At 34.8% G+C, this 72,089-nt stretch overlaps 3 protein-coding genes across 3 annotated transcripts; 1 reads left to right on the top strand and 2 right to left on the bottom strand.

Moving 5' to 3' along the window:
* Window positions 1-13,418: 13,418 nt before the first annotated feature.
* Window positions 13,419-14,835, bottom strand: LOC145089704 (uncharacterized). Its single transcript, XM_079028104.1, has 3 exons — window positions 14,679-14,835; window positions 13,782-14,084; window positions 13,419-13,687 (listed from the first exon to the last, which is right to left on the bottom strand). The coding sequence occupies exons 1-3, from the start codon at window positions 14,833-14,835 to the stop codon at window positions 13,419-13,421; spliced, it is 729 nt and encodes a 242-aa protein (XP_078884230.1).
* A 27,796-nt stretch (window positions 14,836-42,631) lies between these two features.
* AIL7 (AINTEGUMENTA-like 7) lies at window positions 42,632-46,643 on the top strand. Its single transcript, XM_079025045.1, has 8 exons — window positions 42,632-43,073; window positions 43,479-44,130; window positions 44,238-44,320; window positions 45,175-45,183; window positions 45,301-45,389; window positions 45,511-45,584; window positions 45,695-45,822; window positions 45,916-46,643. Exons 1-8 carry the CDS (start codon window positions 42,962-42,964, stop codon window positions 46,344-46,346), a joined length of 1,578 nt encoding a protein of 525 aa, XP_078881171.1. The 5' UTR covers window positions 42,632-42,961; the 3' UTR covers window positions 46,347-46,643.
* A 13,342-nt stretch (window positions 46,644-59,985) lies between these two features.
* LOC145087139 (Protein kinase superfamily protein) lies at window positions 59,986-63,902 on the bottom strand. The gene is made up of 7 exons (XM_079025044.1): window positions 63,687-63,902; window positions 63,124-63,600; window positions 61,301-61,558; window positions 61,019-61,173; window positions 60,713-60,928; window positions 60,496-60,645; window positions 59,986-60,399 (listed from the first exon to the last, which is right to left on the bottom strand). Exons 1-7 carry the CDS (start codon window positions 63,691-63,693, stop codon window positions 60,238-60,240), a joined length of 1,425 nt encoding a protein of 474 aa, XP_078881170.1. The 5' UTR covers window positions 63,694-63,902; the 3' UTR covers window positions 59,986-60,237.
* Window positions 63,903-72,089: the final 8,187 nt, after the last annotated feature.

The following is a 72,089-nucleotide window of genomic DNA, read 5'->3' as shown; positions in this document are numbered from 1 at the left end:
TGATAATGCAGTTAATACCCATATTGATCTTTATCAAATCTTTAAATTCTATCAGCAAAAGTATTTCTTCATAATCATTTTCATGAGTTAGAGCGAAAACCTTTTGCTACCTAGATTTACAGGTGCATACGTTCCTATCCATGTGAATCAACCATTTCCAACCTATAATCACAAGACAAGTTTTAGGACAAACCAAATTCAAATTCAGTTTTCTTTCATGGACTGAATTTGTTATTTTTCCAATTGCTTACCTTCTAGCAGCTTAATAGGTCCACCAGTGCTTCCATGTTGTTAGCAGCTCACCCTTATTAATCAATGTACTTTCATTGACCAATGTGTTTAGCCTTTTGTAGTTAAATGAAGAACATAAAACTCATAGGCATTGCCAACTCAACTGGAAGTGCACAAAAATTAGAATGTGTCAATAAACACAACATATTATCAACCTTAGGTCTTATGCTGGTGATAACTAAAATGATCATTGTCGGTTGACTCTTGAAACTCTCAAGATCAATACGACTCCCACTGACTTCTTGACATATAAGTTTTCTCTCAAGAAACATTCCTTTACGAGCTAAAACCCATATTTAAAAGTTCATGCGGATATCCGACAAGAAAACACTTCATAGAATAGGACTCGTTTTATCTTTTGTTTCTCGATCAACGAAAAACATCAAAATTCCAATTCCAAATGTGTTAGAGTAAGAAAGCATTATTACTCCACATATTACAAGGTGTTATAATCCTTCTTAGTTTGAATTGAGTTTCAAGATACGATTCATAGTTATTAGAGCATGGCTCTAAAACTACATTTGGAATGAAGTGTGACTCATCTATAATCGAACCATTTCCAACAATGTTTAATCCCTCTTCTTAGTCATACAATTTCACTAAGACGTTCTTGGAAGATTAATTGTGATACAATTCCATAATTACTAAGATGGTCATAAAGCATGATACTAAAACACCATCCTTTCTTTTCAGATTGGAGAATCCTTTCTTTTCAGATCGGAGAATCCTTTATCTTTATGCTTAATTGACTTCTATTCGTTCTGGTACTCTTTGAATCTTCTCAAAGTATTAGAATTCTGTTTAATCTTATAAACACAATCATATTTACTGAAACATCAATAAATCATAACAAACAGAGTTATTGTCTCTTCATGGTGGATCGGAAGAGTCTATATCAATCTGTACCAGATCCATTAGTCCTTCACGTGCCTCACATAAGTATGTGAACAATGAATTAAGTCATAGTTTTCTAATGAACAAGATTCTCATATATTATATAAATCAACTTATACAACACCAAGTATCTGTCCCGTTGGTGATGAAATTTCTTTTCATTTGGTCAAATGTGACAATACTGCAAGCGATATTATAAGAATCAAATCCACAATTAATATTGCTATTATTAGAAACATAACTAACATTTTCATTAATTCCATTGTAAGAAAATAAGATAAGGCCCAAAACTTTGCTTTTATTAAAAAAAATTAAAAAAAAAAATTGGAACTTGTCCTTACAATGCATAAAATGAAAAAACTATGTTTCTAAACATCTCCGAAGAGTAATAACAATCTATTAAGTTATCCTAACTCCATAGTTGTAGCTCCAAATTCCAACCATCGAAACATGTGACCAAAGATTTAGCTCACTTTGTTTAAGCTTCCGTCTTTCTTTTAGATCCTCTAATACCATCAAAATGTTATCATCACATTATGTGTTAAGAGCCTATATAATAGGAACTTATTGAGTTAGATAATGGATGTACCTTAAGTAGAGTCGCATGACTTGACTTTAGCATCTCTAAGATCTTTCAGGTATTTTGGGCAGCTTCGCTTCCAATGTCTCTTTCAATTGGCAACACAAACAAATAGATTCATTGGAATTTTTGGAATTAGACCATATAAGAATTTCTACTTTAGTTGTGTTTTTAAGCATTTCTACTTCAACAACCATCAACATATAGGCCAAAACAATTAGGGTCTCATCAAGATTTCACATATGAAAGTTCTCAATAAACTGAACATATGACTTAGGAAGCGAAAGAAGAACCAAATCATTGGCTTGATTCTTTGGAAATTTGATACCCATCCTTTCCAACATGTCAATGTACGACTTTATTTTCAGAACGTGCGCACACACATAATTTCCATCTTCATGTTTACATGCCAATAGGTCTTGAGTAATTTCATCTCTTTCAACTCGAAAAAAACATGGCGTTGGGAGAGTCACAAGAGGAGGAAATGGAATAGTTGAATAGAGACGATGTCCAATTCCACCATTTCCTAAGGAAGAGAAGACATTTTCACCTTGACTTGAAAATGGAAGATCATCTCCATAAGATTGAGGAAACCCATTTCCATAAGAACGAGGAAGACCATTATTGTCTTGATTTGACATTCAAAAATTGGGAGAAGAGAGAATTCAAGTTAGCTGATTTTAATCCTTAATTATTAACCCAAATTTTAAATTAAGGCTAGGATCCATATTTTCGATTCGACCTTTGAAGAGGGATGTCATAATCAAATTCGAATCTATTTTAGATGGGTAGAGTCATCTCACCAATTTCAATCACATGAAACTCCTAGTTCTTTTGAGATTCATTGAATCTTATCAATGTCATGTTTAATCTCAATTATGATCTTACTAATTGGGATTGGGATATCGATGAACACAATTAGGATGTGAATAACCTTGTAAACCCGCTCAAACATCCTCAATTGATTTATAATCTCTCATTGATGTGCCGATTAACCACACAAGCTCCATCAATAGTTATAAACACGAGTTGTTTCATCGCTTCATCTTTATAGTCCCAAATTAGTGTGCCGTATAGCAAACATTTCATATTTTTCCTAAAGTAACTATGGTGGGATTTTTTCAAAGTGGGTTCTAGTACTTTATAGTACCATACTTTAAATGAGGTTATGTCCTATCAAATTTCCTTGGTTAACGACCCTCCACCAAACAAGGGAGCAGTGGGTGAGAGTGGACACCCATTCAATGATCATTTTATAGATTGTTTCCTTATACACCATTTATAGTATGACTTCGTGAATGAGGCGTACTAGCGATTTGAATGACTTGTCTGATACATATAATATATTAAAATTTTAATCATATATTGTATAAGGTGTATTTTAAAACTTTTCAAAATACTAGGTTTAAAATTAATTGTCTAAATTAATCGATTATTTAATTAATCATTTAGACATTTAAAATTAATTATGTTAATCAATCTGTTAATTAATCATTAAACCTATCATGGATTTGTAATTCTCTTTAAATTAATCTTATAGTTAAATTTTTTATTAAATTCGTAAGGATAATTCATTGAATTAATCTTATAATTAAATATTATCTTTCCAAGATTAGCTCCTAATATTTAGGGTTTTTATTTTCATTATCCAAGGCATACAAAAAATCGGATTTTGACAAATTTAAAACTAGATAATTACCAAAATTAACCAAACAAATTAGATTAGGCTGCAAAATCCCGAATTTCTGTTTCAGACTAATCTCACGTCGTGAGACCCTGCTGCTCACGTCGTGGGGTGTATTTTTTCGAAAAATCGACATTGTTCAGGTTTAACTCATGTACAACAAATGTTAGACATACCTAGGTTCTGACACCACCGATGGATTTTATAGGTTACAACTATGTGCTTGTGGAATTTTCTTAACACTTAAAGGCACACTCAACCTAAAGGATCTATGTCATACACTTTAAATGCAACAAACTATGAACAACCAAAACTAACATGAACCCTAATTGAAAACCTAGTATAATAAAAAAAACACAAGAATTATGGTTACATACCTTTGATTTGTTGTAATAAACAAATCACTTCAATCGTTCCTTTGAAGTGCCTGGAAAGCTAGCACCAAAAGTATGATGTCTCTAATGGCTCAAACCCAAACCCTAGAACTAGAATACACTTTAGGAGAGAGGCGGAGGGATATAATTTTCATTCCTAAGGCTTATGGGAAGTGCATGAATGAAAATAAGGCCATAAGGGGTCTTATTTATAGTTTAGGTAACTTAGGGACCAAACAAGATTTAAATGGATTTAATCTCAATCCAAATCCTTTCCTTATATGCATCCATGAGGCTTATTGAAACCCCAAGGAAGATCCCAAAACCGTACACCCCTTGGATGGTTCTAGAATTGCTACTTTTGTTCAACTATTGAACAATTATAATTCACCCCTTGCACCTTTAATTAATTCCAATTAGTCTCAAATTAATTCCAGATTAATTCTGACTAATAATTACTTAATTCTAATTGATTTCTTATTAATTTATTAATTGTATAAATTAACAAATCAATTGTTTAACTATTGATCTCATATTAATTTATTAATCACATAATAAATTAACAAATCAACTATTTGTTTCCATTTAATATATTAATCATATAATATATTAACAAATCATTTCCTTATAATTTCCAATTAGTTTATTAATCATATATCAATATAATGAATCATCTTCTCTTTATAAATGTCATTCTAATCAAGTTCTAGTTATGAGGGCAACCCAAAAAGGACTTTGCTTCTTATTAGTGGAATATAACAATTTACTTTCTGGCTTGGACACCTTAATTCAACACCCTGAACATATCATTATGCCAACTTCTAGCATGCAAAACATCCTATAACACATATAGCATATCAATATGTATGGGTACTTTGGGAACCACTTACTTGAGCTTGGCTAATTGCATGCATCGCATCCCTTTCTTTGTAAAAACCTTTTTAGAATTTTTTTTAAAAGATTATCAATTCCTCAGTTTAAGTCCAGACACACCCGCAAGTTTGCCCGAATCCCTCAAACTAGGGCCTTGATACCAACTTGTAACGTCCCAAAAATACCAATAAATTTTTCATTTTTAAAACATCAAATCCATACAATCATTTGTTCCAAAACCAATTAGAGTAAATTGTATTTTCCAAACACCTGAGTAAAAAAATAATAATCAGTGCTGAGAAAACCATCAGGAGATGTTGTGCAGTCAAGTTGGGCCATTCCCTTTGGAACTGGAAGTACCTGAAAAATGTTAAACCACAAAACCATAATCACAAAGCTTAGTGTGTTCCCCAAAATACCACATACCATACAACGGGCCCAGCCCAACATACAAACCGAGTCCAACCCAACATACAAACAAGCCCATCCCAACATACCAATGCAAGAGTTATAAAGACAACTAGCATCATACATAGTATAGTGAGAAGATTCATCTAATTGGCAAAATCAATAGCTAACAGCCTCTCGTAGTGAAATGCAGTTGCTACAAACCTCCTAATAACCACACAAGACCAACTCTTAGTTCACCCTCTAATACAAGCCAATTGACCAAAAGTCAACCCATGCCAAAAGTCAACGGTCAAGGTTAAACTCAATAACTATTATTAGTAAACCTCCACGTCATGACCTCCCTTTGGTCATGTTGTGGTCACAAAATGCCAAAACAATCGAGTTGATCCCCAGTCACCACGTCGTGGGAATTGGGTTTAAACAATTTAATTATTCGGCTATTTTCCTTCATCCTTAAGAGCTTCAAAGCTCACATCAGATACCCTCCAAGGTCTTGATGGATAAAATTTCTAACTTTAACCATTAAAACACTTAAATAAGAAAAAACCTCTAAACCTGAATTCTTAATGACCTCATGAAGCATGAACTTATCCAGTAATCTCTTAATCACCAAAGTCATTATCCATATTTTCCAGAAGGCTTTCCTACACCTAATGGATCATAAAAATTGGTTGTTTATGGACATGCATGTCAAATGCATGTCTCTTACTTTTTAGGTCCAAATATGGGAGAAAGGAACTCAAACTTATTCATGGGACCAAAAACTCCAAGAAACTCTAGATTTACAACATATAACCTCACAGAGACCTAAAGGGTCAATAAAGTTGCCAACTTTATGGAATCCATTCCTCCAAACTTCCACAGCCATGAAAGAAAAGGGACAAGAAACCTATATCTAGATACATGGAATTTAAAGCTTGGATCTTGAACACTTACAAAGGTCCAGGATATGCATAAGAGGAAGGAAACGAGGTTTCCTTGCTGGATCAACACACTAGAACTTATTCTTCTTCTTCTTCAAGCTACCAAAAGTACCAAAATGAGCCAAGAATCACCAAGAGATATTAGGTTTAGGTTTTATGAGATTTGAGAGTGATGGAGGCTGGAAATGAAACCTTAAATCCGAGATTAGGGGTTTAAATACAAAGGAAGCCCTAAAAGATCATGGGTTGGGCTGCAGCCCTTGTCACGTCGTGGCATTCTTCCGGATATGTGTACTCATTTTGGTTTGTCACGTCGTGACCTCCATTTGGTCACATCGTGACACATGATTTTTCTGAAAAATCATGCATTTGACTCCTTTATTCCCTATATTGATCCAATCTGGAAAACGGGTGTTACATGTTGAGTGATAACCAAGATCGATGTCTTATCCAACCATCATTACATTCATCGTCACTGGTAGCGTAGGCTTTTTTCGGATATGAGAAACCTATATGAGCTCGTTTCACTAGTGGGATGACGACGAGAAAGGGTTGTGATGAAGATGGAAGGGGTGGAGATGAGGATGGTCATCATCATCGCCGGAAAGAAGGTGGGTGCACCATCATTGCTAGAGACGAGGTAAATTATAGGTGATGAGGGTATGAAAGGGATGCATCGATTTTAACAGGAGAAGAAAAAAGGGAAGAAAACTTTGTTAGGGGTTAAACTGAAAGTTGGGGTGGGAGTGAGATATTTTTTTAATATTTAAGTTTAGTTTTAGAAAAAGATAAAAGAAACAGAGAAATGGCAAAGTAGTAATTATATGTAGCCAAGAGACTATTTGTACAAGTTTTAGAAACCACAAGGATCATTTATGCAAGTTTTAGAAACCACAAGGATCATTTATGTATTTAATACCTATGATATAAGTTTTAGTAATAATAAAATACTATATTAATTGTAATATATTTTTTTTGGAACTACAAACTAATCTTGTCTTAAATTATCATTTATGTCTCCGAAAGTTGAGCCTATGACCTCCCAATTGAAAAAGTCATTCCTTACTGTTAGACCAAAGACCTTTTAGTATTAATTGTAATAGTTGATTTATTATTATCACTACCATTATATTTTGAATTTCAAAACTAATTTACTACTATTACTATTAGCGATGTTTGTTATAATGTTTTTATTTGTTATTTTATCGTTTCTTTAAGGAGCAAAATGTTTTTATTTGGTATTTTATTGTTTCTTTAAGGCGCAAAGAAGAAAATTATTGCATTGTTTTATCTAAATGAAATATCAAATTATGCCACTCGACAAACACGTCTCTAACTTTTGAAAGAACTTGTGTCATATTTGGAAGAAGATAAAGAACATGTCTTTATAGATCTGTGGTCTATAAAACAAACAGTTTGCAGAGAAAATGTTTGTGCATCCGTAAAAGAAAATAGCTAGGAAAAGCTTTTAGAAAAAGAAAAAAAAAACACACACACCTTAATGCCCACCCTTTCGTTTCTAATCGATTCAGGAATAATGTTCATGTTTAGAAGGAATGATGTAGATGATTGTAAATAAGATCATCTAGGTGTTCCTTTATGGGTTTTCTCTAGATACATTTTACTATACTCAAGTTCGTCCTTGAATGGGAAGAGAATCAATTACCTAATCGTCAATGACTTCATGTTTCTTTTCTTCCAAATTTGTTTTTGTAGATGTTCGCAGTAACCGTAATGATTTTATTTTAATAATAATAAACAAAATATCTAATGTAACAATATGAAAAAAAAAGGGGTAAAAATAACTTTGTATATGTATTTAACAATTGATTATGATGAATTTAAATCAGTACAAGAAAACGAAACAACTAACATCGCTTGTATCAAAAATTTGAAATTCAGATTCAAAGTGCGACTTTGAATACAACACATACATAATTTCTGAAATTTACTCTTAGTTTAATGACAAGTAGTTATTTACATGAAAACGTAATTCTTACAAAACGTAGATGTGTGATAATAAACAAGTACAAGGATCACATGCTGAAAACATATAAAGTACAAGGGGCAAATATTAAATTCCATGAAATGCCTATCCGTGTCTAAGTAAGTCGAAGTTGAAGACCCTAGGATGATCACAATTGCACGTGTGAAATCACGTGCCGGTTTAGAAGGTCGCGAAAAAGGTAAAAATGGGCAAAACGAGTAAAATGCGATTTGGTCGGGTAGGATCGAATCGGCCCCGAATCCGAGAAAGGGGTTTTGGGGCATGTACTCCATCGTGGTTAACTTCCGGGTTCCGGACCTACTCCACTCCCCACTACGATTACTTCTCTTTAGGGAAACATATTATATTTATTTATTATATGATAGTTACACTAATTCTATTCTATTCTATTATATTTATTTATTTATTTATAGAAAACTACAGTATTAACAGTTCATTTGGGAGAAAAGTATGAGAGTTTAACAAATCTGTGAAAGAATGTACTATCTCAATAATTATTTATAATTTATGCTAGATGATACGATTAAAGTAAATGAAAATAATGTAATCCACATAATTATTAAAATATGAATGTGTGACTGATAAATTTATCTTGTAAAAACGCTTGCACCCAGCACCCTCTTATATTATTCATTAATATTAATATTTATTGTCGACATATATAGATTTTTCCTTTAAATTTTCCCTAAATTTTAAATCTAACTGTTTTAACAGATAGGTTTGTCACATACCAATGCCTATTGACCTTATTAATGTTTTTTTTTAACGACCAATAGACATTGGTTTAGTGTTGATGGAGTTGAGTCCGTTAATACTTAATATGTAACCCCTAAAAAATTTTGCATTCTTGATTTTTTTTTTCTGGATTGCATATATCTATGCACTACCACAATGTGTATATTTACAATATTTCTAGTGTTATATATTATTGCAAGAGGATTATTAATGATCGATGTCATATGCATTTTCAATATAAAATGGAAGAAAAAACTCTAAAATGCGCTTATATGGTGGTTCATTTCACAATGTCCATGTTTATTGGTGGAATTTGTTAAATGTAAGCTAATTCATATAGACTGCTTTATAAAAATGACTATTTTTATTATTTTCTCTTAAACTTTTTAATAAATTTAGTTTATCAAACCAAAAGGTAACGCTTCATTTAACCAAAAAAGGGAAAAGACAAAAAAGCATATGAAGAAGATGTGCTGCTGAATGCTGGCGAAGGACATGTGTGTGAATTAGGTGAAAGTGGCAAGGTTATATTAGTCAACAAAATACGCAAAAGCTCCTTTCTTCTCATCACAAACTTGTTCAGATTCGGTGTTATATAAATTATTAGTTTAATTAATTTAATTATTAATTCTAAAGCGTGTAAGTAAAAAAAAACTTAAAATTCGTTGAGATCATATAATAAAAATCAATAAATTAACTAAATTTCAAATATGTGATTTTTAAGTTATTAAAAAAATGTATAACTTAATTTGGGGGCCAGTCAAGCCGACATGAAGCCGAGCCCCAGACAAAATTTCTTCCCCTATATTTTTTTAGTAATTAATTAATTAATTAATTAACCATTAAAAGACAAATATAACTCAGATTTCTTCTTATTATTATTTTATTTACTCTAAATCACTTTTCCTCTCCGTCAAACTCTACTTTTGTCTCCTTTAAACTCTAGGTCTCTCTAAATTAATCTCATAGATTAAAAAAAAAACAAAAAAGATTAAAAATAATAATAAAATAAAAACTAGTTACACCTGAATGAGAATTATTAATCTCACATAACTTTTACTAATCGTCAAGAATGTAACTTGGAATTGAAAATTTACATAAACAAAAAATATCGTTTTTTAACTACTCAAATAGAATATTATATCTTTAAATGAAACAAATAATTGCTAACTGTTTACTAAAATAATCATTTGTAATATTTACATAATTTAATGTCGATCACTAATAAATGCCTAAAAATAATCCATTTATGCGAAAAATAGGATTTTTTTTCTAATCACTTTTCATCTCACTTTTTTTTTTCTAGAACTATCATGTTTTGGTTTAGGTAAAGTTTACTATTTTTTGCATGTTACACATCATCGCAAGATATTTATGATAGAAATTTGATTCAAACTTTATTGTGTTTTTTAATATATAATTATGATGTAAAATAGCGAATAAACTATGAATGCATAAGCCGAGGACCCCCGACCCCCATGGGGGAAGAGTCTTAAGAGAATCTTTGTTCATTCCAATATTTTGTAATCGTAATAAAATATACATACGGATATGTAATTTTCAAATGAAATTAGTTTTTTCAACGGCAAAGGAAAATAGTTAATGCAAAAATTATCTTTAAGTATTCTATACACTAGTTTATAACCCATAGAAACCATGGTTACAAAATTAATTGAATTTTTATAATAAAAACTCAAAATTATTAATCAATTATTTTAAATAAATTATTAATTACGAGATTTTTTTAATTATATATAATTATATTGATTTAAATAAATGTGTGAAATTATATCACTTTATAATTTGTATTAATTTTATTTTAATTTTTATTCTAATGTTACTATTTTAATGTAATTAAAGTGGGAAATTTAAATTTTGAAATTTGAAATGAAGAATCAATATGTTGACAAGTGGCATGCATTGATTAGAAAACATAATAGGGTGACACGTGGCAAAAAGAGATAACATATGCATTAATTATAAGGCCTAATAGAATGACACATGTCAAAAGGAGAATAAAACTATTATTTTATTAGAATAGGGATGTATATTATAAATTTTATGATGTTAAGTTCTTTTATAGGCCAAAATCTAATAATAATAATAATAATAGTAATAATAATAATAATAAATAAATAAATAAATAAATAAATAAATAGATTGTCACTAAATTGATTTATTTAATAAGGGTTTTATCATCTTGTTCAAATTAGTTGACAGATAAAAGGACCACACACTAATCACCCTCACCATCACCTTTTTTTTCCCTTTTCGTTTAAATACTCCGACGAATCTCACCTCCGGCCACCACCAACATACCCACTAATCACCACCACCCACATTAGTTTTCACCACCACAAAATTGAATGAGAGGTAGGCTTATAAATGAAAACTATAACCTATATAACAAAGAATATTTAGAGAAAATATTTACAGATAATAGGTTTATAACGAAGAATGTATGGTAAAATGACTAGTTTAAAGCCTAAAGTAGAAAAAAAATAGATGAACACCCATACTCATGAGCTAAGACTCACGAAAATGAGACTTCAAATGAGGAAGTTATCGTCAATTAAAGATAAGGTAAAAGTTCAGTGAAAATGTAAAGGACTTTGAAAAATTCATAAGTTTGGAAAGAATTCCAAATCATAATAGGTACTTACTTTGGAGCTTAAAAATGATGACTTCCGATGTCCAAATTACATGTGTGATAGGTCCTCAGAAAGCTATTGATAAATACTAAACAACAAAGGAAAAAATACGGTCAAACAAAATTCATATGAAAGAGTTATGAATGTCAAAAGTTGGAACCACATGATCAGTTCTCAGATGAGTCAACTAGCACTTGGTCGACCACCATGCGTACGTGCGGCGTGTGAGAATACCTCAATGCATGATTTGTTAGGAAAATATAACCCAAAAAATTGTACAAAAGAACAAAACCCTTAAATTATTTACTGGGGCTTGTGTTTAACACAGTTTCCTTGAAACAAATTTGCCCTATATGGGTGTTTGTTTCCCAGGATACAACAGTGGAAAGCAATTCTTCTAGATTGCTCGAACCCTCACTTGGCCCGGATTATACCTTGGTTACAGCAAGATAGAAAAGATGAAGCAAAAACGTAAGAGAGGAAGAGAGTGATTTCGTTTCATTCGATGTCTCGAATCAGTCACATAGACGTTGTATTTATACTGTCCAATGTAACTGATGTAATTAAAACAAAATCGTAACTATCACAATTTAAATAAGACAATTAATAAAGAAATCAAAATCGAAATTTATGATTTATAGCTCTTAATTCGTTTTTGTATCTGTTAACCAAAAGGAAAAAATTGCAAAAAGTACTTTGAACTTTTCTAGTCGAGCGGTGGTGCATTCGTGCCCGCAGGACGCACGCTTGCACACATGTTCAGTGGCCCGAAGCAAATTTGTGCATATTGGGTCAATAATCCACAACTGTCGGTAGCAAATCTGTCAATCTCACCCTTGAGTCTCTCATATTTCCAATTTTCCTTCTTGACTCCCTCGGTTTGAGCCACCCTAATCAAAACCAACAATGACGAATAAATCGAAATCCTCATACAAAGGCCCCCAATAGTTGAACTAGCTGTCTTGCAGCTCAAAGCATCGACTGCCACTTTGGCTTTCCCGAGAATGTATAGAAGTTCGCAGTCATAATCCTTAACTACATCCCGTCACTGGTGTCGCCTCATATTCAGATTCGGTTGATCCATGAGATATCTTAGACTCTTTTGATTTATGTAGATGGTACGAGGGACCCCATAAAGATAATGCTGCCAAATCTTAAGAGAGAGAACCACTACTCCTAACTCCAAATCATGAGTCAGATAGCGAACCCCGTGCGGCTTCAACTGTCGAGAAGCATAATCAATAACCCTCCCATCTCTGCATAAGAATGGATCCTAGGCCGTTGGGGGATGCATTACAAAATACCACAAAATTACCCTCTAGGAGGGTCAACACTGGGGCCTCACACAACTTCAGTCTCAGTTTCTCGAACGTATCCTGCTGATCAGACCCCCAACTAAAAATATGCCCTTCCTCGTCAAACAAGTGAGGGGTACCACAATCTTGGAGAAGTCCTGAATAAATCTCAAATAATACCCTGCCAATCCCAAAAAACTCTTGTTATCCGAGGGAGACTTTGGAATCTCCCACTGCATCACGGCCTCAATCTTGGTTGGATCGACTAAAATCTTGTTTTGGTTAACGAGATGTACTAGGAACTAGACATCTCGTAACCAAAACTCACACTTCGATAACTTGGCATACAACCGTTCTCGCCTCAAAACTTGCAGGAGCTCTCGAAGGTGCTCATCATGTTGCTCCATGGTCTTGGAATACACCAAGATATCATTAATGAATATATTAATTGATCGATCGAGCATCGACCTGCATACCCGATTCATCAAATCCATAAATGTCATAGGCACATTGGTGAGCCCAAATGGAATCACCACGGACTCGTAATGATCATAACGAGACTGAAATACAGTCTTCTCCACGTCCTCCTCTCTAACCCTTATATGATGATACCCTGACCTCAAATCACCTTTAACTTGTTTAACTCCCGGTAACCAATGCACATCCGGTGTGAACCATCCTTCTTCTTGACAAACAAAATCAGTGTTCCCCACGGCGAACTGTTCGTGTAATAAATTGTTTGCCCAGCAACTCCTGAAGTTGGAAGGATAACTCCTGCATCTCGAGTGGTGCTAATCGGTACGACACCTTAGCAATTGGAGTCGCACCTAGAACCAAATCAATCCTAAATTCAATCTGCAAACTCTCTGACAACATGCACATCTGAAACCGAAGCTTGATTCCCAACTCGAGTATCAACCATATAAGCAAGATAACCCATACAACCATGTTGAATATCCTATCGAGCCCTGACAACAGAACAAAAGGTTGATCTTAATCTGGTACCCTCTCCATAAATAACCAGTTCTCACCCACTTGGGGTTCAAACTACTACCCGCTGACCCTCGCGATCGATCGTAGCCTTGAATCTACTCAGCCAGTCCATCCCTACAATCACACATACATCTCCCATGGGAATAGGTATCAGATCAATCGGGTAAGGCACCCCAAAAATCTCCAAGACACAATCCTGAAAAACACTCGATGCAGAAATCCCATGTTCGTTGGCGATAGAAACCCGCAAAGGACACTCCAACTCCCCAAGAATCATATCAAAACCTCTACTAAAAGACTGAGATACAAAGGTACGACTAGCACCTGAGTCAAATAGCACAAGAGCGGGCAAGGAATTCACTAAGAAGGTACCTATCAAATCATAAACATAAGCATGTCGTAAACTAACTGACAGAATGATAAATAGAAACATAACAGTAACGACGTATGGCGTCGCCCTGGCCTCCTCTGGTGTGAGCTAGAAAGCACAACCTCGAGCCCTTGTGGGCTCTACCCTACCTTGGCTCCCATTTATGATCCTCAAGGTAACCGATGTTGGAGCCTGCACCGGCCTCGCAGTGAGAAAGGGACAATTGGCCTGAATATGGCCAACATGCTCACAATGGTAATAGATCATGGTGATCGATACGTGGGCCTGCTGAGGAAAATCCTTGGCATAATGCCCCTCCTTTCCATATTTGTGGCATCCAGATGAAGATCAACAAGCACCATCATGATCCTTGTTGTGCTTGACACAAGTGCAACCCCTCTGTCCCCAAGTCTCGAATCAGCGTGCTTGAACCGCTTTTCAGTAGGCTATGACTACACAAGATCATACCTCAGTTCCCTCTCCTGGAGCTCTATCTCAATCTTCGCTTCCTCGCGACATCCTGTAGCTCAGCGAGAGTACTATAATGTTGGGTGGACACAAAATGGCGGACATCCGTCTTGATCATGCTCAAGTACCAATCATCTGAGCTTGCTCAGAAGCAGCAAACTCAGGACAGAAAAGAGTGCTCTCAGTAAACATCTTGGTGATCTCCATCACCGTCTCAGTCCCCTGCCTCATATCCAAATACTCCTGAGCCAGCCTCTCCTTCTCCACCAAAGGAACATACCTCATGCAAAACATCTCAAAGAACCGCTCCCAAGTCACATCATCCCTCTGCTCATGTGTGTATGCGCCAGTCACCAATCTCCGCTAATCCTTCGCCCCTGACCGGAGAAGGTTCAGGGTGCACTTGACCATCTAGTTAGCAGGGCAAGAGCATGTGAAGAGACACCCCTCCACATCAGATAACCAACTTATCGCCACAATCGGTTCCTAAATTTCATCGAACACCTAGGGCTTTTTATTTTTGAAGCCTCGGTACTGGAAAACTCACTCTCCACGATTCCTCGCCGCAGCAACGACCGCGGTAGCTGCAACATCAACAACCTCAAAAAGTGCAACATAACGATCGTCGGAAAGATCAATCAAGGCGGTCTTGATAGACACAAAAAAACTTTAGAATCGATCCCCAGACAGCAGTAACCACCTCAGCAACAATCATCTCACCAATCTAATCCTCGGTCAATCTTGGCCTATCCTGGCCACCCGCTTTGGCTCCTAAACCTGATCCCCTTGTGAGCACCATACTGAAAACAAACATGAATATATCATACATGCCGCATTTCATACCATAAAATCTATTCTAAATAAACGAAACCCTTAAGGTTGTGGCTTCCTTGCTATGCATATGGGTCTTGTGCTTCCAGTAGTACGAGCCTATACTACCTTCCACACCTAACCGTATTTGTCTCTGAGGATTATCACAAACTGACCTAATAATACAACATCTAGATACAAATACATCCTATCCTCACCCGCCTGAGAATGGCTAAACATTCCTCAACCGGACGGCTGCTTATACATATACTCATCCATGAAACTTCCACTGACACTGCAACACTTATGTATGCTAATCATACATAACACTGGATCCTATAGACGGTCAAATGCTTGATTCTACCCTAAGCCCACAACCAGACAAGGAATAGGAAATAAGGATAAACGGTCAAATGCTTGATTCTACCCTAGTCACCAGGGTTTATACAATAGACACTACGTCTCATAGTCACCAGGGTTTACACAATAGGCACTACGTCTCATTGTCACCAGGGTTTACACAATAGGCACTACGTCTCATAGTCACCAGGGTTTACACAATAGGCACTACGTCTCATAGTCACCAAATATTTCATCTACCCATGTTCTACCCAACATATTTGTAGATATAAAATACATATACGGATTAAATCATTAAAAACCTGTATAAAACATCCATTCCACACCCATCTCAAATAAACAAACAATACATAACACATAGCACGTATTTCATAGAAAATACTTCACATTTATGTGTTAGAAGAAAGTAACTACACACTCACCTGATAATACGATTATCGAACAGCACTACGGCTTTCCAAGTAGTAACTCTTCGGTGAAACCGGGATATCTTCACACAGCGGGTTTCTCGCGGACAGAGCTTCGACTCGGAAACTCTTTTCTTCTCGGGATCTTCGGAGCGTCGGGACTCACTTCGGGTCTCGGGATGATATCAGGGCTTCGGGGGTACTTCTTTGCACGTAAATCGATGTAATACGGGTGAGAGAGAAGAGATTTGGCAACCACAAACGGTTGCCCCTTCAAATCTATTTATAGGGCTGTTTTCTCATTTTCCACGTTATGGGCACTGTTTCCACGTTGTGGGCTTGGTCGTCACTGCATGCGTCATCGCAAGTTGGGTCTGGCAGACTCCAGGAGGCGTCAGAAAACATGCCACGTCGTGGGCACTATTTCCACGTCGTGGCCACTGACACAACTTTGGGGTTCGCGCCCCGAACTTCAGAAATTTATAACTTTCGCATACGAACTCCGTTTTCAACGTTCTTTATATCGACGCATAGGTAAAAACAAGATCTACAACTTTCATTTAGACTCCATCAGCTAATTTTGACTTTATTTTTAATATATTATTATATTATAAATATATTAGTTTTATATTATTTTTTGTAGGCCGGGATAGGAAAACTCCATTAGAAATTCATAACTTCTTCATCCGACATCCTTTTTCGTCTGTCTATTTACCGTTGGACTACTATCAACGAGATCTTCGATTCTCGTTTAGATTATTTCGGCTAAAAATCACTCGATCTCATATTCGAGTATTCGGGCTGCATACCGCTAAGTCGAAACCTCGAAAAATCATAATGTAACATCCTGAATTCAGGTGTGTCTCTTAAACCCTTCTTCTTTTCCTAATTTGTCAAGTTCAGCCCTTAAATGGATTGTTAGGCTTGTAAGTACGTTGGGCGTACAGAAGAGTACGTTGCGCGTATTCGCACGCTTAATTTGGACGCGGACTCGCCTGGGTACGCTGGGCGTACCCAGGGTTACGCCGGGCGTAGCGAGTCCAGGTGTAAACCCTAATTTGGGGTTTGTGCACTATAAAAGGAATGCTATGGCTTGTACCTCAGCCCCCATTTCAGAGAGTGAAACCCTAATAGAGAGTCCTCCTTCGTTTCTATTATGCTTGTCAAAAAACTCGAAACCCGTTCTACCCACCCGACCCGTTCCGAATTCGGGTAGAATGGGTCGGGTAGAACAGTAACGGGTATGAACATTCGGGTAATAGGTTAACCCGATAATAATACAGGTCGGGTTTTATGTATGAATATTTATTTTCAGGTATACCCGAATACCCAAATTCGTTTTTTAAATAATACCAAATATACAATGCAGTCACGTACGCACACTTCAAATAAAACAAAACCTTTCGATTTCCTTCTTATGAACGACGACTCGACAGTCGACGTGTAGCACCTGATTCTTGGTATGTATTCTGTTATTAAATCTCCATTTATTTTTGCATTTTTGGCCTTGGACTCGGCGAGTCGAAGGACTGACTCGCCGAGTAGAAGCGGGATGAGGCGCGGGTTTTAAGCTGCGGACTCGGCGAGTAGCCGCTATTTGGGCAAAAACCCTAATCCAGGGGTTTGCACCCTATTTAAACGACCTTATGCAGCCTCATTTCCCTCCTTATGCTCCCAAACACTCCTCATAGCAAACCCTAGCCATTTTGTGAAGATCTAAGGCCTTTTGAGTTATTTTTGTGAGTTTTGATCTCAAGGAAGAAGGAAGAGCATAGAAGGATCAAGAGGGGACTGAAGGATTCGAGTTTGGTTCACCTTTTGCAGTCTTTGGAAGCCGGTGGATTTCTGGAGCAGCAGTGGTAGCAGTCAGAGGATTCCCGCACAGTTCAGCATATACGAGGTGAGTTACCTACCAGTAGGGGTGGGTCTAAGGCCACAATGTCGGCCCACCATTGAGGAGTACTTAGAAGATAATTGTCTTTGTGATAATTTATCTTGGTCTGGTTTGCGTTTGGTTATGAGTTATATATGTATGATATGTTACATGATAGGGATAGTTTCCATGATAGTGGTCCTTAGGACCAAGGGGTAGGTCAGTACCCGGATACGTCTGAATGTGTGATTATATCTTGCTATTGTATGCTAGTAGTAGGGGGTGGAACAGTCCCTAGTTACCGGTTAAAAGATACCGATGACGATTACCGGTTGAAAGATACCGATGATGTTTACCGGTTGAAAGATACCAATGATGATTGCCGATTGAAAGATACCGATGGTATTGTATGGTATGTGGTATGATGGGGGAACTCACTAAGCTTTGTGCTTACGGCTTCAGTTTTTGGTTTCAGGTACCTCTTCATCCAAGGGGAAGGAGCCGGCGGTGTAGCATGGCATCACACACACTCACATATGATTTCCGCACGGTGTTTCCTGGGATTGTACTCTAATATGACATTTGTTCATGGTTGTGGGTTTCAAACATAATACTTGGTTTTAAGATGACGTGTTTATATAATATTTCCTAATGAATGTTTTATGAATTAATTAATCAAAGATGAAATTTTTGGGCTTGAATTTTGGGATGTTACACGACGCAAACTTGCAAAGGGAATATGACGCTGAAGTCCTAAATCGTCATCACAATTCTCAGTTTTTTAACTATCGCACGAAATAGAATTAAAAAAGTACATAACATATTATAATGATTTGTATTGTTATTATATATGTACTTGTTAATTGTATGGAGTATTTTCCTACCCGATTCTTTATTAAACCAACCAACATGTAACAATAAAAAAATAAAAAAATAAAAAATTATCAATAAGTGTCATTTAAGAAATTTTCGGGTATACCCGATAATTCCCCGACCCGACCTCAAACCCGAATACCCGAAACCCGAATACCCGAAACCCAAAAACCCGAGTTACAATATAGGTTGGGTATCGGGTATTATTTTCTTAAGGAAATACCAGTTCTACCCGACCCATTCTACCCGAAACCCGAAAATTTTACCCGTTCGACACCCCTAGTTTCTAGCTAGTGTGTTGGTGTTCTAAGTTACTAAGTTTCATTTCAAGGTGGTGGAAGAGAAGTAGAGGCCATTTTAGAGGCTAGAAGTTGTGGGCAAGTGTAGATCCGAGCATTTCAAAGGTTGGAGCTTCTTCCTGAGGTAAAAAGCTCAAAGTTTGACTTGTCATTTGTGTTGTGTGCTTCTTGGACCAATATCTAGGGTTTTTGGTCCCAAGATGGAAACTTTATGAGCAAATAGTCTCCATTGGCCTAGATCTATCATATTTCAGGACTATAAGAGTTGTATGTTCATAAAAATGCAATCTTGGACGTGGATATTGAGCCATGCATGAGATCTAAACCTTTTGAGGAGGAAGGAAAAGTGTTAGAGGGTGTAAGGACCTTTACAGCCATGCAAAGGCTTAAAGGTTTCGACTTTATGGGATAAGAGGTCTAGAATGAGTCAGATCTGAAAGTTGAATGAGTGTCTTAACCGTTTAAGACCAAAAACCAAGGAGAGGCTGAAACTAAGACTTAAGTTGGGCGTAACTCTCAGTACGCGCAGCGTAAGGGGTTGAGACCCCGTTTGTGACTCGCCGGCGTATGCCCCGCGTACAGAGAAGGTACGCGCCGCGTACTGCCTTCTGTTGACTTCCGTTGACTTTTAGGGTTTTGGTCAACCTTCAGACTTTTAGGGTCAAGGAGGGGTAAAATGTTATTTTACCCTTCTGTGGAATTGAAAAGTGGATTTAAGCTAGCCTTTGAGCCATTATTTCTTTGAGAGTGTTGTTATGTGTTTAGGCGAGGGCTAGGCCAGTGTGTTCGAGTGCGAGATTATCCGAGATACCCGTGGTGAGTCTTCTCACTATACATTACCTAGAGTGGTATATCTGTGTAGACCGGGGGGTCTTGTGTGCTATGTGTATGTATGAGATTATGTGCAATGTGATATATGTATGCTATGTGATTGTATAGACCGAACCGGAGGGTCCAACAATATAGACCAGACTGAAGGGTCCAACGATACAGACCGGGCCGAAGGGCTCGACGATCTATGACCGGACCAGAGGGTCCAACGAGTTACGGGACTGGAGGGTTCCGCTGAGACACATTGACCGGAGGGTCGTACTGTAGCCTCGAGAGGCATATGTGTTGTATGTGGTATTTTGGGGAACTCACTAAGCCTTGTGCTTACAGTGTTTGTGTGATGTGTTTCAGGTACCAGTGAGGATCGCGGGAAGGCGCCGGCATGACCAGTACACACTATCGGAGTTTCATATGTTTGATCTTGGGATATGATTTTATGGATTTGTTATGCGGAACTTTGAGAAATGGAATCTTTTTATGAATGAAATTGTGTTATTAAAAAGTGAAAATTTGTTTTGAATTTTACGTTGTTACACATAACTTCCTCATACGAAGTCAAATTTAGACGTTCTTTTTATGCACGCTCTCGGTTTAACGTATTCTACGACTTTCATTTAGATCGCTATGGCCAAATATCGATCTAACGTAAATTCACTATTTACGTCGCGTTGTGTCGTGCCGGTTTTGTCGCGAAACTTCGACAGGTCATAACTTCTTCGTTATAACTCGGATTTCGACGTTCTTTATGATGGGTTTTGGTCCTAAGAACATCCTATGTGCTCATACAAACCCTAATGCTTGGATCTAGGTTTCTCTATTGTACATGCAAGTTATCCAAGACTATAAACCCTAATTCTAGCATACAAGTAATCATATTAACATGAGAATAGGTTTATAATATTACCTTGATTGTTATATAGCAATAACAATCCCAAATCTCCTTGTATTGACTTTGGAAGGCATAGAGTCACAATTGTCACTCCTCTAATGGCTCACAAACACCATAAGCAAGAGGATGAAGAGGAGAGAGGTTAGAGGCTGCCCAAAAACGTGTGAAACCCTAGAAGGTTGCTTGTCCACGTTTTTGGTCCTTAAGGGGTCTATATATAGTGAGGCAATTAGGGTTATCTAACAAGGAAACCTTAATTTGGTTGCTTAAGCCCTAAGCAACCCATGGAGCCCTTTCCTTAAGGCCTTGGACGATTTCATATGGGCTTCCCCCATAGAATTCGTCCACCTTATAATAAAAGGCAATCCATGGCCCAAATTGCAATTATCTTATAATTACAATTCCAGTCCCTTAAGTTTAATTAATCTCTTTTAGTCACAAAACTAATTACCAATTAATTATTGACTAATATTAATTAAACAATATGATTTCTCCTTTAATATATTATTCCCATAATATATTAATAAATCATATTTAATCATTTCTCTCCATAATTCATCCTATCAAGTTGCTTTGGTGAAGGCAACCCAAAAGGACCATGCACCATCGGGTCAAGTACATACCAAAATAGTTATGGAATTAGACACTAATCCAACAGTCTCCCACTTGGATAAGTCTAATAACTATTCTGCGTATGACTTCAGATCCTGATCTGCAATCGTAGCTTTCCAAAGCCGCTGTCAACTCTGATCATATCAGATACGCATGTCCTTAGATAAGGGATCATATATTCCTCCATTCTAGATATCATATGAGATACGATCTCAAATCATTCTCTTTGTACTATATCTTGATTCTCGATTTATTACGACTGACTAATTGAACAAATCAAATTAGCCCTAGCCCGGCCGAGCATTTACGTTTTGTCATCACTAAATCATCGAGGGGCCCAAAGATATCGCTTTTATCCTACTTTGGATAAAAGGAACGGATAAACTTTGATTCAATGCTTGCTTGCACTTACTCACCAAATCACACACAACAATATGTTTTATAACACCAAGTTACTAGTGCGTTTACATATTATCAATGTGCAACCGATTTGCAAGATACAACTCACACATCTCGGTTTCAAGAATATAAGATGTTATCGTCTCACCAATCACTCATGATACAATTCATGGAGTGATCCAAGTGAGCGTGGGTTTAATCCAATGCTCAAATCATATTCATAAGCACTCATGAACGTTGCAGCAAACATTTGCTTATGTCTAATGCTCTTTAGACAATCCACACACCAATTCACGACAGTATTCATTCATATCTACTTCCAAAATATGAACGACTGTGGCCCGTTCGAATAATTCGATTATTCTTAATAAATTCAATTATTCTGGAAGTCAAAACATGCAAATGTGAAACACAAGAATAATACTAATCCCATATGGCCTCAAACCTTTGAGTATAAATAAAACACCTTTTATTTATCACCATATCGATTACTCATTATTTGTCGTTTCGGGTAATCAACTTCTTACTTGAATTACTACACTTGTCCCATGCTCTTACCATGCACACAATGTTTACCTATGGTTCTTACTTTTGTGAAATAGATCAAATTGAACACATTTCCAATCATTCTCATTTCACAACTCCAAATCCTTTTTCATAAGTGTGAGAATATCAAATTCTTGTTACTTATAAAATATGCTAGATTCTAACATTCTATGCAATGATCCTTTCGTAATGTCACTGCACCAAAGTCACAAAGACTATTGCCAATGATATTACAAAGTCCTCTATCGGACATTGTTACAAGACAATTCCTTAGATATGATGTCTCTCACTCAAATTACATTCCTTTGAACATCCTTTTGCATAAAAGTTTCTAATCTAGACATAGATTTTCAATATTCAATTCCCAATATGGACACGTTTCCATATTTTCCATATGACAACTCATTCTTAATAGAATCTTATCTATTCGTAATGATGTCGATATGGTTCATCCAATATGGAAACATTTCCATAATTTCCATATGACAACTCATTCTTAATAGAATCTTTTCTATATCGATATGGTCCATCCAATACCATGCTTCCAACTACTCACAAACGACCAATCCTCGTCAAAATTTGGATTGTCCTTTGATAGTTGTTTAATTATTTTAGTCAAAACCAATTCTTGTCCTTTTTCCCTCTAAATGCGCTAGACATTTGGAAAATCTTAGAATGGTCAAATATTATAGCATTTGCAATCGATCCAATACCCGAAGCGTATGGGACACGATGCAAAATGTCTTACATAAAGATTTGATACTTCATCAATCTTCTGCCATAATGTTTTATTTGCTATGTTCTCAAAATTCGAATTGTGAAGAGGAATGCCGTAATCATAATCGAAATTTTAAGAACACACTATGTACTTTTGGCTAAATTTATTAACATTTCTCGACCTAATCCTTTAGATTTGAAATGAAGCATAATATTCTCTCCCTTAATTATAGCAAAACAACTTTACAAACCTTACGACTTCGCAAGGTATAACTCTTGTTTTCTATAATTAATATTGCCAACTTGCAATATGTGCCTTAATAATCATACAATCATAACTTTTATGCTCCCACTATCATGCTGATTATTATAAAAACATAACACTTATGCTCCTACTAGCTTTGACATGTATTCATAAACAACTTATTTTCAGAAAAACAATGCTTATGGAATTTCTTAAGTTCATGTTTCTAATACTTAGTGCTTTGATAATCTTTTATCAAGGCTTCTTGAACTTATACACCTTTGCCTTAGATAGTTCATATGTGCATGTTAACAATTGCCAAACCTCACAATTCAAATTATGGAAGGGATACCGTAACCATAATCGAATTCGAGAATGCAATTTTACAATCACTATCTTCTTAAAATCTTTCTTAGTGAAAGCATTTCCTCACAATTATTTCCATGAAGGAGGAAATCTTATGACACTTAGATTTAAACGATGTATTTGTTCCTATCCATGTGAATTTGCCAAAACCAAAGTTTACGACAAATTCAAACTCATATGGATCGAACTTTCTTAATATCGATTTCTTGCCTTATGGTAGCACAGCAGCCCACCATGTCTTCCAAGTAGTTAAACAGTTCACCCTTTCCTATCAATGTATCTTTCATTGATTAAGGTGCCTTGCCTTTTATGCGTTCAACATGAGAACTCATAGAACTCACATGCATAATTAACTTAAATGAAATAGCACAAAAACAAAATAACGTCAACACGATAGGTTGTTAACCTTAACTTGTGTGCTAGTGATGATCGATAAGGTTTATTTGATTTGTTCTTGGAACTTTTCAAGACCATTAAGACTCCCACTGACTCCTTGACATATAAGATTCTTTTGTCAATAAACATTTCTTGACAAACAAATATTCAAGAGTTAGTGTAGTTTTTATCATAACATTTCATAAAATGGTCCTAGTTGGTCTTTGTCTTATTCAAGACATCACAACTTTCCATATTTGATGAATGTTATAAACCTTTAATACTTTTCGCTCATTGTCACAATCTTAACTTTAAGACTTGTTATTGGAACGAAGTATGATTGACTTCTTGATTTAACCATTTTTCCAATCCTTGATTCCTCTTCTTAAACATACAATTGTACTAAGACTCACTTAGAGGATCAATTGAGATATAGTTCTTAATCATTAAGATCTATCATAAAGCATAAAAGGTACTCTCCTTTCTTCTTAGAATGGAGAAACTTTTATCTTTCTGCCTACTTGATTCTTCTTATTTGTTCTGCTATTGATTTAAACTTTTTCAATCAATTCAGAATTACACTTAATCTTGTAAGTATAATCATATTTACTACACCTTTAGTAAATCATGACAAATATCTTTGTTACTCTTATGGTGGACTTGATCAACACGCAACTTTGTGTATTCGATCTCCAAGTCCTTCACTTGACACTTTGTCAATGAATTTGTCTAATTTCCAAATATGAAATTTCTCATTCATCGTGCAACCAAGTTGCATGATTCCAAGTTTCTGTCCAATTGAAACTTGGGCGATGAGAAACTCTCCCTATTTGGTAAATTCTTGACTTTCCATAAATAACATAAATAAGAACCAAATCCATTATTGCTAATAATAGAAACATTCAAACACCAATTTTTCATATACGCCATTGCAAGGATAAATAAATAATATAAAATCAAATTTTATTTTATTGCGGGAAAAATTTGTCCTTACAATGCAATTCATTGAAAAACTATGCTAATACATCTTTCTTAGCAATCTAATTCTAACTCTAAGTAGTAGCTCAAGAATCTAATCTTCGAGAAATGCGATCGAAATCCATTCCTTCACGGTTAGATTCTGCTCACTTCTTCCCTTAATCTTCCTTTCTTTTCTTCGATCCTACAAAACATCAATTGTAATCTTATCACATTATGTATTAAGAATCTGGAATAGAGGCTTAAAAGAGTTAGTTAATGGATTTTACCTATATTAGAGCCATACGTTACAACTCTCCCATCTCTTAGATCTCTTAGGTAAATGGGGCAGCTTCGTCTCCAATGCCCTTTCTCTTGGCAATAAAAGCAAATTGACTCTTTTGGAACATGACATGGAACTACTTCAGACATTGACTTTTTCTTATGATCAAACTTTTCGATCATAGCATGTCTTTCGTTGCCATTGTCTATATCCATAGAGGTCTTGAAGGCAGATTCACCAATCAACTTTTCTTTTCTATTGCGCCAAAACATTTCTGATTCAGCAGCAATAAGCATATAGGTGAGATCTATAAGGGTCACGTCGCGGTTCATCATATAGTACTCTCTTACGAACTCACTATATGAGTTAGGAAGTGACTGAAGAACCCAATCAACAGCCATTTCCTCACAGACAACGGATCCCAACATTCTTAACCTATCAATGTGTGACTTCATCCCTAGGACGTGTACACACACCGACTTTCCTTCTTTATGTTTACTTGCCAAAAGGGCTTGAGTGATTTTGAACTTTTCAAGCCTTTGAACTTGTGGGTTAGGGAGAATAATTGGAGGAGGTGGAGGAAGTGAAGGATGATTTCTTGTTCCTCGATCGAATCATGGAATATCATCTTCATGTGGAATGCTTGTTCCACGGGATTTGGGAAGACCATAGTTGTCGAACTTTGACATCTACATAACGGGAGAAAACGAATTAAAGTTAGTTGATTGATTGAGTCCTTAGTAAATCACCCAAATGAGATACTAAGGCTAGGACCCAACACAATATTCTACAACTTGGTAGAGGGATGTCATAACCAAATTGCAGAACATTTGAAGGTAAGTGAATGACGATTCACTAATTTCCACCATGAAAAACGAAAAAGAAATTTTAAGTTTTAAATCTATGAAAACTCCTAGATCCTTTGAGATTCATTGAACTTTCAATGGCATGTTTAAATCTCGATATGCCCCTCTTGTTTGTGACTGGGATGCCGAGGATCACAAAGCGGGTGTGAATAACCATGCAAACTTACATGGTGCCCTCACATGTTACAGTCACCTATTCGATGTGCCGGTAAACCACACACGCTCCACCGAACTATGACAAACATTGAGTCACCCTTCGCTACCTTTGCTTAGAACCATTTAGTGTGCCGGTAAACCACACACGCTCCACTAACGTCTTTGCAAGGGCACAAAGTGTAATTTCATGGAATTGCATCAATTCAATTTTGCCTAAGTAACTAAGATTGGGAATTTTATGAAAACATTTAGTTACTTTAATAATTCATTATACTTATAATGGAAGGTTTCGTCCTATCCTACCCGTTCGGCTAACGACCCTCCACTAGTCAAGAGTGCGGTGGGTAAGAGTGGATACCCATTCAATCGCCATTTTATAGGCAATTTCCTTAAACACCCTTTATAGACTAGCTTCGTGAATGAGGCCTACTAACGGTAAGACTGACTTTTACTCATACATATATATAATGTTAGACTTTTAATGTTATATATATAGTATAGGGTGTATTTTACACTTTTAAAATATTAGGTGGTCAAATTTAACAATTATACTCTTAATTCAATTAAATTTTAAACCAAAAACATTATGGATTTATTAAACCTCTTTTAATTATACACCTTAATTAATCAATAAAACCATAAGGGTGTGATTTGAACTTTTTCAAAACAATACTAGGGTTTTAGAATTCAACATTCCTAATTAAACTTTTAATCAACTTTTAAATTCAAAAACTTGAGGGCAAGTTTTGAAACATTTCAAAACATTAGGGTTTAGAATTTAAATATACATCAAAATTAAACAATTAATCAAAATTTAAATTCCAAAACTTGAAGGCAAGTTTTGAAACCCTTTTTCAAAACATTAGGGTTTCAACTATTTAAATTTCAAAACAACAAAACCTTTGGGTTCAAATTTAAACTATAAAACCTAAAAGGGAAAATATGAAACTTTTCATAACAACAAGGATCAAATAACAAATAATCTAAATTAACAATTAATCACATAATTATCCATATTTGATTTATTTAATGATTTCTTGCAAAACAATTTATCAATTTAGTCAAAATAATTAATCAATTATCACATAAGGAAACAATTATCTTATTAATTGATAAATATCTTCAATTAGATCAAGAATATACTCATATATATATATATATATATATATATATATATATATATATATATATATCAAAAAAACGGATTTATATTGATCTAATGTGATAAAGCAACTTTCCATAAGCAAAAACAGCAAGAAATCGCGAAGATATCCCCATCTGACGAGTTGGCTCGTCGAGTCAAGCATGGACTCGTCGAGTCTGCATGGACTCGGCGAATTCAGCTATGGACTCGACGAGTCCAGCCTCCAGAAACCCAAAAATCGAATTTTTCAAACATATCAAGCATCAATACAATAGAAACCAGTCTAGGCTCTGATACCACTGATGGGTTTTGGTCCTAAGAACATCCTATGTGCTCATACAAACCCTAATGCTTGGATCTAGGTTTCTCTATTGTACATGCAAGTTATCCAAGACTATAAACCCTAATTCTAGCATACAAGTAATCATATTAAAATGAGAATAGGTTTATAATATTACCTTGATTGTTATATAGCAATAACAATCCCAAATCTCCTTGCATTGACTTTGGAAGGCATAGAGTCACAATTGTCACTCCTCTAATGGCTCACAAACACCGTAAGCAAGAGGATGAAGAGGAGAGAGGTTAGAGGCTGCCCAAAAACATGTGAAACCCTAAAAGGTTGCTTGTCCACGTTTTTGGTCCTTAAGGGGTCTATATATAGTGAGGCAATTAGAGTTATCTAACAAGGAAACCCTAATTTGGTTGCTTAAGCCCTAAGCAACCCATGGAGCCCTTTCCTTAAGGCCTTGGACGATTTCATATGGGCTTCCCCCATAGAATTCGTCCATCTTATAATAAAAGGCAATCCATGGCCCAAATTGCAATTATCTTATAATTACAATTCCAGTCCCTTAAGTTTAATTAATCTCTTTTAGTCACAAAACTAATTACCAATTAATTATTGACTAATATTAATTAAACAATATGATTTCTCCTTTAATATATTATTCCCATAATATATTAATAAATCATATTTAATCCTTTCTCTCCATAATTCATCCTATCAGGTTGCTTTGGTGAAGGCAACCCCAAAGGACCATGCACCATCGGGTCAAGTACATACCAAAATAGTTATGGACTTAGACACTAATCCAACACTTTATACGTACAAAATCCTTGTAACATATACTATAACTTAGTTAAGATTAATCCTTCTAAATAATTTTCCATCAAAAAGTCATTTTTGATGGTTATCGTCTCTAAATTGACTAGCCCGGATCTACGGGCGTTACAATACGCTTCAGGAAGAGGTTCATGTTGGGTCTCCGATTTATAGTGTTGTTTCGAGTAGTGTCCAGAGTATGCAAGTTGGTCTATCGATTGGATCTGGCTAAAGAGATTAGTCAGATTCACAACACCTTCCACGTTTCTCAGCTTCAGAAGTATGTGGTTGACGATTCGATGGTGGTTCCTTTAGATATCATTCATGTTGATTAGCGCCTGAATTATGTGGAGAGACAAGTGTTGATTCTAGACAGGAAGATGAAGGCCTTGTGCAACAAGGTGGTACCTTTGGTCAAGGTCCGGTGACAACATCAGAAGGGTTCCGAGTGGACATGGGAACTCGAGGCGAAGATGCGGGAGAACTACCCATATTTATTCACAACAACGAACTTCAAGGATGAATTCTGATGCAAGTGAGGGATAATTGTAACACCCGATCCTTGTAGGTAAATTCCTTTCCTTATCTTTTAAAATGAAATTTTGAATTTTGATCTACGCAGGGCGTAGATAGCATTCTACGCGTTGCGTAGAAGGAATCTTCGAGACATGGCTTTAATGATCTACGTAGGGTGTAGATCTTATTATGCAGGGCATACTTGGCCAGAGCCCAAAACCTAATTTCGAGGTTTTGAGCCCTATTTAAGAACTTAAGATTTCATGAATCCTTTCCATCCACAACCTCCATTCCCCCAAATGTCTCCCTTGAAACCATAACTCCATTTCGATGATTTGTGAGCTTAAAAAGTGTTTTTGGGTGCTTTTGCAGAAAGAAGAAGGTGGTGGAGTTGCTTGGAAGCTTGAACCAACCTCAGATCTAGAAGTCCTTTCTCCTCGTTCATCTCCATAAGGTATAAAGTTTGTACCTTTATGCTTCCGTTGTTAGATCTAGGTTAGATGTTAAAGTTATGTACTTTTTATCCCACAAATTGGTCCATTTGAGTGTGAGCTTTTCTAGATCTTGTAAAGTGCATTTTCAGATGTATTTAAGGGTATTAAGTCATAAAAATGGGATCTTGACCATTTCTAACCATCCGTGCATGAGGTTTTGGCCCATAGAAGGTTTCATGAAATTAAGGTTTGCTCTTGAGCCTTGATAAGCCATGGAAGTGCATAAAGTTTGGAACTTTATCACCTAGGACATTTATTTAGAGCATATATGAGAGTTGGACGTGGTGTCTTTCTATATTAATCACTTAATGGAAAGTTTGGCTTCAGCGTACGCAGGGCGTACTTATGGCTACGCAACGCGTAACCTTGTTTTGTCCCGTAAAAACCAACTGATGCTCTATGCAGGGCGTAGAGCTATTACACATGGTGTAATGTAACGCCCGTAGATCAGGGCTAGTCAATTTAGAGACGATAGGCGTCAAATATGAAATTTTGATGAAAGATTATTTAGAATGAATAATCTTAACTAAGTTATAGTATATGTTACAAGGTTTCCGTACATATAAAGAACGCCGAAATTCGAGTTATAACGAAGAAGTTATGACCTGTCGAAGTTTCGCGACAGAACCGGCACGACACCGCGCGAAGTAAAAAGTGAATTTACGTTAGAGCGATATTTAGCCTTATCAATCTAAATGAAAGTCGTAGAATACATTAAACCATGAGCGTGCATAAAAAGAACGTCCAAATCTGACTTCGTATGAGGAAGTTATGATTTTTCGAAGTTTCGACTTAGCAGTATGCAGCCCGAAATACTCGATTTGAGATCGAGCGGTTTTTAGCCGAAACAATCTAAACGAGAATCGAAGATCTCGTTGTTGGTATCGAAGCGATGAAAAGTTAGGCGAGAACGGACGTCAAACGAAGAAGTTATGATTTTATAACGAAGTTTTCCTGTCCGGGCCTACTAAAAATAAATAATAAAAATAAAGTTAAAATTAGCCGACGAAGTCTAAACGAAAGTTGTAGAGCGTAGTCGCACCTACGCGTGGATATAAAGAATGTCGAAAACGGAGTTCGTATGAAGAATATATGAATTTCCGAAGTTTATTAAATAATTAATATTAAAATTTAATTATAAAACCTGGTATTATCCGAAGGGGGAGTCGCCGGGCATATCCGAAGTACGCCCAGCGTACTGCTGTACGCCCCGCGTACAGCGAAGCATGACGACCTTCGCACTCGAGTTCTTCGGATGACGAACGCAATGACGATTTCGGACCAGTACGCCCCGCGTACTCCGAGGCTCCAGCCTCCTGTAAATAGGATGCGAGGGTTCCGGGCTTATTTGCTCATTTCTCCTCGTTTTTGTGCCGAAGCTCTGCGTGTAAACCCCCGAAGCCATCCCGCCACCCCGAATCTCATATCCAAGTTAAGAAGGAAGTTTTACGCTCCCGAGATCCCGAGAAGTGCGATTCCCGAGCCGAAGCTCTGCCCGCGAGAAGTTCGATTTTTGTGGAGATCTTCCAGATCTGCCGAAGAATACTACATCTACAAGTCGTAGTGCTGTCCGGGCATCGTCTAATCAAGTGAGTGTACTACCTTTCATAAACACGATAATAATACAAGTATGGTTTGAGTGTATTAAGTATATTGTTGTTTATATGTGTGAGTGTGTGGTCACTTTCTTCTAACACATAAATATTAAGTATTTGCTATGAAATACGTGCTATGTGTGTAATATAAAGATGTTTATATGTGCGAGTGTGTAATTACTTTCTTCTAACACATAAATATGAAGTATTTGCTATGAAATACGTGCTATGTGTTTATATATTATTTGTCTATTTGAGATGGACGTGGAATTGATGTTTGATACAAGTGTTAAATGATTTAAATTGTGTAAGTATTTATATCTACGAAAATGTTGGGTAGAACTTGGGTAGATGGGATAGTTGGTGACTATGGACTTAGCGCCTATTGTATAAACCTTGGCGACGATGTGACTTCGTGCCTATTTGATGAACCTTGGCGACTATGGAGTTAGCGCTTGTTGAGTAAGCCTTGGCGACTATGGAGTTAGCGCATGTTAAGTGAACCTTGGTGACTATGGAGTTAGCGCCGCTTGAGTAAACCTCGGCGACTATGGAGTTAGCGTCTGATAACTATGGATTTAGTACCTGATAGATAAACTTTGGCAGCAATGGACTTCGTGCCAATTCCTTAGGTAAATCCTTAGGAATGAATGAATGAAGGATAGTAGATTCTTAGGGTAAACCCTTGAGAAAATAAAGTAAATATGGGGATGGGTATTTGGGTTGATTGTTTGATAATTGAATATAATAAATGTATTATTGTGGGTTGAAAACCCTATATGCTCACCAGGCTCCCAAGCCTGACCCACTTAGTTTTCTTTGCATTACAGGTAATGACACAAGAGTATAAGTTGGTGGACTTGACGAGAGATTTTGGATTATAGATCAGTAGTTATAAATAACTATTGTAAGGTCTATTTTATATTGTTTATGCTTTTGGTCTGTATCGGAACATGACATCCCGAGGTTTTATTATTTAATGAAAATACATTCTCTTTGAGAAATGTTTTGATAAATGGTTATCATATTTTATTTTGGGAACAAATTCTGCAACCGTTTTCTTTAAACGATCACTCTGATTTATAAAACAAAGCATAAACAAATTGGTCTTTTCTGGCCGTGAAATTGGGGATGTCACAGTTGGTATCAGAGCTTTAGTTTAAGCGAACTAGGAATTTCTAGGAAATTTCTAGACTTCAACTTAGAATGCTAAGTAATGATTGTGAGGAGTGTGTCTAAAATATGTTAGGTGGTACACCTAAATTGACACGAGCACTAGTTTATTTTAGGAATGATGCCTAAAAAGCTTTTATGTGCTAAATGTTTTGTGTGATAGCTATATTGATGCTATTATTTGTTTGGATCTATGGTCTGTTGCCGACCGGATCTGGAAACCTTATGTGTGTAGGATTCTAAGCGTATGACTACGATATTAGAACTAGCATGTAAACATTTCGGAGCGATAAGGAGATTTATACGTTTACCGTAATTAAAGCTTTCTTATCTTAAATTCTCGCTTGGTACACCGAATGTCTGCTTGGATGTACAAGAGGTCATGGTGAATACTCGTAGAGAAATTGAGTAAATTGAGGAAATGAAGAAGGCTTATGATAGTGGATGACACCTATTAGAAGATATCGTAAGAGTGGTATCTTGCCTTTAGAGTATGTCTTATGAAATAAAAGTACGTTTATAGGAGTACGGTGCGTCTAAAGTAAACCTTCGATTGGCAGGATGATGGAACGATTAGTGAAATTCTTGACGTTGTCTCATCGTCTGGTATTTCCATCACTAATTGAGTTGAAGTAGAGTTGATGAGTGAAGATTGAGCAATGAAGAAGTCCTAGCAGAGTCTAGGGAAATTGTTTATGATTACTTGGACACATTCATATGTGTTAAATTGTTTTGTGATTTTCTTGTATGGTGACTTGGTCGACTGCGGGACAATACTTGGGACGAGTATGAGTAGGTGTAAAAGGTAGTAGATGCATATACTACCGGAAGCACATGACTCGCACTTGGATCAGGAAAAGTCACAAGGTTACCAAGAAGCTAGTGATTGATTCCATTTTATTCTGGTATGTCATTACCATTGTTTCGGTAATGACTAGTAAGATGGTTCTTGTTCCGACCCTAGTGGTCATGTTTAAATTTGAGTTCGACTACGAGGAGTATGTTACGTGGTCTAGAGGACCAAGTTAGATGTAACATCTGACTTAAGTCAGAAGGTTGAAGTTAATGCGATTGATAGTGTCGCGCTCGTTATTAAAAGAAGTTTGTAGGTAGAAATGCTACATTCTGAAATGTGATTATATCACATTAGAATATTAAGGAAGGTATATTCCATTTTGGAATTTAACTCTAAGAGACCTGAGTCTAAGCATTGCATCATTCACTGAGAGGTCAGTAGAGCACGACCCATCGATTTGTTACAATAAATAAAGGAAAGTATTTATCCTGAGAAGAAGAAGGAGTCCATAATAACGACTTATTTGGTAACTCGAGGGTTACGATTGAAAGTACAACATAGTACGATAAGCAGATGCAAGATTGGGCATCGTCTGCGGTCAAGAAAGCCATAGAGTTAAATACTCTTTTGAGGAAACATAGAATTTACGGTTATTACCTAGGATGAAGAGATAGCGTATGGAATCATTGTACAAGTTCTATTTTCGTTGATAACTCTGGGACGTAATCATCCTAAGGGGGAGATAATTGTAACGCCCGTAGATCAGGGCTAGTCAATTTAGAAACGATAGGCGTCAAATATGAAATTTTGATGAAAGATTATTTAGAATGAATAATCTTAACTAAGTTATAGTATATGTTACAAGGTTTCCGTACATATAAAGAACGCCGAAATCCGAGTTATAACGAAGAAGTTATGACCTGTCGAAGTTTCGCGACAGAACCGGCACGGCACAGCGCGACGTAAAAAGTGAATTTACGTTAGAGCGATATTTAGCCTTAGCAATCTAAATGAAAGTCGTAGAATACATTAAACCATGAGCGTGCATAAAAAGAACGCCCAAATCTGACTTCGTATGAGGAAGTTATGATTTTTCGAAGTTTCGACTTAGCAGTATGCAGCCCGAAATACTCGATTTGAGATCGAACGGTTTTTAGCCGAAACAATCTAAACGAGAATCGAAGATCTCGTTGTTGGTATCGAAGCGATGAAAAGTTAGGCGAGAACGGACGTCATACGAAGAAGTTATGATTTTATAAGTAAGTTTTCCTGTCCGGGCCTACTAAAAATAAATAATAAAAATAAAGTCAAAATTAGCCGACGAAGTCTAAATGAAAGTTGTAGAGCGTAGTCGCACCTACGCGTGGATATAAAGAACGTCGAAAACGGAGTTCGTATGAAGAATATATGAATTTCCGAAGTTTATTAAATAATTAATATTTAAATTTAATTATAAAACCCGGTATTATCCGAAGGGGGAGTCACCGGGTGTAACATCCCCCTCTGGAACGTATCACAATATTGTCCACTTTGGGCCACTCGGCACGAGGACTTCCCAGGGGGTCACCCATCCTGGTACTACTCCCGCCCGAGCACGCTTAACTGCAGAGTTCTTATGGGATCTGCTGCCCTCACGGCTTTAAAACGCGTTGTTATAGGGAAGGTATCCACACCCCTTATAAGGAATGCTTAGTTCTCCTTCCCAACCGATGTGGGATCAGATCTAACCCACTTTACTGTGACATCCCCAATTTCACGGCCAGAAAAGACCGATTTGTTTATGCTTTGTTTTTAAAATAAGAGTAATCGTTTAAAGAAAACTGTTGCGGAATCTGTTCCCAAGACAAAAATATGATAACCATTTATCCAAACATTTCTCAAAGAGATTGTATTTTCATTTAATAATAAAACCTTGGGATGTCATGTTCGATACAGACCAAAAGCATAAACAATATAAAATAGACCTTACAATAGTTATTTAACTACTGATCCATAATCCAAAATCTATCGTCAAGTCCACCAACTTATACCCTGGTGCCATTACCTGTAATGAAAAGAAAACTGAGTGGGTCAGACTTGGGAGCCTGGTGAGCATATAGGGTTTTCAACCCACAATAATATAATTATTATATTTAATCAACAAACAATCAACCCAATTACCCATCCCCATTATCTTCTTAAGGTTTTACCCTAAGAACCAACTATCCTTCATTCATTCATTCCTAAGGATTTACCTAAGGAATTGGCACGAAGTCCATTGCTGCCAAAGTTTATTTATCAGGTACTAAATCCATAGTTATCAGACGCTAACTCCATAGTCGTCGGGGTTTACTCAAGCGGCGCTAACTCCATAGTCACCAAGGTTCACTTAACATGCGCTAACTCCATAGTCGCCAAGGCTTACTTAACAAGCGCTAACTCCATAGTCGTCAAGGTTTACTCAACGTGCGCTAACTCCATAGTCACCAAGGTTCATCAAATAGGCACGAAGTCACATTGTCGCCAAGGTTTATACAATAGGCGCTAACTCCATAGTCACCAACTATCCCATCTACCCAAGTTCTACCCAACATTTTCGTAGATATAAATACTTACACAGTTTAAATCATTTAACACTTGTATAAAACATCAATCCCACGCCCATCTCAAATAGACAAATAATATATAAACACATAGAACGTATTTCATAGCAAATACTTAATATTTATGTGTTAGAAGAAAGTGACCACACACTCACACATATAAACAACAATATACTTAATACACTCAAACCATACTTGTATTATTATCGTGTTTATGAAAGGTAGTATACACTCACTTGATCAGAAGATGATCGGACAGCACTACGACTTGCAGAAGTAGTAATCCTCAGCAGATCTGGAAGATCTCCACAAAAATCGAGCTTCTCGCGGGCAGAGCTTCGGCTCGGGAATCGCACTTCTCGGGATCTTCGGGATCTCGGGACTTGCTTCGGGGCTCGAGGATATTACCGGGGCTTCGGGGTACTTCTGGCATGCAAAACGATGCAAAACGGGAGAGAGAAGAGAGAAAAAGGGCAAATGAGTCGGCTGCCCTCGCATCCTATTTATAGGAGGCTGGAGCCTCGGAGTACGTTGGGCGTACGACGTTACGCGGGGCATACTGGTCCGAAATCGTCATTGCTTACGTATCCGAAGTCACTTGAGTGCGAGGTGCGTCCTGCTTCGCGGTACGCGGGGCGTACAACAGTACGCTAGGCGTACTTCGGATGAGTCCGATGACTCCTCTTCGGATAATACCAAGATTTAGAATTAAATTTAAATTTTAAATATTTAATAAACTTCGGAAATTCATATCTTCTTCATACGAACTCCGTTTTCGACGTTCTTTATATCCACGCGTAGGTGAGACTACGCTCTACAACTTTCGTTTAGACTTCGTCGGCTAATTTTGACTTTATTTTTATTATTTATTTTTAGTAGGCCCGGACAGGAAAACTTCGTTATAAAATCATAACTTCTTCGTTTGACGTCCGTTCTCGCCTAACTTTTCATCGCTTCGATACCAACAACGAGATCTTCGATTCTCATTTAGATTGTTTTGGCTAAAAACCGCTCGATCTCAAATCGAGTATTTCATGCTGCATACCGCTAAGCCGAAAATTCGATAAATCATAACTTCTTCATACGAAGTCAGATTTGGGCGTTCTATATATGTACGGAATCCTTGTAGCATATACTAAAACTTAGTTAAGATTATTCATTCTAAATAATCTTTTATCAAAAAGCCATTTTTGACGCTTATCGTCTCTAAATTGACTAGCCCTGATCTACGGGCGTTACAATTATCTCCCCCTTAGGATGATTACGTCCCGGAATCATCAACGAAATAGGATTCGTATACTGACTCCACAAGTTATCTCTCCATCCTAAGTAATAACCTTGATGCTCAATCCTGCATCTGCTCTTCTTACTATGTTGGACTTTAAACTGTAACCTTCAAGTTACAAAATAAATCCTTATTGTGGACTCCTTCTTCTTCTTAGGATAAATACGTTCATTTATCTATTGTAACTAACCGATGGGTCGTGTCCCAAGGACCTCTCATCGTAGTCGGACTCAATTTAATATGACCACTAGGGTCGGAATAACCATCATCCTACTAGTCATTACCGAAACAATGGTAATGACATGCTTGAATAAAACGGAAACAATTTCTAGCTTCTTGGTAACCTTGTGACTTTCCCTGATCCAAGTGCGAGTCCTGTGCTTCCGGTAGTATAGATCTCTACTACCATTCACACCTACTCATACTCGTCCCAAGCATTGTCTCGCAGTTAACCAAGTCACCATACATAAATCATATAATCATTCAACACATCAGATAACAAAACCAGGGTTTATATTAATTCTTGAAACTATTACACAAAAGTTCAAGTTCACCCTATACTATGCCTCTAACAGGCTATGCTTCTTGATACAGACTTTATATGTTAATATGAAGTCTTCATCTTTTAATCCTCCCATCCTTTTCTGCTTCGTTGAGGAACATGTGGAATGCCCTTGGCTGTGGAGGTGTGTTTTTCTTTGGGCAGTCTTTAGAAATATGCCCTTCTTCGTTACATCTATAGCACACCTTCTTGATGGGTGCGCACTTGTTGGCGTAGTGCCCTGTCTTCCCACATTTGTAGCAAGTCATCTCCTCGCTACATTTCCCGAAGTGTTTCTTCTTACACTTCTCACACCACTTAGCTTCATCTCTTCCCCCAGATTTCGAGAATTTGCTTTCTTTGTCGATTATTGAAGATCCTTCATGCTTCCTTTTCTCTCCAACTTCAGCTCTTTCCAGACCCTTTTCTTTTATTTGGGTCTCAACATTCTTGGCTGCCCAGATGGCGGCTTTCAGAGTGGTTGCTTGCTTGACTATCGGACCAAAGTCCGCTGGTAATCCATTGGCAAACTTGTTGACCTTGGAAAGTTCAGTTGGAATTAGGTATGGAATAAGCGAGGGTTCCGGGCTTATTTGCTCATTTCTCCTTGTTTTTGTGCCGAAGCTCTGCGTGTAAACCCCCGAAGCCATCCCGACACCCCGAATCTCATATCCAAGTTAAGAAGGAAGTTTTACGCTCCCGAGATCCCGAGAAGTGTGATTCCCGAGCCAAAGCTCTGCTCGCGAGAAGTTCGATTTTTGTGGAGATCTTCCAGATCTGCCGAAGAATACTACATCTAGAAGTCGTAGTGCTGTCCGGGCATTGTCTAATCAAGTAAGTGTATACTACCTTTCATAAACACGATAATAATACAAGTATGGTTTGAGTGTATTAAGTATATTGTTGTTTATATGTGTGAGTGTGTGGTCACTTTCTTCTAACACATAAATATTAAGTATTTGCTATGAAATACGTTCTATGTGTGTAATATAAAGATGTTTATATGTGCGAGTGTGTAATTACTTTCTTCTAACACATAAATATGAAGTATTTGCTATGAAATACGTGCTATGTGTTTATATATTATTTGTCTATTTGAGATGGACGTGGAATTGATGTTTTATACAAGTGTTAAATGATTTAAATTGTGTAAGTATTTATATCTACGAAAATGTTGGGTAGAACTTGGGTAGATGGGATAGTTGGTGACTATGGAGTTAGCGCCTATTGTATAAACCTTGGCGACGATGTGACTTCGTGCCTATTTGATGAACCTTGGCGACTATGGAGTTAGCGCTTGTTGAGTAAGCCTTGGCGACTATGGAGTTAGCGCATGTTAAGTGAACCTTGGCGACTATGGAGTTAGCGCATGTTAAGTGAACCTTGGTGACTATGGAGTTAGCGCCGCTTGAGTAAACCTCGGCGACTATGGAGTTAGCGTCTGATAACTATGGATTTAGTACCTGATAGATAAACTTTGGCAGCAATGGACTTCATGCCAATTCCTTAGGTAAATCCTTAGGAATGAATGAATGAAGGATAGTAGATTCTTAGGTTAAACCCTTGAGAAAATAAAGTAGATATGGGGATGGGTATTTGGGTTGATTGTTTGATAATTGAATATAATAAATGTATTATTGTGGGTTGAAAACCCTATATGCTCACCAGGCTCCCAAGCCTGACCCACTTAGTTTTCTTTGCATTACAGGTAATGACACAAGAGTATAAGTTGGTGGACTTGACGAGAGATTTTGGATTATAGATCAGTAGTTATAAATAACTGTTGTAAGGTCTATTTTATATTGTTTATGCTTTTGGTCTGTATCGGAACATGACATCCCGAGGTTTTATTATTTAATGAATATACATTCTCTTTGAGAAATGTTTTGATAAATGGTTATCATATTTTATTTTGGGAACAAATTCTGCAACCATTTTCTTTAAACGATCACTCTGATTTATAAAACAAAGCATAAACAAATTGGTCTTTTCTGGCCGTGAAATTGGGGATGTCACACGTAACATGATTGATGTTGACTTTTAACTTTTTGACTGTTGACCGTCGACTTTGATAAAGTTTGAATTTAGGTCAAATGGGGAATTTGAGCAGTAGATTGAGTTTTGATCCCTGTTTGATGCTTAGGTGACCTGTAAAGCCGATATTTGGAGCAGTGATCAATTATGCTGTTTTCTAGACTTTAAGGCGAGTTTTCATCGCTATACTCGTGTGTCGAAGGCACCAATGCTAGCCCATTTGGTTGTGTTATGTATCTTGATATATAGGATGTTACTACGTTGTACAACTGTAGTAATTTGTTATATTGGTAGATATGTATGATTACTTATACTTGCTAATTAATTTTTATCTGTGCATATGTTTACATATTGGTGGTTGGGTTGAGGCGGGAGGCCAACAAACCCTGGATGGTTGGGTTGAGGTGATATTGCTTTATGCGGTAGACCAACAAACCTAGGATGGTTGAGTTGAGGCTATAAGCCAACAAAATATGGATGGTTGGGTTGAGGCAATATACCAACAAAACCCTGGATGGTTAGGTTGAGGCCATGGGACAACAAACCCTGTATGCATGTATTGTACTTGTTATTATTATGTGGAGTATTTTGGGGGAGCTCACTAAGCATTGGCTTATAGTTGTGGATTTTAATATTTTAGGTACTTTAGATGATCGGGAGAAGGCAAAGGCTTGATGGTACACATCATCCTATGGAGTTTTTATGATTTGAGAGATGTTTGATACTTTGATTTTATAACTATAGTTTGAAAACAGTGTTTTGTATAACATATGGTTTATGAAAATTGTTTCTGAAAAAGAAATTTTGTATTATGATTTCGGGGATGTTACATGAAGGGGGTTTATTGCGACCGATTTGCTTGGATTGCTGCCACGACATGATGGGTAGTCTGGTAACGACTGTTTTGGCATAGAGTTGCTACAACGTAGCCAATAGGTGACTACCTGGGTTGACTTTTGACCATTGATTTTTTACTAGGTTGACTTTTAGTCAACTTGAGAGTTTTGGGCTATCAATTGAGAATGTACATCTGATTGTTGTGTTGGTGATTCATAGCACCAATCTTGGTTTCGTGTGAGTTGTGTTGATAGTCTGCTAACCTGCAAGATGAGCTTTCTCACTATACTTTGCAATGCAGTATGTATCCTTGTGTGTAGGATGTTGTTATGTTATAGTGATATGTTAGTTGGTAGATTTATGTTACCTGTGTTGCTGGTTATTGTGTGATTATTATATGTTGACATGGTGTGGTTGGGTTGTGGCGGTCTTGCTTTGTGTTGTAGGCCAAGATACCTGAGCGATCCAGGTATACTGTAAGCCTTGTGAGGTGGTCCAGTAAGACTGAAGGCCTAACGAGATCGCTCCAGGTGTATTGTACGCCTTGCGAGACCGTCTAGTCAGATTGTAGGCTCATGTGTGCATGCATTGTGTGTGTGGGGTATTGTGGGGAACTCACTAAACTTTGGTTTACAATTGTGAATTTAAATGTTTCAGGTACTGCACAGGATCGGGGGAAGGCGAAGACATGATTGTACACATCATCCAGTTGTTGTCATATTTTGGAGAGATACTCAGATTTCGATACGATTATAAAAACTATGCTTTTGAGTGATTGAGTTTGATGGAAATACATTTTTTACCCCTTTTAAAAATAAAAGAATATACTATGATTTTTGGGACGTTACACTGACACGAAAATAAACGAGTTTGAGTTGAGATTTCTGACCCGCCAACAGGCCAATCCACAAAACCGTTTATTTCATGGGTTGGGTTGGGTTCGGGGGTCAACCCGCCATCCCGACTACATATATTATATTTTAAAAAAATTAGTTATTAATTAATGGAATATACGACACAATTGCACTTTGCATGAATGTTTTCAATTTGATTGGATGTTTATGAGTTTATGTTTGAAACCTCTTTGTTTTCAAATGTGTTGCTTATTAAGTTATTATGTTAGATAGGTATTTGGTTATTGATGTCATCATAGTAAAAAATGATAAATATTAATTAATTTAGAGACATAATTAATATAAATTTAACATGTAAAAAGTTATCCGAAAACGATCCACTGACCCACAGACCCATATACTTAAATGAGTTATGTGGGTTGGGTTGGGTTGATGTTTCCAACCTGTCAACTTGTGATCCGCCAACCTGCCAACCTATATATTATATGGGTTTGATTGGGTCAATATATTCTGACCTGCCAACCCATCTACCCAAACCGAATCCAATTGTTATACCTATGGCTGTAAACAAACTGAACGTTCATCAAACTGTTCGTGAACCGTTCGGCGGAAAGTTCGTTTATGTTCGTTTATTTAATAAATGAACGAACATGAACACAAATTCTCGTTCATTTACTTAAACGAGCGAACATGAACAATGGTCTCGTTCATTTGATTATGTTCGTGAACGTTCGTTTATGTTGTTCATTTACGTTCGTTTATATAAGTTTATTTTATGTTCATATATATTATATGTTTATTTATGTTCATATATTTTCAATTATGTTTGTTTATCTTTGTTAATTTAGCACGTTCACAAACATAAACACAAGAACATGAACAATTTAATTTGTTAAACGAACGAAAATGAACAAGAAAACTCGTTCTTATTCGTTTATTTATTCAGCTAACTTAAACGAACAAACATAAACAAGCCTTGTTCATATTCGTCCGATTGGTTTACCACGTTATTTCCTTAACTCCAACCCAAAAACAAAAGGAGGTTAACCTACACCATTTCCAAAAAAAAAATATTTAAAAAAATATACTTTCATAAGGACTTAAGTACCACGGAAACGGGTCGGATAAGTTTTTCTTTGATAAGATGCTATAAGGTAAAAGTTTTAAATTTTTTATTTAAGTAAAAGATAAAAATGGAGTAAATATAATATTAAATGAAACCGAAGAGACAATGTTTTGTTTTTTCCCTCTGGTTTTCCGCCGGTGTGGCAGATGAAACCGACTCTTTCATCCCATTATATACCTCCACCTCTCATCTCCTCTCTCCTTCTCTTTCTCTTTCTCTTTCTTTAACAATTAACATTCAAGAACAGTCAATACAACTACCCCTGCCTTTGCCGGTGCCGGAAAGCTAGCTTCTGCATGTGCTCTCTTCAACACTAATCTTCTCTCTTTTCCATTCTTCGCCTCCACCTTCATCATATTCTTAACACTTTAAACGTTCATTGGTAATGTTGGGTTTGGATTCTTCTTCTTCTTCTTCTTCTAATCGTATAGTTGCAACTTAGGTCACTAAACACCACCACAAATCAATGGCTCCCGATAATAACTGGCTCTCGTTTTCACTCTCTCCAATGGAGATGTTCACTTCTTCTACCTCTCAGCCTCAGCAGTATTACTTCAACGATAATTTCTATGCAAATGGTATATTTTCTTGTTTACTTTTCTTGAGAATTTAGTACAGAATAATTGAGGTGCAGTTATGCTTGGCTTTTGTGCTAGATTTTGGATCAATGAGATTTCAAGCTGTTTTTTTTTTCTAAAACAAATTTGGATTTTTATTTAAAGATAAACAGTACCCAAGATTTCGGTTTTAATGTCGGAAAAAGAACGTAAGTGGTTGAGAAAAATACGATTTGTTTGTGCAAGTTTGTCGAAATAAATAGCTGATGATGTAACTTTCAAGACAAAATACAAATTATTACTTGATTTTCTGGGGATATATGTACTTATTTATATGTATATATATCTTTGGATTCTCTTGGTTGATTTGCATGTCTTGAACTGAGTTTGGTTGTGGTAGTGAGTTACTAATTTCCGGTGGTGCAGGTTGGACTAACGGCGGTGGAAAGACTTCACCGATGTACACCGGCGACAACGGCAATAGTCACGGGGATGTCAAAGACGGTGGCGGCGATTCACCGCTTTTCCGAAGCTTCATGGAGTCCCATATCAACCAGCAACAAGCTCCAAAGCTCGAAGACTTCCTAGGCGGCGACACCACCCTTACACCCACCACCACCACCACCACCACCGCCGCCAACACCCACTCTATGCAGTCTTTTCGTTACACCGACGTATCTCAGACGGAAACACAAGACTCGTCATCGTTAACCCATATGTACGACGGAAGCAGCTCCGTCTACTTCTCCGACCAACAAGATCTAAACGGTCTCGCGTGCACCACCACCGGGTTCCAGACATTCTCGACGAACTCGGGGTCGGAAGTGGACGACTCAGGCACCCATCTGACCGAGTTTGCCGGGCAGTCGATGGAATCCGCCGGCGGCAACGAGTTAGCTTATGTACAGTGTCCGATGAATGCTTTGTCGCTAGGTATCACCACCCAACATGTCGCCCAGGGTTCCTCCGATCAGAAGCAGGCAATCGTAGCGGTTGATTCAGGTGATCAGAATAATGTTAGTAAGAAGATCGGTGATACTTTTGGACAAAGAACTTCGATCTACAGAGGTGTTACTAGGTATGCAAAGGTGTTTGATTTTTGGTAAAAGAAGAAGGATTATGTGTACGTTATGCATTAAAGATTGTACAGTAAACTGAACACTAGAGACATATTGATGTGTGCAGACATAGGTGGACTGGTAGATACGAAGCGCATCTTTGGGATAATAGCTGTAGAAGAGAGGGTCAAGCAAGGAAAGGACGACAAGGTAATTTTCTTTTGAATCAAAACAAGAACAAAGTGTTATGAGTTTATTATGATCATGGATTAAAACTTGTACACTGTGTTTGAATTTTTGAAAAAAGATTTGAGTTTGAAGATAGATTATGAATTTATGATCATGGGTTGGATTTCAAATCTATCAAAAGTTTGTTGATGTTGTTGTTGTTGTTTATGATGATGATTGATTGATGTTTGTAAATTGTACCATTTTGTGTACTTTCTTCTAGTTTCTTTTATTTCTGTATTTATGCTAACACCAGTTGGATTTTCTTTTCCCTTAAAATGGCACAAGTTTGTCCATTGGATATTACAGATTACCCCCCTCATCTTTCTTTCTCTCTCCATATCTATCTATCCATCAATTTCACATACCTACACTAACTAGTCTGAATCCTACTTAGTGTGTCTGCTGTTCTCTGTGCTTTTGTACATACATGCCTTTGCTTTTCACTTTTGCTTTTCCTTTCCTCTTTTACCCCTGCTTTGACCAAGTCAAACACTCTCATACTCATTCATTCTCATGGAAACCTTTGATTTTCAATATGTAGTCACAAATGTCCATTTTCAGTGAGCTTTGGAACCCACCCCATTTGTTCCCGTGACCTTTTGGACATTTTTAGGGACTTGAAACGACTATTCTTATCTAGTAAAATATATTCCTACCCGTGCAAAAATGTATATACCAAAAGTGCTTGCAATCTTTACCTTTTACTTTTATCTCAAACTACTTTTATCCTCGTTTCATTTCATGGACCATTATTATTATTATTATTGTAAGCTAATGTTTTTTGGATTCTTTTGCATGTGTGGTCACTCTACTTTCGGTTTTCTCATCTGCAGTGTACTTAGGTGAGTAAATTTTCTTCTTTTTTTCATTTCGTGTATTCATTCATATCAATTTTCTTTTAACTTCGCATTATTATTATAATTAAGTAACTAACTAACCATGTTTTAATGCATATTCAGGTGGTTATGACAAAGAAGACAAAGCAGCAAGAGCTTACGATTTGGCTGCTCTCAAGTACTGGGGTCCCACCGCTACTACAAACTTTCCCGTAATTATCCTACACACCTATTCATTAAATCTTTACTTTTAAGTTCTAATATATATATAAAAAAAAGTAAACAATCAAAAGTGATACGTTTTTAATTTGGTTTTAATCTTTTGCTTTTTAGGTTGCAAAATACGCACAAGAATTGGAAGACATGAAACATGCGACTAAACAAGAGTTCATCGCTTCCCTAAGAAGGTTCAACATCTATATTTATTCTTCTCACTAATTTTCTACCTCATAACTTTTCATCAAACAAGTTTAAAAAGTTTATATCTTTATGACACGTTTCTTTTTAATTCTAACAGGAAAAGTAGTGGATTCTCAAGGGGAGCATCGATCTATAGAGGGGTTACAAGGCATCACCAACAAGGTCGTTGGCAAGCAAGAATAGGGCGTGTTGCTGGAAACAAAGATCTTTATCTAGGAACTTTTGGTAATCTATAAAAAACAAAATGATCCTCAAATTAATATTATCATTTGTATCTTATATTATCTTTATGATGACAATATAATCATGATCTTGTAGCTACTGAGGAAGAAGCAGCTGAGGCATATGACATAGCAGCGATCAAATTCAGAGGAATGAATGCAGTGACGAACTTTGAGATGAATAGGTATGACGTGGAAGCAATTTCCAGTAGCTCTCTTCCAGTTGGTGGAGCTGCAAAGCGTCTGAAAGTGACTTCCGAGGCGGAGCAGAAACCTTCTCTGATCAACAACCACCACCAACTGCCGCCTTACGGTGGCGGCAACAATGGAAACAGTATCAACTTTTCCGGTGCACCACCTGTTTATGCTTTGCCATATGATCCAAACTCGATTACACCAATGTACCATCATCAAAGTTTGTTCCACCATCTTCACTCTGGGAATGGTGGTGCTCCTGAAACTTCAGGTCCGATGGCATTGCTGCCACCTTCAGCTGAGTTCTTCATATGGCCTAACCAGTCGTATTAACATGGATTAAAGGAGACGAAATAGATTATATAGCACTATAAGGTTGCTCTTATGTTGTGGGGTAGTTTCTTTTTCGGTGTTTCAAATGCTGACCTTAATCTGCTGACTGATATTAGTTTTTAGTGGTTTTAGTATTAGTAATTTAGTATGATGATAGGGAGATAACAGTTCAGTTCTTTTTTTCGTTTTGTGTTTGGGGGATAAGTTATATACAGGTCTCAAGAAAAGAACCGGAGATTAATGGTTTGGGTGAACCCATCTTTTTGGTGCAGAAATGTTATGCATGTCTTCTTGAAACATGTTAGCGTTAATTAAATTAACTGTTGAACGATCATTGCTTCTCGAGTAAGAAGTATGCAAATGAATGGTTTGTACTTTGTATCGATAGAACTTAAATTAGGAATACTACTTGAAAACGGAGATGAAAATCTTCCTGTGCAATTGGAAAATTCGTTCTTGAATATTTTGGACATTTTTGGACTCGGACTTATAATTGAATAGAGGTTGTGCAATACAGCAATTCAGTATTTTGGGATGGTAATGGAATCAAATCGTTACAAGTGAATAACAAAAATTGGGACGTGCAACTAAGTCTTAACATGGAAATCTTTTTGGAACATTATTTAATAAAATTATAGAATAGTTTTACTATTTTTTTTTGTACAATTGTACTACTTTTATTTCTGTAATGTATTAAAAAGTTCAGTCTTTTGGGATAGTTATTATAATAAGATGGTGTTTGTCAAAAGAAAAAAAATTATAAACTTATAAATGTTTATAAGTGTGAGATAACTTATCCAAGGTTTTCCATCGAAATAAATTATTTTTTATTCAAATATATTCTTAGCTTATAGTGGTATGAAACCGTTAATAAGTTAATAAGGTCCTTAAATAAGCTTAGCCAAACATCTTAAAAAAGAGGTTGATCGATTCAATCTTTTGAGATAGTTATGGAATCGAAATGAAATCATGGTCTTAACATGGAACTCTTTTTGGATCATATCGAATGAAACTCCAAATTAGTTATAAGTTAGTTATAAGTACATACACAATATAAATGAAGATTGCAAATGATCTGCAACCTAGCTAGTAGTGATGCATCCGGGTTTGATAACCCACATGGGGTGAAGGTTGTGTGTTCAAATCGGTCCAACTACATAATTCCTTCACCCAACTCCTTGTGTGATGATGTTCTCCCTAGGACCCCTATGTGTTTGAGTCTGCCCCTCTGTGATCTCAAACTTGGGACGTCTTCTGGAATATGGAGGCCTGGCTTCCGTTAATACAACCGCCAGTTCCAAAAAATGTAAATGAAGATTATTTTAAGTTTTACAATTTTATAATTTTTTTTCCCTTACGAAATGTTTTATTTTTATCACTAAAGAGTTCAATAATCATTAAACTCCTACATTAAATGTTAACTAACATTCCAATGTCATGTGTTTAATCATTAGTTTATTATAAAAAAGAGGAATACAAGACAATACTCACGACAGACACATTATTATCCAAAGTATATTAGAGAATAAGCGTAAATTCTCGCGAGTAGGAAGAAGAATGCATCGTAGATAGTCAAGCTCAAGACTCTGAAAAATTTAAGTCAAAGTTCAAGAATACAACTCATTGGGCTGGTCGGAGTGGCTCGAGAAGACAAAAAATGAGTTGGTGGTACCCGCGGTACCGTCAGGGGGAGTGCACCAAGCAAAAAATGGGGCGCAGGATGGCTCTTTGGTTGGGTATGCAACCCGTGAAGAATCTCGATGAATTCGTATTTTCATAAAAAAAAAAAAAAAATAATCACAATGAACATAAGGTGTAAGATGTGCATTTAACCATAATATTTGGTTTTTTATTACAATTAACTTTTTAATTTTAATTTTGAAACTAACCATGAATTATTATGAAGGAAATCTATAATATGTATGTGATGAAAATCAGATCAAATAGACATGTAAGAAAATCGAGAAATAATATTGAGAATTATATGTCAATTAGTTGCGAATAATAAATCCAGTTATTATTAATATTTACCAAGTTTTGTCCAAAAAACAGATTTATCCTTCGGGATCAGATCTGATTATAAAAAATGTAGAAGAAAGAATGTCCCCTTATCTGACAAAGTTAAAGATGAAACAACAAAAGTAAAACCAACCTCGTAGTTGTTGTAAGTTTCAACGTAAACACCCAAGATTTGATGCAGTGTATCATACTTTCTAACAGTTATGGAAGAAGAGATAAATGCAAAATGAATACTCAGAAATAGAAGAAACTCGGTTATGCAGTTTACAAGGCATATCAAGAGAATAAAGTTATAAACCCATACAAATTTATTATTCCCAACCAATGTGGGATGTTGCAAAGACAAGCATGAACCTTAAATGTTTGGCATCGCCATAGAGAGATGTAGTAAGAAAATAGGATTAGGGTCAATTTTGAGAATGGACATAGAGAGTACCATCAGCCTTCTTCATATTTGTTCCTTGCCTAATATCAAATCCAACTTGAAATACATAAGTTTTGTTCATTTGGACAAATGCATTGTATGAATCAAATTAGTCATTCATTTTTTGGTTTTATATCTTTATTAGTTTTGGGTGTCCTGTAGACCTTGCGATGGCCCGGGTTTGAATTGAATCGTCCTAGATATAAATCATTTTAACAAATTTTAAAATCCAATCCAAACTCACTCTGTAACCTGCAAGGTTTTGAATAATCAAACTCATACCCTTATTCACCGAATCAACAAATATTCAAACTCGTCCCTTAACCCGTAGGTTTTTTGAATAATCAAACACATTTTACTTAATTCTTAAAATAACATTTATTAAATAAAACAAATGTTGATTTAGAAAATGCATTACGAGGACATTCCATTGGAATTGAAATCATTATTGTAGTAACTTACGATTGGTTTTTGACTGTCGATTGCACTAATGGAGAATAACAATTGCAAACTTTTATCTGGTTGATAAATGACATTATTGATTTAGAAATGAAATTGATGATTGCTTGATGAAATATAAATGAAATGACATCATGATTCTTGATAAAAGACTAGAAGTCTAGAAGTCGAATCCTCGAGTCCCATGTAAAAACGGTTTGGTCATTGGCCTTTCCCCTTTGGACTTTCGATTGGAATTAAAAGTAAACTTTAGGCAGTATACAATATAAATGTATAATTCTAAAATTTATATGGGGTAGGTTATAAAAGAGCGGATTAGGGATGATCCATACCCGACCCTTTTAATAAAAGGGTTAGCGGGTACGGGTTGTTAACGGGTAAACAGATAAAAAACTATGCTTTAAACTCATATAATTCTTAAAGGTTTGGACCGGATCAGTGTTAAAACCCGCTCAATTGCTAGGCCTAGTGTCCAGTAAAGTGTGCCACCATGAGACACTTAATCATAATGAAAAATAGATTCATGTGTATCTACTAAACCTGTAACATATGAATGCATAACCACATTACCCACACCCTAAGAGGGCCTCATCTGTGGTCTACTGAAATGCCTCTGCTCTTCACCGCAGGAGTCTCCGTCTTGCCCTGTCGGCCATGTGTAATCCTCAAAGTGGCGGTTGTAGTGAAAACAAATCAAACTTTTTATGGCCAGTCTGGTTGTAGTGAAAACAAATCAAGGCCCTCTTAGGGAAGTCCTTCCTCATGTGGCCTGTCTGACCATAACCGAAACATCCTGATCCCACAGATCGATATGGTCCACCGTGCGGCTTTCCGTACTTGGCGCATCGGCCCTGACCCGACTGGCCTTTGTTGTGAACATCGGATGTCTTAGGCTTTTTAGCCTGACCCACTGCCGTCTGAACCTGCTCCAGCTTCTGCTTCGTCTGGAGCTCTAACTCGATTTCCCGCTCACGGGCCTTCTTAATCATGTCATTCAGGGTCTTGCACCCTGAGAAGCTCACAAACTCCTGGGTATCATCCCTCAACATAGCATGATATCTCATCTTCCTCATCTCCGCATCCGCAACGTACTGTGAAACCAACAGTGCCATCTCCCTAAACTTGGCGGTAATCTCCGCTACAGTCTCTGTGGTCTAGTGAAGGTCCTGGAAGTCCTTGACCAGCTGCTGCACCTCAATGGCCGGTGCAAACTCCTGATCAAACCTCCGCACAAAATCCTCCCATGTCATCACAGTCACACTCGCCGTCCCTACCTCGCGGGTAACCTCATCCCACCAGTCATGCGCTCGGTCCCTCAACATGCAGGACGCAAATCCCACCTTTGCCGCATCGGGGCAAAAGTTCGTGCACCGAGCATCCTCTATGTCAACGATTCAACAGCGACTAGCGATGAGGTCCTTAACCCTAAAGAACTCGGGGGCACCGCACACCTTGAACTCCCGGAATGAGGGAGTTCGGGTCCCAATCTGTTCCGCAACGATATTGGTTCGGAAAAGAATTGAGTTTCTCCTCCATAATCTCCATGATCCCCTGTTTGACGGTAACGAAAATCATAAGGGTATCATCAAGAATGCTGCAAGTAACCTCGGCTGCGATAAGCTCGCGCAGCCTCTCATCAATAAGTTCCGCACCAGAACCTGAACTCTATCCCGAGCCTGATCATGAAACTGATCCTCCTCATGTAGCTATCACCATCCTCAAATTGAAAATACAACATAGAAAGCAATCGATAAGGAAGTTCGAAGGGATTCCTCCCCATCGGACTCCTTAGAGATTCCAGGTCTGTCCTTATCTCGGGTACAGGTCCTGTGCTTTCAGCAGTACGAGCTCAATACTACCTTCCACACCTACCTGTACCTTCCCCAAGGCCATCCATGATACCTCTAATTCACCCAACCACAGATAAAATATGACCCACAAACACAACACATACACATATCCTAGACTCTTCTAGGATTTCTCAATCCTCACAGAACTAGAAACCTCAATCAACACCGTCGGTTTCCTTATGCATGCAAGTTATACATAAATAGAATCACATAGACTGTCAAATAAAGTTTCTACCCTAAGACCACAACCAAACAAGGAACATGAAATAAGGCAGAATCCATCATTCTAGGGCTATGCAATCCTAAACATATACAACTTTGAAAGCATACACTTAGCAAATAACTGAGTCAACATCAATTCCAAGAAATATATTCATAGCATTGCATTCTCCTAGGCTACAAGGCATCACGCAAATCTAGCAATTTTATCACATAACTTTTAAAGGTATCCTTTGCCCTACTCTAGCATGTAATTCACATATTAACATACTAGTTACAATTTAAAAGCATGGTTTAACTTTAGGAAACACTTACTTGAGCTCGACCGATCGCACGCATTGCAGTCTCCCTTGTTATTTAAGAAAACCTTTTTCAGAATTCATAACTGGAAATAACTCAAAAGTGGTTTCTTAGATTCATGATATTTTTATCCAATTAACATATAAATTACTCAGGAATAAAAAGAATTCTATCCTCGAAACATGGTAATGTCCTACAGATTCCTGAAATTGAACGACTTTGGCTCTATGGTTTATCTTTTTTCAAGAAAATGAATGAAATCAACCACTTGTTGATGAAATGCAACACACGTAGAGAAAGAAAAAATAGTTGATGATACCCGAATCAAGAAACCTTAAATTTTAGAGCCGAATTGATCAATAAAACCTACAGGTCAAGCAAAAAATTAGAAAAAGAAATAGAATAAATAGAAATATTGATGAACCTTGAGAGTTTTATGATGCAACAATAACCCAATAGCATTTCTATGTAGATGAGGGGTATCACTGGAAGCATGGGGTAGAGAGAGCACAACCCAATTTTTAGAGATGGTGTAGTAATCCACTTGTGTACCGTCGTGGAACCCAAAAATGAGACAAATAGATTAAATGGAAATTAGGGATGGAAGGAATGTAAATCGACTTACTGTGAAAGACATCGACGTCTTTCCCTCTTGGGTTGTAATGCCACAATCGTTGTCGAAGGGGACCAACTCTAGCACTGATTCTCCCTCACACAACTTCTACTTTGCTTCTCTCGTTCCTTTTAGACTTCCCAGTTCTTGACTTCAATTTCACGAGCACATGCAATGGTTTGTGACCGACTATTCAATTGATAGATAAAGGGGAGAAATTTAGGGTTAGAAAAGGTCAATTATATTTTCATAAATAGCTACCTAATATAAAGGGATTTAATTTGGGAGAAATATCAAATTAACTAAATTACAAATATTAACTAAATAAATGATTACATAATTACCTTTTTAAAATGATTGGTCTACATTGATTCCTACATCCACATAATAGATACTTAGAACACATGAACCTCTCTCTCTCTCTCTCTCTCTCTTTATATATATATATATATATATATATATATATATATATATATATATATATATATATATATATAAGAAAAAAATTGAAATTTTGAGGGTGAGGCTGGGCCTGCACTGGCTCATAGGTGGCTCCACCCATGCTCACAACCAGGGGATAAAATATAACAACATAAAGGTCTATAATTAAAACAAAATAATTTGTAATTTGTTTCCCCCTCACTATGGATGTTCCTTGAGCTGAAACCGACCCGAAACCCGAATTGGATGAAAAGTTGGAACCGAAACCCAGACCATGTCATGCTCTCATTGCATTTTACACATGTCATTTTTTAAGATTTTTTTTCCACTTGTCATTTTATGGGTTTTTCCATTTTATATACTAGGTGTGAGACCCATATATTACATGAGTTTATTTAAAAGAAAAATTAAATATAAAACTCCAAACATTTGAAAATTTTGAATTTATAAGAAAAGTAGAAAAAATATTGAATTATTTAAATTAAAATGTTTTTTTTTCTCTTTTAAATTTAAACAATAATTTTGATAAATTAAAAAAAAAACTAATAAGGCTTTAATTTAATACTTTTGAAATTAGAAGGAAAATCCATTAATAAATATGATATGAATTTATTATTACATTAAATAATATGTAAAATTTAATAAAATGAAAAAACCATAAAATGATATGCGAAAAAAATAAAATGAAAATAATAAGAAAAAGTTGTTAGGAGCAAGATTCTAAATCATATTCATGATCATTAATACTTTTGAAGCTTCAGGATTCTTAAGCATATCTCGGGATCCGGGATCCTAATTATTAAGATTAATACTTCCTATTATTTTTAACAACTATATTTTTTTTTCACATGTGCAAAATTAGTCAACATAAGACCCATTCTCCATTAAGAATCGTTTCAACTAGGGCTAAAGACCCAGGAGTACCAAATCAAACAACGTGCATATATTCATTCCAGAGGATACTGAAAATATAAGACTTCTTGTTGTTTAGTTTAGACTATAAATGACACTTGTAAAACACACACTAGACACACATGAAGCTCTACTATCACTCTTGTATTCGTATTATCACCATCTTCTATGTAATCAAAGATTTATATCAATAAAAACAACATGACAGATGATCATAATCACCGCCCAATATATTATGCCAGATATCATATAAAGGATCAAGAGCTTTCTTTGTAACTCATTTGTCTCACGTTGATCATTATTCGACACATACATTATCTTAACACCACAACCTCTCATACAATTTGATTGAATATTACTTGATCAAGTTTTTGACCAAAACAAAAGCCATGTGACATAAGACATTAGAAGATGACAAGTGACAAAATTATTTTTATTTATTAGGGAGGATAATTCCACATAATATTAAAATGTAATAATTGTAATAAATGTAAAAATAAGTGCATATCAATTTCGTTAATGTGGTTATAACTTATAATTATAAATAAACTTAAAGCAGTTTCTAAACACCAATAATAATAATTATTACAAAATCTTCAAGGTATCACTGGATAACTTGTCAATTGGTGCCACTTCTTTAACCAATTTTCAGAATATCTAATGAATTAAACAAAACTTGTTTTGATAATAAAATGTCTATAGACCTTCTATCAAATGCACAATTTTTTGAATTCCACCTTACTGTGCATATAAACTCTTAAAGCATGTGGATGACTTCATTTGGAATTTTTTTAGAACATTCATATTTCATACATCCATTTTTCACTCAAAATACAAACTAGGCATAAAAATTTCAGTTTTCAAGTTGAATGTAGAAATCTTATTTTGTCTGAATGCCGAATTCCTTCCTTGTTTTAAATTTCTTATCACTTTAACAAATCCATAATCATTTCTGTTTTCAATTTGAAAACTTTATGGATTTGCAAAGTTCACCATTTGAACTTCTTAAAATATCAACTTGAACTGAATGGTCAATCACAAGGTCCACTGGCACCTGGGAAATATGAAGATACGAAAGAATTAAAAGCTATTAATGCTTTAAAAAAATATGTGAATGGGATAATTAGAATATTACCTACCAATGGGTTGATCTTCTTGGAGTCACCACTAAGTATGTTCATAGAAGCTCATATACAAACAAGGTTAACTACAAATAGAACTCCGGTAAAATCCTAAGAAAATATCATGGATTATTAGAAGTGAACACAGGAATGCAAACTTGTATACTTGTATTAAGCCAATCTACCTTAAAATTAAAGCAAAGGAACTAAATTTGGTTCAGGACTTTCATCGAGCAACTTGTGTGCACTTCAAAAAACCTGACACTTTTAATACAAATTGACTATATTTTCACCAGAAAGGTCAATGTTAAAGAGAACAACAATATTCATAAGGCAACACATGAAGGAAAAGAGCACTAGAGTTTTATATTTTCACGAAAATATTCTTCTTAATAAGAAAACTTCTAAATTCTAAGTGATTTCAATATCACATACTGTATTGAATCTGATAACTAAATCAGAATACGAGCAAACATATAGATTGTCAACTTAATTTTGGTAACGCAGAAAAGCAAAAGTGACATCTGATCTAAAAAACCGAAGAAATGCAGAAAAATAAAAATATCTGTTTAGGCAACTTCTAGTGGAGGAAAATTGAGACCGATATCGAGAGTTAGGGATAGTCTGATAGGCTAAGGTCAAGTGCTTCAGGTGTAACTATAGCGATCGAGACCGGATGCACTTTTCATATTGTTTGCACTTTGAATTCTTGATCGATAAAGGATCTTCTTCTCCGTTCAAGTCTTCAATCCACAGAGGGAGCCGAGATGAAGTCGGCGATTATGGTGTACTCCGGGGAACGAATTGATGGAGGATAAAACGATTCAAAATCAAAGCATCTTCATTGGAATTTTTTCTATGAAGAACGTGATGGTCGACAGAGGTAGAGGTGGCCGGTGAAGGTAGAAGGGAGGCGATCGACGACGGATGATAGAGGAGGCAGTCGTCTTTATCGTCAATGAAGAACGTGAGAGGAGAAAGAGATTTGATGATGAACATAGAGAAATAGTACAATGAAAGGGTTTGACAAGATCAGATATAAGTTTTCTATCTCTAAAATGCCCTCTAACAAATTGAAATAAGATACCCCTGTATTTTTTATTTTCAAGTTTTTACAAAAATGTCACAAATCATCTTGACCCTCTGTTATTTTGATCTAACGGTCCTTGTTTGGTTCTCGGGTTCTCGGAAAAGTATAGGTTCTCAAATGATCCCTCTCTCTCTCTCTCTCTCTCTCTCTCTATATATATATATATATATATATATATATATATATATATATATATATATATATATATATATATATATATATATATATATATATATATATATATATATCGTGTATCGGTTTCACAACTAAATGAAATAATAGTTAACAATATATAGAAAATATATAGAAGTTAAGTTTATAAATGCTTAGTAAGTGATCATACAAATAGTGATAAATATATCATATTTAATATCATTATTAAGAAAATAGCATACATGAATATTGATATTATTCAACTTTATTATAAGGGAAAAGTGAATATACCCTTAAGGGTATATAAGCTTAGGTACCCAAGTACACTATACTACGTCATTTTTTATCATATAATACGTTGTAATTGTCCGATGTTCTTATAATTTAACTTCTAATTTGATTTACGTTCATAATTTTTACAAATTACACATTTATCTTCCTCTTACATAGTTTTCATTTTCAACTACAATATATATAGCCTAGTAGGTGTTCGACAAAAAAAATGTGATGTAAGAGAAAGATAATCATGAAATTTCAAAAATCTTGAAAGTAACTCAAGTTATAGGTTGAAGTTAAAGAACATTAAAACGAATATATCAAACAAAACAACGTATTATGGTGTCTTTGGGTACCTAAGCTTATATACCCTTAAGGGTATATTCACTTTTCCCTTATTATAAATATTTGTTGTAATTAAAAGTCGATACTGTTAGCATTCGGAAATTTTTTATGTGAATGAATTTATAAAGTTGTTTCTTTAAAATCTGCTACTGATTTTCGGTAATTGGTATGGTTGATGCGATGAGTAAGACAAAGGGAAAAAAAATAATTGAAGTATCATAATCTTTGGTATTCCATGATTTGCGGTTTCTAATTTTGGTTAATAAAATATTTCTATATATTTAGAAATATAACATTGGCTATTTAAATTTGAAATTAATATTTGTAAATAATTTGATTGTTGGTTGTTTATTATTGAAAACAAATGTAAAAAAATTTAAATAATCTTATATTTGTATTTTTTTAACAAATGATAATATTCTGATTGAGATTTACAATAATCGTTGCGTTTGATATTTTAAATTCCTTTCGTATACCTTCTATATGAATAAATGAAGACAAATCAATAAAATTTTGAAGGATATGCAATATTCACTTTAAACATTACTTTTCAAGAATGAAGTAAAACACTTATATGTATTTATTTTGAGATAACAATACAAAATTATTCTAATTGTAAACATCGTATTCAAATAAAAACAACATAGGCAAAATCTCATAAACATAAATGTGTAGAAAACATCGAAACAAAATCTCTTTTAATTGAAACCCAAACTTCTATGATTATTTGTTTTTATATGGAAAATTTCTCATATCACTTATCAAACTTCTATGATTTCACCAACAAATATGTATAGTTACAGATTCCGCGGACCTTTTTATGTTCTACCCAATAGGCTCCGCTTGCCCAAGCCCAAAGGCCAATTTGAAGTAAGTCCGTGTTCATAATATTAGTCGGTTTCTTGTTTTCCACGACCAAAATCTCATAGTGTGCTTTCTTTTTTTACCATGACATACATCTATTTATTTAATTTAGTTGTATTTATATTTCCAACTAGATTATGTTATTGTAAATTGCTCTATTTTTTTTTTTATAACAGATGTTGGTTATTGTATCATTTTTTTTAATAAATGATGATTATGCTTGCCTGATAGTTGTTTGATCATTGTAAAACTGTATCTTAAATTTGATTTCTAATCATAAAAATTGTAATATCAAAGGGCTTCTAGCCCAGTGGTATCTGGTGTTGTCTTCACTCCTTAAGGTTGAGAGTTCAAGTTTCACTGTGGACATAGATGAAATAATTTAGAAGTACTTTAATATATATTTGTATTTGTCGTTCAAAAAAAACGAATACATTAAAATTTCTATTATTCTAATTAATGTATTATTTGTTTATCCATAGTAATGTGAAACTTTTTAAGTTCTTAACTTCTCTTCTAATATGTCAAATAATTTACTATTTTTATTTCAATGTTAACTCTTAAACTTTTAACATAATATAGTTTTTTTTTTTTTTTTAAATTAATTATGGTGCTAATTTAAAGTATAAACTAAACATATTTAACTTGTTTATTGAAAATCCCCACTATATTTATCTAATACACACAATTTTTTAAATTTAAATATAATGTTAAATTTAAAATATAAATGATAATATCAAATAAATATAAAAGAAAAATGTCAATTTTTTTTAATTAGTTAAATATTAAATATAGTTTAAAATAAAAATGTTTTCATTTAGATTGTCTGTAAAATTAATTATTTTTCTTAAATTATTAATCACTAATAAACAAGATAAATTTCGTCTCTTAAATATTGTTTTATAAATAATTAACTACTTATAAAGGCAAACGTCCGCTTATAATAATAAGTTATAACAAAGATATCAAAGTCCTCGTAAAAAGAAACTTTCAACAAAGAGGCTTTCCATATGTTTCACCTTATCGATGTGTAATTTTATGCTTTATATGTTAAGTTAAAAGATTTGAGTTTTGGTGTTTTTGTCCATTCTACCCTGGCGACTATGCGACTTAGTGCCTTATAAATATACACTGGCGATTGTGCGACGTAGTGCCTATTGTATAAACCCTGGCGACTATGAGACGTAGCGCCTGTTGAATAAACCCTGACGACTATGCGACGTAGTGCCTGTTATATAAACCTTAGTAGAAATAGACTTTATGTCTATTTCCTTAGGTCAATCATTAGGTATGAATGAATGAAGGATAAATGATTCTTAAAGTAAGTCCTTAAGAAATAAATGAGATGGTGGGAGTGGGTAATTGAGTTGATTGTTTGATGATTAAATATAATAATTATATTATTGTGGGTTGAAAACCCTATATGCTCACCAGACTCTCAAATCTGACCCACTCAGTTTCCTTTGAATTACAGGTAGTGGCACAAGAGCATAAGTTGATTAACATGACGAGAGCTTTTGGATTATAGATCAGTAGTTATAAATAACTGTTGTAAGGTCTATTTTATACTGTTTATACTTTTGGTCTGTATCGGAACATGACATCCCGAGATTTTTTTATTTAATGAATATACGTTTTTTTTAAGAAATGTTTTGATAAATTCTTATCATATTTTGTTTTGGGAAAAATCCCGTAACTCTTTTAATCAAAGTATTACTCTGATTTTATAAAACAAAACATAAATAAATCGGTCTTTTCTGACCGTAAAAATGGGGATGTCACATAGGTTGAGGTTTGAGGTGTGAATACATGTTTAGGTGGTTGTTGTGCATGCCTTTGTGTGTTTCGAGTTATAAAGGTTTATTGCTTTGTCTGTGAGGTGAGTTATCTCACTATACTTTGTACGACAGTAGATCATTTGTATGTTAGGATGCTAGTATGTTCTAGTGAACTGTTCGACATGCAGATCTGTTATAATTACTTGTGGTTGTTTGTTTGGTCATTTGTTATTTACATGTATATGTCGGCATATTACGGATGGGTTGAGGGCGGTCCAGTTGTGTGCTGAAGGCCATGACACCCAAGCATCCCAGTTAATATTTTAGGCCCAAAGGGAGTGGTCCAGCTTAATTTTGTTGGCTCAAGAGGCAATCCAACCTTGTACTAAAGGCCATGGTGTGCATGTGTATTATTGTTTGTAGTATTTTAGAGAATTCACCATTTGCTATTCAACAATAATCGACATCCTTGATTTGGGATTTGGAGGTTGGAGATAAAGGGAAAAGCCCATTGTGCCCTTTATCATAATATTTTTCTTTGAGATTGGATAGGGTTTTAATAAGATTTAAAAAAAACCCAAAAAATTCCACCTTCAAAATTGGGTCCGTTGAATTTTGATCCAATGGTATAAAATGATGATTACGTGGTTAGACAGTATATTATGACTACATTGGTTATAAAGCGAATAAAGGTACTGGGGGAGAGGGTTCAAATGTTAAATGAAACCACATTTGCATGACCTTCATATTACGTCATATTAGTAGAAAACTAAAGAAAATTAGAAACCAGTGAATATTCCATATTAATTAATACCATTTGAAATGGGACTAATAAGATTCCATATCCATAAGTTTCAAGTCCCATATTAACACAATTAAAACATGCTTTACAACTTTTTCTTCCACATCTATACCAACTACAACTTCTCTCTTCTAAAGCCCACCACGCTCCCCATCCATCAATATACACACCCACCCACCCTTGGCTTCAAACACAAAACAAAAACAAAAAACCAAAAACCATCAATCACTCATCCATTACAAGCTCCATGTGTCGATTAAGATCTTTCAGATACGTGGTAGAATTGTAATTATCCACATCACAAGCGTCTAAAAGCACTGCCCTTCCTCCTGCTGTTTTCTGTTTAACTTCAGCTGTCTTGCTTTCACCCTTAAGTATCTCCACAACCTGCACCACAAAGATAAAACAAATGTACGTGTCTGAGTTTCCATGGATCATCAATGTTTTAATTTCTTTCACCATAGATTAAATTAATCAAATTACCCGTTTCATGTTTGGACGCATGTTTGGAAGATGATGAATGCATGCTGACGCTGCTGACATCACTCGTTTCAGTTCGATCATTTCATAATCGTCTTCTAAACGTGGATCCAGAAGCTCTTTCATCTTGCTTTGCTCCAGAAGTGGTTTTGCCTACATATGTACATATTCAACATAACAATTTCCTTATCTGAATTCAATGTATCCAAATTAACCTTACCCAGATTACGAGACTTTGTCGAGATGAATCAACTGCACGACGACCGGTGATAAGCTCAAGCAAAAGAACACCGAAAGAGAACACATCAATCTTCTCATGAACAATTCCATGCATGAAATACTCAGGCGCCATGTATCCGAAGGTTCCTTCAATTGGGGAAACAATATGGTGTACCCATTTCTCCGGGAGCCATTTTGCTAAACCGAAATCAGAGATCTGAACAATCATATGATCACCTAATTAAACGAGGAGTAAAAGGTTGCTTGCATCGATGGAGGTAATTAAAGGGAAAATTATAAAATTAACCTGTGGTTGATAGTCTTCCATTAACAAAATATTTGAAGCTGTGATATCTCGATGAATTATGCGTCTGTGACATTCGCAATGGAGATACTGCAAACCTTCCGCGATTCCGATCGCGATGTTAAACCTTAACCCCCATTCTAATCTCTCTTCACCATCTGTACAAAATACATAGGATTAGATCGATCACGTGAGCTCTAAACCTAGATCTGGTAGAACCCTAGCTAGTTGATGTGACTGATCGAAGGATTGAAAAAGGCGTAAGGAGAAAGATGAAAAGTTTACTGTGTAGTAAAGTTGCAAGGCTGCCATGAGGTGCGAATTGGAGGACAAGGTGCAGATCAGTGTCAGAGCTGAATCCGATCAATCTAGCGGCGTTTGGGTGGTTGATGTGAGCGATGATTCCGAGCTCCGATAAGAAGTCGCCGACTCTGTCTTCGTCTTTTTTCTCTTTTTTCGTTATTCTTTTCACCGCCACTAGTTCGCCGTCCGGTAACCGTCCTTTGTACACGTCAGCATGCCCCCCTCGTCCCACCAAATTATCTATTTTAGAAATAAAAAGTTAAAACAGATTTTTGATTTTATTGTAAGATGAAATTAAATTTGGAGTAAAGTCAAAGAGTCAACGTGCTAGAAACCATTATGAAATTAGGTTTATATTTTTATTTGACAACAGTATCTGATATATCTATCATGTGTTGTTGGACCTACTTTTTAGTGAAAGAGTTGTACTTGTTTTGTTTGTGATCTCATCAAAATATCATTTTTTATTATAAATAATAAATAGCAAAAACATAGCATCGAGAAAAAGTCATTATATTTTGATCAATTTTTAATCATATAGTTTAATGATTATATTTTAGTTTCCTCAATTAAAATCAACACAGTTTGACAATTTCTATAATCTATTATAATAGGCTAAAAAGATAATAATATAAAAATATGTCAAAAACATTTAATGCCTTTACTAGAATATTTAGTATCAAAGTACTAGTATAATTTTTTTAATCGGCAAGACTTTCACTAAATCAAGACTTTGACAATAGATTCTATTGTAGAAATTTTAACCTACTATAGTAGGTAAGCTTGAGTGATTTTAATTGACTGAAACTGAAATATAATTATTAAATCAGTAAATTACTAAAATATAATGGATTTTATGTAGTTTGTCCAATGTAAGAAAATAAGTAGAAAGTAAAAAAGAACACTTTGGACAACTTTCATGACTTTTATTGACAAATTTGAAATATAATTGTTAAATCATAAAATTTCTAGAATACAATAGGTTTTATGTAATTTGTTCATCATAAATAAATAAATAGTAAAAAAATATTGTGGACAACTTTCATGTTCATTTTTCAAATAAGAAACGGGAACCGAATGAAGGAATATGATATGTATTATAATACATGGAACAAGTATAGTGAAATGGTTTAAAATTAGAGAAGATTAATTAAAAAAGGTTTAATTTTAGGTTTGTAAAAATTAGTAATTTGTTTCCTAAAATGGATGGTTGTTGATAGGTTAAGCATGCATCCCTCATGACTACTTAATTATACAAATAAAATAAAATTCAAACTATCCAATTTTAATAATCAAAAAATGGAAACCAAAAATCTATAAAAGTGTGAGCCAAGATGTGGACTAGACACCTCTTTAGTCAACTTTATTAAATCCTATCATTTGACTTTTCTTTTCTCCTTAATTTTATACCATGAAAACTACTAAAATCAGTTGCATGGATTTATTTTTAATTTTTTAGTAAGAATGTACCGATTTATGCAAATATAAACTCATAAGAAATCTAATTATATAAAACGCAAAATAAAAACGGTTGCTTTAAAATATGTTTGGCTTACTAACTAAAACTTTTTAAAAAAACTAGTTTTTTATTTGACAAGCATTACAAATTTAAAATAAAATAAAACAACTAGAAAATAAGTTAAGTTAACAAGCCTAATAATTATAAGTAAATAATGCAAATTTGATAAAAATGTGAGACCTCCTATGAAGTAAAAATAATATTATATTTTTCAAATTTGAAAATTTAAGTTTTATTGGGGAAATAAATAAAGATATATGAAGAGGTGCGCCGAAAAGAATCTCACCGGAGCTGAAGTTATCGGTGGCAGCTGCAAGTTCTTCCAACGTAAAATTCCGCCACGACGGTTTCGGAACTGCCCAATTCCCGCCATCAATCGCCTCCTCGATGTTATGATTCTTCGCTAATCTCTTCATCAAACTCTTCCTCGAAAGCTCATATCCAGCCACCAACGGAAACGTCGAAAGCCTCTTAATCGACTTCCACTTCAAATTATCAACCAAATTCCTCCACGCCGTCGACGAAGGATTGCCGACCCCCGCTCCGCCGCCAGCCTCCTCCTCTCCACCGCAATCAACTTCTCCCTCCGGAGATTTATCATTGAAAGACGAACCGCGGCTGCTGAGGCTCCGGCTTACGCTGCTCTGATTATCGGAATCCGAACCAGATACAGGAATTTCCAACACGCCTCTCGGAGACGATTGGTCCTCGTGATCATCACCATCTTCGATCTCTATAACCTTTTCATTTTTGGGGGATTCGTCTACAACCAAAAAAATCATCAAAACAGAATGAGATTAAATTCCTACCAAATACAGAATTATTAGGAAATCATAAGAAGTAAATCACCGTTCATTATTGGGTTCCTGTGAAATCAAAATTTAAAATCTGAAACTATCAGTTTCTTCGAACATAAAAGTTTAATAAGGAGCGTGGTCCATATCCGCCCTATTGTGGACGCGGCGGCGGAGGAGACGGTGGCCGGAAATGCTGTGGAAAGATGAAGAAGGAAGGCGTGGGAGGAAATTATTCTTTGAATGGAGAGGGGATTTGGGGGGTGAATAGAATCTTGTGTCCATATTTATACACCTTCTCCAATAAAAAGGGTTTTTGTAATTGTGCCTTTCCATAACCCTTTCCCGGCGCCAATTTCACCATATTCAATGTCATGTGGAGTCGGTAATTTCACATTTAATAACAATCTTTATAAAATCTCAAATAATTCATTTCTAAAAATTAAATGTCCACATAATTCGTGTTATATTATTTGATTGACATCTGTTGTGTGAGAAATATTTTTCGAATAAATGTATTTGTAAAGTCTAATTTTATGATTGACAAATGTAATGTAAATTTTAGATGTGTATTGTTTTGTGATATTCTGTTTTTGAAATTTTAACTATGTATTTTTTGTTAATTTGGTTTCTATTTCAATGTTTGGTTCTAATTTGGGTCGTCTACTTTAACTTTGTAAACTTTATTTACATTATTGTATGCTTTTAATTCTTTTTTCATATTTATTATGGTAACTTAAACAAATGGTTCATATGGTATAGTAGGTATTCAAGGTTCAATTCATCTTTGAATTTGGTTAATGAGTGCCCCATGGTATCATTTATTGGGGATTTAATCCATTAACCCAATTTGATTAAAAATAAAATGTTAAATATATGATTATTTTGCTCATAGTTTTTTTTGTTAAAATTATATTTTATACTGTAACGTGGATCCCACCACAAACAATCGTCTTACATCTTCCATCTCCTCAATTGTCAAGTTCAGTTACCGAAAACCTTTTACCCTTCTTAACAGGTTTCTAAATGATGTGAGTCATAGTTTAATGGCAATGTCAAGTCTAAAGTTTTACATGTCATGACAAGTCGTGTTGTTTTTAAAGAGTAATCTAAGGCTATAATTTTGTATAGATAAACAAGAAGCACATAATTATATATTTAAATAAAATATATCAAGTTTTAAAAAAGTTATATCAATACCTAATAACAAAACTCAATGATTTCTTGTATGATAGAAAAACAAAATATAAGGTAAACCATTACATACCCTTACTAATGAAGACTACACAAACAACCCCAACTCTCACTCCTTCGATCTAACACTTGTTGCATTAGTCATCACCTCTTTCTTTTTCAACCACCATGCACTCTTATGTGGCTTCTTTAATCGTGCCTCTCAACAACCAACATTCACTACACTTCTTCATTTACATTTCTATTTCTTCTCAATCCATTCTCAAATATCTTTGTCTAGTGCAAATCGACCAATATGTTGATACACTCATGAAGCAAATTAAAACTCTTAAAATTAAACCGAATGCTTCCGTCTATATATCCTTTTGTTTCTCGCATCACATATTGCGGATAAAAATTAAACTAAAAAATCTCGACATATTTTCAGTATTTATTGGTGTGCTATAATATTCTTGATTCGTAATATTGTTGTTGATACTTGTAGTTTGACCGAAATGTCTCTTTCTTCTGTTGTATGATTTTGGGTTATATCTTCCACGTGTTTATGAAACTATCCCAAGATGTCTTAATTTAACTACACTAGGGCTTGGTTTATTTCTATGGAAATGTAGTAGAACTACTCACATTAGTGACATCGTAGTGTCAACATTTTAACTTTTTGGTGCATTAAGCACTTACACATTCAATTTTACCACATGTTTGTTCTATGTAATTTATTCCAAATTACGTTAAAATGGTTTGTGTTCCCATATACAACACCTTAGATGCATTGGTACAAAACCTTGAACTTTTGTACAAATTCATCCAAATTCTACATGTAGCTACTTATTAGCGGTCTCGTGACACTAATCAGATTTACCTAAACCTTACTTTTTAGGATGTTACAACAACATTCCATTAGGGAAAAGTATATACGAGGTGGTTTTCTTGTGATTTTCACGATTGTATGTAGAAAATACTAATAATGCAAATATGTGATAAAGTTAATATTAATTCAAGTATGTCTTTATGATGAACGTGAAGTCCATAGGATTGCTAAATCAATTCAATGAAAATATTATTATGTGCATTTTGATCATACATTTAATAGTAACCATGTGGGGGTTAATATGTCATAGTAGCATGAATATGTAGTGTGTTATATGATAAGAAAGTTAGGTATTGGCTCTTTTCTCTAGATATCTACACGATGGATGTGTTGTGCGACGTTGGAAAGAAAGCAAGTCCTTGGCTTTTTCTCTTTATACAATAGTTTCCCTAACATATGTTATCGCATTGTAGTTATACCACATGATTCTATTTTAAAACACATGGTTTGAATGTATTATTTTGATGAACATCTATTTGTATAAAATTACGAAATCACTATGCCTCATTCTTTACCAAAATCAATTCTAAAATATACAACCGAAGAAAAGTTTAATATTAGGAGAGACATTAGAAGAAAGTCTTGTGCGACCCGAAACCTCATAGGTCAGTATTTGTCCATTTGGTTTTTTCTATTTTTTTCATTGAATTGTTTATTTACAATTGTTTTAAGTTTCGATATCCGGAAGATTTATTACAGTTTAACGTTTTTATTTTTAAATGGGATATTTTTTATTTATCTACTTAAAAATTATATGTTTAGACATTTACATCCTTTATTTCAATCGAGAAGATAATCATAATGAAGATATAAAAATAATTTAAGTTGATTGATGAAAAAGACAAGAGGAAGTACCGCCCTTTTCAAATGCATAACTTTCAAAACTTGATACAAATATATTTAATTTTTGGTATCTAATTATATTTAACTTTATTTTATTAAACTTATAAGATATCAGATTATTTTAGTAGAAAAGACTACTTTCAGTTTATCAACCACGTGCATGATTGTTGGCGTAACTCCCGCTTTGTATGAACTGAGGCTAAAACGATATAAACCAACAAAACTGTATATGTGAGGGTGTTTTGGGTATTTCACTTGTAGATTTTTGTTTATCATATCCTATGTTCTTTATATGCTTGATGTGATCTGATGAGGCTCGAGGTTCCACCTTCGGTTTTAGGTAAGTATGAAATTGGTTAAAACATAGGGACTAAAATCCTAAAAGAAACATAGATTTTTCCATGTTAATTTTTGAAAATGAAAATTGTAAAATGTATTATCTGAGCTGTTTATGTCACTCGTCCAATGCCTATTTATAAGATTAATTGTTGAACATTAGTAATATTTTAGATGTGTAAAGTTTAAACTCTCGACCTTTATATGAAATTTCACTCGTCAACCAAAACGCTATCATAAAAACAAAAACTAACAAATGTGGCCATTTTGAGTATGCATATGTATAGTCATTTTATTTTCAAAATATCATATAAATGCGTTATTTAATTTAAGGATAGTTTGATTTTTCTTTTAGTGTTTGTATAAACATTCCAAATTATCAAAACAACTAAGGAATTTATAGAATATATTAGTTTAGAATTCAATAAAAAAAAATTAATAATAACACTAAACTGTGTGTAGTATATGTTGTAAATCAAAGGGATATCTCCAGAAAAGTCCTAAAATTTTACCAAAATTTACGAAAAAATCATAAACTAAAATTTGTTTACGAAAAAACATGAATTACCGGTAAAAATGACGATTTGAACCCTTTTTTTTTTTTTTTTTTTTTTTTTCTGGTTTACCGGTTTTATTACTTACATGTTTCACTAAAGTCTCATTATTTTATCCTAATTTGCGAATAAGTCCCAAAATAAAATTTATTAATGATTTGATCATTTTCTTCATGTAACATACATTTTATCGGTTTCATTGCTGACTTAAGCACCTAGTCATTAAACTAGCTGATAAGATGAATACGATAGGTTGTATAATGTCACATTTACTGTAAGATTTGATATACATCTCATCGGCTCATTTATGATTATCTATCTACGTCAACAATAAAAGCAATAAAATGTGTGTTTCCAAGAAAAAATGACAGAAAATGAGTTGATATCTGATGAGATGGATATATTGGGTTACATAAGATTAGATAGACAATTTGATATTTCTTATAAACGTAAAAAATAACGCAGTTGTTGTTAGTTTATGTAATTATTGTAGTCTTCGGTGGATGCATTTTATGTTCCAAAAAGATATATACAATACATCACAATATCAAGTTTTATGCTAAACATAACATTATATAACTCAACATATCCATCTCATCATCTCATTTAATGATTAGACGTCCGGATCAACAATGAAACCGGTAAAATGTATGTTACATAGAGCAAAGGCTCAAATCATAATTAAATTTTATTTTGGGACTTATTCGCAAATTAGGGTAAAATAATAAGATTTTAGTGAAACAGGTAAGTAATAAAATCGGTAAACTGGAAAAAGTGAGTTAAATCGTCATTTTTACCGGTAATTCATGTTTTTTCGTAAACAAAATTTAGTTTGAGACTTTTTCGTAGATTAAGGTAAAATTTTAAGATTTTTATAGAGATTTCCGTAAATCAAATGTACAAAGATAATCGTCTTGTTTTGTCAAAAAATTTAGTATTATTTCATAAATTAAAAATTGATAAATATTTTAATAAAATCAGAAAGTTTTTACAGAAATAATATAAATAATACATTTTTGGAAATATAAGAATTAAATTGGTAAGAAGAAACAGTAATTAATCTAATGGCAATTTTACTTTTATTTACAAAATTAATTCGAATTCAAGATGCTTTCTCAGTATTGTCCATTTTACGGCCTTGGTCCTTGAGATGGCATTTGATCTCAGAAGTCAAAATTCTTTAATTTTTTATTATTTGAAGCAGCTTTCAGGAGTCAAAGATTAGAGTCAAAGATTGATGCTTGATTTAATAGCTTTATATTTATTTATTTATATAATTATGAAAAGATACTAAAAATTAAATATTTTTTTATATTTTATATTTTTATTATTTTTTTTTATAAAATAATGACATGTGATATCTATTAATTTTCTTTATTAATCTTCTTTTTGATAACTTCCTTTATTAATTTTTTTCTTGATTTTCACAGTTATTTTAATTTAATGAGTAGAAAGATTGATAAGAACAAAATGTGAGATGATATTTGATTTTCATGTTTTATTAATAAGATTTTCTCATATGTGCTTAAGGGCACATATAAAAAACGTTAATTATAGAAAATATTAATATAATTAAACGTGAAATGTATTAATTATAGAGAATATTTATAATTAAAAAATATAAAATACATTAATTATTGATAATCTACTCTAGTATCATCTCTAATAAAAGAAAGTTTTTTTTGCTACTTGTCACACTCCCATTTAATTTACCAAATATCATTTTTGTGGTTATTTTGAATTAATTTGCTTTCCACATATCATTTTATGAGTTTTTGTATTTTATTAAATTCCACATAATATTTTAATATAATAATTGCAATAAATGTAGTAATAAATTGATATTAATTTCATTAATTCATTAATCAACTTACATTTTAATTTCAAAATTCCCAAAATTAAAGCTTATTATTATTTTTTTGTTTATTTATTTGAATTATTTGTTTAAATTTAAAAGATAAAAAACATTTACATTATAATACTTCATTATTTTTCTTATTTTCTTATAAATTTAAAGTTCTCAAATATTTTGACATGTATATTTAACTTTTTTTTTTTTTAAATTAACCCATGTAATAAATGGGTCTTACAACTAGTAATCTATACAATTAATGTATTACATATTTAATTATAATAATATTTATCATAATTAATGTATTCTATATGTGCCCTTACCGTACATATTAGAAAAATCCTTTATTAAATACAAATTTTTATTAAACTATGGTTTTGTTAACTTTAGATTTTAAGAGAAACATAATAGAGTAAATCTCAAGAATGGACTATGGTTTTTATGGGTAGCATTTATTTTGTGATTATGATATATTAACATTACAAAAAATGTTTTTATGACCATATTTTTGTATGGATAAAATCCGTCATTTAAACTTACGTCAATCTTATTATGTTTGTGAAGTTATGTGTCATTAATACGAGGAAAAAATTGGCTTCTCTGTTTTATATTTTTTGGGTCTCACATAAATTCTAAAATCATTGAAATACATACACACTCACCCACTCTATAGAATTAACTTAGTTCTCCTATCTATGTTATTTGTTGTTTCAGAAAAACAGAAACAATAATGTCTAACCTTACACATTAATCATCCCTATATTTATATTTAAAGTTGTCATCTCGTGTTCATCATCTTCTTTTTTTTATCTCCTTTAATTATCCTTAATATCTCATTTGCCATCTATTTAAGCATTAAGGTTTGTTTAAGAAAAGAGAAAAAAACAAGTATGGCTAATCATATTAAACGTTTTCCAAGAAATAAGTAAAAATTTATAACATCTTCATAATAACCATTTTTTTAGCACACGCTGTAATCGAAAAAGACATGTCATATGTGAAAAGGTAAAATGACATATTTTTGTTTAGAAATGGTGTAGATGGGTCGGGAAATGGGCCTTCGATGGCCCCCCTATATAAAGATTTTTTTCTCACTTTTTACGGTTTAACTTTGCGTATTCTAATAAACGGTATCAGAGTTATGTTGAAAGTAGGAAGCTTAAAATTGATAAATTTAAAGCACGATTTTGGCTTCTTGAAGATACAAGATGAAGATTATCTCTTCCAGAAAAAAACTACAAGAACCATTGAATGAAAGAAAACAATAAGCGATGAAGCGGTAGGATTGGATTTGGAACTTGTTAGATCAACAGGCTATTGGTACATTGCTTACAACGTTGTCAACGCATGAACATTATTTGAGTTGATCAATATGTTATCTAACATGTATAAGAAACCCTCTATAATGAATAATGTATTCTTAATCAGATAGTTAGTAAGTACAAAGATGAAATAAGGAAATTCGGTGACAAATAATGCCAATAATTAATTAGATAATATCAAGATTGTTATATGTTGCGAATAAATTTAAAGATGAAGTTTAGGCGTTGTTGCTATTTCATCATGACAACTAAGCTTACCTTTAAAGGCATTTGTGATTTTGTCCTCGATGATGCTATTAGCAAAATGAATGTAAGGGAAAGTTCTAGTAGTTTGATGAGTGTATAAGATAAGGGTAGAAAATCTAAATGATAATAGAATAAGGTGAAAATCAAGGAAGAGATGTAAAAAAAAGATATTAGATGTTGAAATTTCAAAGAGAATGTTCACTTTTAAAACGAATGCCTAAAACCCTCAATAGATAAAGGCAACATTGAGGTAAATATAATGATACATTGATTGTTGTGTACAAATCTCGATTAAATCAGTGATCAAAGATTCACGTGCTTCGTTTCATGTCAACCATTACAGATAAGTAAGGGAAATTTTTAGGCATTATAGTAGGAAGGTGATTCTAGCAGATATAAAAAGCTTGAATATCACTACAGTTAGGGATATGGCTCTCAAAAGTACCTTAGATTCAAATTAGACATTGAAGAATGTTAATTATATCATTTTCTTAAAAAAGATGTTGATAGTAGTAGGTCAGTTTGATGATGAAGGTCATCATGTCGAATTTGACGATCACCAAAGGATGGTAAACAAAGAGGAACCTTGGAGTTGCTTGGGAACAAGAATGAGGAACATTATACATAGTTAGAGGTTCAACAGATAGGGAAAATACAACAGTTGAAGATAAAAGGTGTAACGCCCAAATTTTAATATTAGGTACACCTTAAAAATTCACTTATTTACAATCTTATAAATAATTTTGGTGTACACTCACACACTGTAATACAAGAAATTATCACTAGGAATCATATCGGCATCAACTACAAGATCTGAGCTGCACGCTACAACAATCTAACCCACAACACAACAACAACGAAAAACCATAAGCTATAAAGCTTAGTGAATAACAACCACAAAATAATAATAATAATAACAACAACAACAACAACAACAACAACAACAACAACAACATATATCGTCATATAATAATCAATTCATCATCAAACAATATACATCATATCAAATATATTAATTAAATCATACTAGCTGGTTATTGTCTCATGACTCCTTATGAGACCTTCTAATGTTATTTCCACCTTAATGGTTATTGCCTTGAAACACCATTAAGGCTAACCAATGGATTATCACTACATCATACAACCATTTTAGATATACTACATCCAAAGTAAATACATCATTATCACCTGCTACTTATTTCACCAAACAACAATATATCAACATCAATTATACATATCTTTA

The sequence above is a fragment of the Lactuca serriola genome, chromosome 2 (assembly GCF_051521515.1).
Source record: "Lactuca serriola cultivar US96UC23 chromosome 2, Lser_US96UC23_V15, whole genome shotgun sequence".
NCBI lineage: Eukaryota > Viridiplantae > Streptophyta > Magnoliopsida > Asterales > Asteraceae > Lactuca > Lactuca serriola.
Note: the sequence above shows the minus strand (reverse complement) of the source record. Positions and strands in the feature narration are given on the sequence as shown.

What these genes read in the sequence shown, in the direction of transcription:
- LOC145089704 (XM_079028104.1), bottom strand. Translation starts at nt 14,835, where the DNA reads ATGAGGTATGTTCCTTTGGTGGAGAAGGAGAGGCTGGCTCAGGAGTAT. An exon ending in TGAGCAAGCTCAGATGATTG is followed by an intron (nt 14,085 to 14,678) that starts GTACTTGAGCAT and finishes ATGATTTGATAG; the next exon opens with GTACCTTCTTAGTGAATTCC. An exon ending in GGCTACGATCGATCGCGAGG is followed by an intron (nt 13,688 to 13,781) that starts GTCAGCGGGTAG and finishes TTCTGTTGTCAG; the next exon opens with GGCTCGATAGGATATTCAAC.
- AIL7 (XM_079025045.1), top strand. Translation starts at nt 42,962, where the DNA reads ATGGCTCCCGATAATAACTGGCTCTCGTTTTCACTCTCTCCAATGGAG. An exon ending in ATCTACAGAGGTGTTACTAG is followed by an intron (nt 44,131 to 44,237) that starts GTATGCAAAGGT and finishes TGATGTGTGCAG; the next exon opens with ACATAGGTGGACTGGTAGAT. An exon ending in TTCATCGCTTCCCTAAGAAG is followed by an intron (nt 45,585 to 45,694) that starts GTTCAACATCTA and finishes TAATTCTAACAG; the next exon opens with GAAAAGTAGTGGATTCTCAA.
- LOC145087139 (XM_079025044.1), bottom strand. An exon ending in CCTTGCAACTTTACTACACA is followed by an intron (nt 61,174 to 61,300) that starts GTAAACTTTTCA and finishes TATTTTGTACAG; the next exon opens with ATGGTGAAGAGAGATTAGAA. An exon ending in TGGAAGACTATCAACCACAG is followed by an intron (nt 60,929 to 61,018) that starts GTTAATTTTATA and finishes ATGATTGTTCAG; the next exon opens with ATCTCTGATTTCGGTTTAGC.